This window comes from Phyllobates terribilis, unplaced genomic scaffold (assembly GCF_046119375.1).
Source record: "Phyllobates terribilis strain yellow unplaced genomic scaffold, ASM4611937v1 Scaffold_1__5_contigs__length_1240528914, whole genome shotgun sequence".
NCBI lineage: Eukaryota > Metazoa > Chordata > Amphibia > Anura > Dendrobatidae > Phyllobates > Phyllobates terribilis.
The window spans coordinates 981804143-981876231 of NW_027362761.1; positions in this window are offsets into that span (position 1 = coordinate 981804143).

Consider the following 72089-nt stretch of genomic DNA (forward strand, 5'->3'; position numbering starts at 1 on the left):
GAGTTGCCAGGTCCTGTCCTGTATCTTGTCTGTTTCCGCTACCCTGGGGGCTGTATACCCAGGCCTGTTACCTGTATCTGTGACTTCTAGTCTGTTCCGCCACCCTGGGGGCTGTATAATCCGACCCTTTACCTGTATCTATGACTTCTAGTCTGTTTCCGCCACCCTGGGGGCTGAGTTCCCAGGCTCGTTCCTGTATCTTGTTCCTGGTTCAGTTCCTTTCTGTGCAGTGTCCTAGCCCATTACTTGTTTGTCTCTATGTCCGTATCCTCCCTTTTTCTGCAGTGTCTGAACTTGCACCTAACTCCAACTCGTTGTCTCTGTGCTTCTGTTTGTGAGTTTAGAGTCCACTCACTACTTCATTGTAAGTACCTTGTGTGTATTTGCTCTGCTCTGCTTGTCTACCGCATCTGCGGGTTTTGCTTTGCTCTGCTTGTCTACCACACCTGCGGGTTTTGCTCTGCTCTGCTTGTCTACTGCACCTGCGGGTTTTGCTCTGCTCTGCTTGTCTACCGCACCTGCGGGTTTTGCTCTGCTTGTCTACCGCACCTGCGGGTTTTGCTCTGTTCTGCTTGTTTACTGCACCTGAGGGTTTTGCTCTGCTCTGCTTGTCTACCGCACCTGTGGGTTTTGCTCTGCTCTGCTTGTCTACCGCACCTGCGGGTTTTGCTCTGCTCTGCTTGTCTACCGCACCTGCGGGTTTTGCTCTGCTCTGCTTGTCTGCCACACCTGCGGGTTTTGCTCTGCTCTGCTTGTCTACCGCACCTGCGGGTTTTGCTCTGCTCTGCTTATCTACCGCACCTGCGGGTTTTGCTCTGCTCTGCTTGTCTACCGCACCTGCGGGTTTTGCTCTGCTCTGCTTGTCTACTGCACCTGTGGGTTTTGCTCTGCTCTGCTTGTCTACCGCACCTGCGGCTCTGTTCCTGTATCCCAGTCTGTACTGGTCCCTATCCTGCCTGCGTTCCTACCTGCCAGTACCCACCTGTCTGCATGCCAGCCGTGCCTGCCAGTGCCCACCTGTCTGCATGGCAGTCGTGCCTGCCAGTGCCCACCTGTCTGCATACCAGCCATGCCTACCAGTACCCACCTGTCTGTATGCCAGTCTAACCTGCCTGTTCCTGCATTCCCTGGTGTGGGTCAACAGCTGTGACTGGGGTCTGACCTGGAGTAGCACTTGGTCCCTCTGCTCAGTTCCTCCCTGGTTCATGGAGTCAACTGAGCCACCGTGCGAACTTGGTTGGACCGAGTTGATACTTAGTCACGCCCCTCCAGGCACTCCTCGGTTCATGGTCCAGTGGGATCACTAACCACGCTCACGCCAGTCAGTCCAGGCGTGTGCGTAACAATATGAGACACTGAGACCACTGTATATAGATCCCATAGGAGATACCGAGACTGCCGTATACATATGATGTAGGAGACACCTAGACTTCTGTATATACATCACAAAGGAGACACTGAGACTACTGTGCATACATCACATAGGAAACACTGAGACTGCTGCATACATCAAATAGAAGTACGTTTTGATGCTGGCACTGGCCAGAAGGTAATCTTTAATTGTACGAGCTGAAAGCATTCAGTAGTGTGCTCGAGCTCGCAGAGCAATAAGAAATTCAAGGTCAGGCTGCCGTCAAAATGCAGCTGCCGACCTGAACACTGCGGCCCCTGGGAGTCTGCCAGAGAAAAGGTCATGTAAAGCGCCATGGAATAAATGGCGCTATAATAATAAATAATAATAAGTGGCCCTAGGGCTTGAGGTTCCCCATCACTAATCTACATTATATTCTTTCAGATTCTCACTAGCATCATACTGTTCAATCCTTGTAAAAGTCCTTAGGAGCTTTTTAAAAGTAAGATTCTGGCCAAATCTGTTCACATCAAGGATTCTTCAAGACTGGTGACAATGAATCATTCAATGGACCGAAACTCAAACTCCTACTCAGCCCAAACTCCTAGTCAGGATTGACATTTTGGGTTCCAACGCATTACAGTATAAGGTTAGGACAGGTTTGCTTATCTTTCTCCATGCCGTTTTCAGGAAATACCACTTCTGTTGATCTTCTGATGATGGTACTTATGTCCTGGTTGCTTGTATTTTTCCTGTTCTTGCATGTTTTTGGAACCTGATCTTGCGCATATCTTGGCATGGATGTCCCTTAATAGTTTTGTGCAGCAGCAAACTGTACAAGTCTTATTCATCAATATCCGCCAAGGTAACCCTTTGGGCACAATCAACATTTTTGTATTTGGACTCATGTTTATTTTTTAGGATGGGTTTGGGGATAATGTTACGTCCTCTTCTGTCTGAATCTCCATTTTAATAATTTACTGAGAAAGTGCTCACTCAAGATCGAACATACATGCAACAGACATAACGCTATAATGGGTGTAATATCAGTAATTCAGTTTGACGCTTATTCACCACATATTGAACATAACCTCTGGATTTGTGAATGTGACCATAGAAAGGTTATGGTAATCTTAAACATGTATTTCTCTGATGTAATACACTCAAGATATTAATATGCCCTATTTCTTGTTACATCGGACAATGATTTTCTCCCAGATTGTGATTAATATTTGATTGTTGATCTATAATTTATAAAGAACTATATTCTATCAGATAAATACCATATAAATATACCAAGATAGCATCCCAGACATACTGATCCTAAGTAAATGATGTATGGCCAAGATGGCTACCTAGAGCATTCATGGGAATTGTAGCCCTGCCATTGTGGACATGCTTCATGTATAACATATGTACATTGCCCAGATTATATCTCAAATTACAACATATAGAGATATAAATATGTCATCTGCATCTACACATCAAGTAATCATGTGTTTTGGCTGATGATTTATAGCTGTTGTACAACCGGACCCATTAGGGATTGTATTTCAGAACAACAAATCAGCTGCACATAACATAAATACAATTATGGGAACAGCGAGTGAAATACAAATCCCACAGCAGTAGATTTCAAGACAGCAGGACACTGTTTGCCTTGTCAATTAAAACGTGGAGGCTTCAGATTGAAGAGAGGTCGAGAACTCAGGAATAAAACATAGCAGTCCGATGAATCTAGGGTAGAAGTGATATGCCATGTGCTACACAGTAATGTTCTTTCCAAATATATTTTCAGGCTACAACTCAGAGTTAGAAAGTGTTAGGAACTCTTTAACTTTTATGATTGACATGTTTAACAAAGCAAAATTAAAGTCCATCTAATAAGTGGTTTTCTTCACTTTAACCTTTTCTTATTTATCAATATGAGGTTTTCACAAAAACATGTATGCATTGTCAGGTCATATCATGCCATTTGTCAGGAGATCATGATGCATTTGAGTCAAACAATTTTTTTAAGGTAGGAAGGAAGAGGGTGTCTTACAGTCCAAACTTATTACCTATCCAAAGAATAGGTGATAAATTGTTGATTGCTGGTGCTTCTACCACAAGGAACTCAATGAGCAAAAGAAAAATGGTCCCATGTTTCCCATTTGAATAGAGTGGTGGTCGAGCTTGCACAACCCCCCATTAGACTGATGGATATAGTCTATGGGACTGAAGGAGATAGCCAATGGGAAGACCGGCTAGTAGAGGCAGCTTGACACTCAGACAAAAGTTCATTACTTTGACACATATAACCAACTACCTTTAGACCAAGTACACCCCTCCATGGCAACAGTATGCCCAAGTGGCAGTGGTTTCTTTTAGCACATATATGTGCCATGTGCTGCAAAATGTTTCAAGAAATGGTTTGAGGAAAATGACAGAGTTCAAAGTGATGATTTTGCCTCCAAGTTCTCCCGAACACAAGGTTTTTCTGATATGTTTGGGAAAACCAAGTCGAATCCGTAGAGGTCCCAGTTCACTTACAGGACTTGAAGAATCTGCTGCCAACATCTTGGCACTAGATATCACAGAACACCTTCAGAGTGGTGTCCACGCCTCTGTGGGTCGTAGTTTATGCACTTCAGGAAGATTGTTTTAAAGTTTGTTGTATATGTATATACAATTTTACATTTTATTCGAAAATTCTCTTTAACATAAGGTCAGAACAACCACGATGTAGACAAAGGCAAGCTTGGAATTTATGGTTCCTGATGTGTCAATTGTTCAATCTACTTTTAACATTATTTTGAAATTGCAAAGTATTTTTAGCAACTGTACCAAGGCTTCCCATCACCCACTGACCCTTGTCTTGGTCTTAATTTAATGTAATGTTGTACACTTTCATCAGATTAGGTCAAGTGTTATATCCACCACATTGAGGTAGGTTGATCCTCAATGATTTATATATGCCAATGAGTAATAGAATGAAAGATGGGCCAGGTGGCAGTGTTTCTACATGGATCAAACATTTCTTCTGCTCTACATCTCCATGCCCTTTTATTCTGTTCCCATTAATATTCTTTTTTTTCCTTAATAAAAATAGATATTAATCTTTGTAATTATAATACAGTTTATTTCCAGTGGGAATATTTAGGGCCAACCCCCCCTAGACTAGAATAATATTTTCTGAAAATGTCATTTAGAGGAAATTAATCACTGACATCAAACCACATCCCATAAGAGCAGCATCTTATTTTATGATGTCCAATTATATGAATTTAAAGTGGAACATTTCTTTTGGGAAAAACATCCCTATAATCCTGTGTATATCCCCAATGTAAATATATATACGAAGACATCCTGTGATTTGTTGTATTTATTTTACGTGTGAGTTTTTGCAGTACCTACATACCTGAGAAGAGAATTTGCTTCTGCGTTACATCTTTATCAGTATGGCTCATTAATTAAGGATATTTTTATGTGACTGGAAATAATCCAGAAAAAAATTATTTGAAATAAAGTTGTATAGACACCAGACTGGATTCGGAATGTTTCTCCAATATGAAAAAAGCATGTTTTGGGAATGAACTTTACCCTGTGACAACGGAGCTATTTTGGGCTTTCAGGTAAAAACACTTTTTGAATTTTTATATTACTGCCTTTCAAAAGCCATTTCTTTTTTTCTCAGCATTATACTGTAACTGTATGAAAAAACCTACAAGAATCAAAATGAACATAAACCCTGCTGTAAATAAATAAATAAAAAGAAACATTGCATTTAAATATGATAGGGTTTTTCAGTAACACAGATTTTGATTGAAAATAGCATGAAAGCTATCCCACCACAGCAAGGTGAACCCATTCGGGATAGTCCTACTCTGTCTAATATTAAAACCATACCATGTGTGAAAGTTTACCTCAGTGTGTGAATAAGTGCAAACAAAGGACCGGGTCCTGAACTGTGGACACCAGGCTAGGGAAGCTTTAAATGTATTATCCAGCTCTAGGAAGGGAGGCCACTGCCTTGCTTGCACAGAATGCAAAAAAAAACACAAAATGTGAGCTTGGTTTAAGTTGGTATACATGCAGCACATAAATTCATGTTGACAATGGCCATAAATCAGAAAAGAACCTTCAAGAAGCAAAATGAACATAAACCCTGCTGTAAATAATTAAATAAAAAACAAAAGTGCATTTAAATAAAATAGGTTTCTTAGTGTATACCAGCTTAAACCAAGCTCAAATTTTGTGTTTTTTCTTGGTATTTTTTGCATTATGTGCAAGCGAGGGTGTGGCCTCCCTTCATAGAGCTGGATGATATATTTAAAGCTTCCCTAGGCTGATGTCCACAGTTTGGGTCCCGGTCCTTTAGGACTATCCCAAATGGGTTCCCCTTACCGTGGTGGGATAGCTTTCATGGTATTTTTGATCAAAAACAGTGTTACTAAGAACCCTATTTTATTTAAATGCACTTTTACTTTTTATTTATTTATTTACAGCAGAGTTTATGTTCATTTTGCTTCTTGTAAGTCTTTTCTGATTTATGGCCATTGTGAACATGCATTTATATGCTGCATGTATACCAACTTAAACCAAGCTCAAATGTTGTGTTTTTTCTTTGTAACTGTATGAAGCCTGTATTGTGGTTGACATTTTCTTTTAATGCCACTTTTTTAGGGAAATATTAATTTAAATATTTTTTTTTTTTTGGGACAGGGAAAAAAATATTGTGGAAGTAGTTTTGGATTTTTTTTTTCATGACATTCATTGTAGAGCATGATACATCAACTTCATTATGTGGGGCAGTACCATAATATTTACATAGTTTTTTTTTTTAAATTATACTATTTTCATAAAAAAAGTTGACATGTTCTGAATGCCATAACTGTTTTGAAAATTTTCTTTTGAGGAAAAATTTAAGCATAGAGGGACAATTTGGGCATTTTTTACAGCGTTCGCCATAATGGATGATAATAAAGCCTTTCCCGAATATGATGTACTTGTACGTCATATGTCAGGTCCCATTCTTTGATCCGAGCTCAGGGACTGAACCCTTATCTTTGCTGGCAGATGATGGCTGTGTTATTCAGCCATCATCTAATTCTAATAGCTGCGAGTGGAGCAGAACTTCACCGGCTGATGTTAACCTGTTAAATGCTGCTGTCAATCGGTGTCTGGCATTTACAGCATGCAACCCAGGGGGGGCACGCTGTTCTAACCACCCATCGGCATTCCACACAGTGATCGTGGGGCACCGATGGGTTGCCATGATAGCTGGGGGTGTGCTATCATGATGGTACTCCAATGAAAGCCAGCTAATGCATGGCATTCTTAAGAGAACATGATTTTTGCCATACACAGCAGTACTGTGGTATTGCTGTGTATAGTACTGTGGTATTGCTTGTGTATACCACAACTCCAGAATTGTGGTATTTTGGCCATTGCAAAAAGAAGCAATAATAGGAAATCCAAATGTTGTTGTATTGCAAATGGGAGCAAAAGCAGGTACAGATCAAGATGCTGGACAGCGAGTTCTCCGTCACAACCATGTATGCCTCGGGTGAGTGACCGGTGGGAGTGCAGGCCAGGGAGAGAGAAAGGCACAGCTGCTGCTGCCGACATCTGCTCGGCACCGCCATGTTCGCTGGACAGTATGGCAGAGCCCAAAAAAACATGGTCGAGTGTGAGAGGGAGACACAGCCGGGGAAGATGGCGGTGGCCGAGTGGTAATGAGCGCATGGAGGAGGCGGCAACTCGGGACTAAGCCACAATGGCGCACTTCATGAGGAGATGGGGGAGGGGCGGCCACCATGTTTGCTCTCCAGGACCGGGCACTGTCACTGCACAAATGTGGAGATCTGTTTATCTATAATATAATTCTATAATACAATGCTGAATGCATCCTTCTGTCCAAAGCCTCCACGCCTGTGTAGAGCACATAGCACACTACGGCGCTGTTTTATTGAAGACACTGTGTATGCAAATTCACACATACAGTGTCTTCAACAAAATGGCACCAGATTTCGCGAGATGCACACTCGTTGACTCCAACACCATTTTATGTCAGCATAACAGTGCACACGCTCCGGCCATCGCCATTACGTTGTAGTACAATACTTCAATAAAATGGTGCTGGAGTCAGCGCGTGTGTATACCGCGATCTCCAGCGCCATTTCATTGAAACACTGTATACGCGTATATGTATAGAGATCAGCATTCAGAGAACTGCTAGATCTGCAGCAGAGAAAATTGGGATTTTATCAAAATTGCAGCAAATAGGCCAGTAAGTGACACATCGCTGGAATCAGAGTCTCTGCCCCTACATAATGCTGCTCTTAGATTGAGTAGCAAAAACTGGTGACACATTCCCTTTCATAATTTAAGCCTGACTCTAAGCGCAGTTTGACTTAATAAAGTTTCTGAACTAATTGCACAATTTTCTTTAGTGCTGTGATAGGAATTTAGTCATTGGAGCACTGACTGTTGGGTAACTGGGCAATGTATAGTAGTAATGTTTGGGTTATTTAAATTATTTCATTTATGTACAGTAAAAACATATATCTTTGTACTGTTTCAGCCAGTAAATAGAAAAATATTTAGATTTGAGAGTCCTCAGTGGTTGATACCTTTTAATGGCTAACTGAAAAGATGGTAACGCATTGCAAGCTTTTGAGACTACTCAGGTCTCTTCATCAGGCATAGAATAACACAAAAACTGAAGTCACATATTTACTGTATACACAACAGAGCACAAGAATAATGAATAGTTTTGCTTCACGTCACTTGTCTCATCTATTGTATTATTCTTGTGCCTAGTTATGTATGAATAAGTGACTTCAGATTTTGTGTTATTCTATGCCTGATGAAGAGACCCTAATAGTCTCGAAAGCTTGCAATTTGTTACTATCTTACAGTTAACCATTAAAAGGTATCAACCACTGAGATCTCACAAATCTTAATATTTTTAATTTATGTACTCTTTAATCAATGCAGACACACTCCTTTTATGTATAGTTTTTGATTTAAATCTAAATTTACAGGTGTTCATGTAAGGCGGGGAAGTTGCTTTCTGATTCACATGTAAGAGTGCTGTTAATAAAAAGTTTTAAGTAGAAATGAAAATTGATTTAATGCAAATCAAATGTGTCAAATTTGAGTAAACTTACTGGAATTAGCAAATTTCAACAATTTTCTATTCAATTTTTGCAAATCGACAAGAATACCTTCTGCAGTTTTATACAATGCAGAAAACTGCATCAGCCTGGAAAGGCCCACATGCCTTCGGGTGCAACTGGGCAGGTTCCCCAATAATGAATGAAATGATAATAGCACACCCTTCAAACACACAAGTGTTGAGATTCTCTTCGGAGAAAAAGTAAAAACCTGACACCCTGCCATAACATTTGAGACAATGGGCACCTTTGATATGGAAAACAATATTTTTACACATGTCAGCGGTTACCTTTAATTCTTTTATGAGAGTATATATCCCATAAAATAGGCTGAATGGGAGATCTGTGTGTATTCAGGGTGCTTCACTAGGTCATATATTAGCACAGCTTCTAACCTGCACTTACTTCCCCTGCATGTGCTTTCATCCTTCTGTAAAGCCTATTTTCTCTGCCCTCCTTGAGACTATAGATACTTTTCCCTGTATCAACATTTTAGAGACCTGTTTACAACTCTTCCCTCTTCTAACACTGAGATATGAGAATGGGAGCACAAATCAGTCAGAATCAAGCGCAAGAGCTCTGATCAATTTGTTGCAGTTTCACACCAACACTGAGCTAGAGAAAGTAGTTACAGACACTCTGCACCGGAAAAATGGCTGACATTTTTTAATTAAGACAATTTAAAAAGTTACTTAACTTTGCATTCAGGATGAAAATGAACAATAAAACCAAAATCAATTCAAACATGTACATAGCCTTTAACTAGTGTACTTAAGTCACTGCTACCATGATGGAATCAGGCTACAATAGAACCACTGTAGGTCAAACGCTAAACAGGATGCAAACACATCGCATGTGCCTGACAGGATATTCTAACTATATAAATAAAAATCTCAGCAGAGTTTTTAATTAAAATTATTGGTTAAACTTATGGATCTAATCCAGAAAAAATAACCCAATCTCTTGTGTTTATTACATTGTAAACTTCAGCCAATTTCAGCACTGATTGTGAACCGTAGAGTGAAAAATGTCCGAGCCTAAAATGGAATATTAAACCATTAAAGTCAATAAAAAGAATAATGAAGATATAAAAGCGCTTGCCTATTGTAGTTGCTATAGTATGTTTTAATGTCGTACAGTGACTTGTAATATATTTGCAATTTTGCCATACAGAAGTTGTCTCCTTTCTAAATTTGTTGCAATTGTGAGTGGAGTTATCAGCCCACATCTCACATTAACAGCATATAAATGAAACCTCATTAAATGTGATATTGTTGATCTATGTGGTTCAATAAGCGCATTCTGTCTCTGAAGAAATTATGTGAGCATGGAAATGATGGCAGATATTACTTTAATAATGTACAAATACAATCTTTGGAGATCGGTAGTTCATTAAATATACATTTATCTATTATCTTGTCACACCTGTAAATATTATATCCATTTGTAGATATACTGTAGATTTAGATAATCAGTTGGTCGTCTTATAATGGTCACTTATCCTGGTCAGGAGTGCACAAGCGGTGGAAAGCAATGTTGCATCATCAGACATGCATGTTTGCCTTTAAAGGGATATTAACATTAAACATTTTTGAGGAATTTCCCTCTAATATATCATAAATGCCTAATAGGTGGAAGTGCAATAACAGGAGCCCCTCTATTTAATCTGGAGTATGAACATCACATAATGCTTGTCCTCGAGAGGAGATGAGGGATAGCTGTGCAGGCAGTCTCTCTCTATCATTGTATATGGGAGCTGGACTGTTTTCCACATCTCCCATACAAATATATATTTAGAGAACCGCACACATATGTGATATTACGAAACCAGCCAAAGTGGTCCCCACTTCACTTTCGATTTTTCCTCCTCGCCTTTCAAGAGCTATAACTTTTTCTAATTATGGATTAGCAGAGTTCTATCAAGCAAGACAAGTTTTATGCAATATGATTTGTAGTTGTTATCATTACCATTTTGGGGTCCATACAACTTTCTGATCTCTTCTTCCATTTATTTTGTAGAGGCAAATTCAAGAAAAAACAGCAATTCTGCCATTTTGATTATTTCTTAATTTCGTTGTTCATCATCTACAAAAAAATATTGTGATATTTTATTAGTTCAAAAAAGTAATGTACACTGCAATACCAATTTTTTTTAAAGATTTTATTTACGTGCAGGCATAATACTATGTAGTTTTATATATTTTCTTTTAAATCATATTCATTTTTTTTTCCTATTTTTATTATAAATTGAACCTATGATTATTTATACAATTTGTTGCAACTCCTTAGTAAAATTACCTGCCTCTTGTGAAGCCCACCCACATACTTCCCCTACATTTCCAACCTGTTTAATACCGCTGTTACAATTGACAATGGCATCTTGTGAGTTATACTGCTTAAATTGCTGTGATCATAGACTTGGGTGCCAGCTGTATAAGACAGCATTCTTGCTCCTTAGCTCCTGGGCCCTCTCCATATATTCAGTGCACATGGCAATCTACATGCATTCAAATATGAAAATCTGGTCTGAGTGGGCCACCCCGGTTGCAGGGTGTTGATACCAGCGGCTGATGCCAGCCCTGATCTTTTTAATTAGGGTGCTCAGCAGGACCCCCGTTTCTAGAAAGCAAATACCCCTACAAGTTTTATTATAGCTATTCAAAGTGGTGCAATTTCATAAATTGGTAATAGAACTAGAAAAGGTTTGGTGTCTTGATTTAAGTAGAGCAATTTGCCATACGTCATTAAATTAATGGGAACCTGAAACCTTCCCCAGGCCCCCAAAACCACCACCATGTATTGATTGCTACATACAGTACAGACCAAAAGTTTGGACACACCTTCTCATTTTAAGATTTTTCTGTATTTTCGTGACTATGAAAATTGTACATTCACACTGAAGGCATCAAAACTATGAATTAACACATGTGGAATTATATAAACATATTTTATATTTTTAACAAAAAAGTGTGAAACAACTGAAAATATGTCTTATATTCTAGGTTCTTCAAAGTAGCCACCTTTTGCTTTGATGACTGCTTTGCACACTCCTGGCATTCTCTTGATGAGCTTCAAGAGGTCGTCACCAGAAATGGTCTTCCAACAATCTTGAAGGAGTTCCCAGAGATGCTTAGCACTTGTTGGCCCTTTTGCCTTCACTCTGCGGTCCCGCTCCCCCCAAACCATCTCGATTGGGCTCAGGTCTGGTGACAGTGGAGGCCAGGTCATCTGGCATAGCACCCCATCACTCTCCTTCTTGGTCAAATAGCCCTTACACAGCCTGGAGGTGTGTTTAGGATCATTGTCCTGTTGAAAAATAAATGATGGTCCAACTAAACGCAAACCGTATGGAATAGCATGCCGCTGCAAGATGCTGTGGTAGCCATGCTGGTTCAGTATGCCTTCAATTTTGAATAAATCCCCAACAGAGTCACCAGCAAAGCACCCCCACACCATCACACCTCCTCCTCCATGCTTCACGGTGGGAACCAGGCATGTAAAGTCCATCCGTTCACCTTTTCTGCGTCGCGCAAAGACACGGTGGTTGGAACCAAAGATCTCAAATTTGGACTCATCAGACCAAAGCACAGATTTCCACTGGTCTAATGTCCTTTCCTTGTGTTCTTTAGCCCAAACAAGTCTATTCTGCTTGTTGCCTGTCCTTAGCAGTTGTTTCCTAGCAGCTATTTTACCATGAAGGCCAGCTACACAAAGTCTCCTCTTAACAGTTGTTGTAGAGATGTGTCTGCTGCTAGAACTCTGTGTGGCATTGACCAGGTCTCTAATCTGAGCTGCTGTTAACTTGCGATTTCTGAGGCTGGTGACTCGGACAAACTTATGTTCAGAAGCAGAGGTGACTCTTGGTCTTCCTTTCCTGGGGCAGTCCTCATGTGAGCCAGTTTCTTTGTAGCGCTTGATGGTTTTTGCAACTGCACTTGGGGACACTTTCAAAGTTTTCCCAATTTTTCGCACTGACTGACCTTAATTTCTTAAAGTAATGATGGCCACTCGCTTTTCTTTACTTAGCTGATTTTTTCTTGCCATAATACAAATTCTAACAGTCTATTCAGTAGGACTATCAGCTGTGTATCCACCAGACTTCTGCACAACACAACTGATGGTCCCAACCCCATTTATAAGGCAAGAAATCCCACTTATTAAACCTGACAGGGCACACCTGTGAAGTGAAAGCCATTTCCGGTGACTACCTCTTGAATCTCATCAAGAGAATGCCAAGAGTGTGCAAAGCAGTCATCAAAGCAAAAGGTGGCTACTTTGAAGAACCTAGAATATAAGACATATTTTCAGTTGTTTCACACTTTTTTGTTAAGTATATAATTCCACATGTGTTAATTCATAGTTTTGATGCCTCCAGTGTGAATGTACAATTTTCATAGTCATTAAAATACAGAAAAATCTTTAAATGAGAAGGAGTCTAAACTTTTGGTCTGTACTGTATATATATATATATATATATATATATATATATATATATATATATATATAAATATAAATATATATACACGCTCCTCCTAAAAAGCTCTTTTATTGTCTTTGTTGATTATGCACATAAACTATTTTATAACTGCGCAGGCAATATGCCTATTAGTGGGTGACTATTCATGTGGTGTTGTGTTCCCCAGACTAGCCAATCCACTAATCATGTTATCACGTCACTGTGGGCATGAGTAACATGATTTGCAAGAATGGTGTCATCGCTAGCTCTTGGCAAATCTCAGCCTCCCTGATAATGTACAGTGAAGCTGGGTGAATGCTTCATCAGAGCAGGAAAGCAGCCGCCTGTGAAATTTGTAAAACTGGTGGTAAAGGCTGCCTGAGTCCTGCGTCTCTACTGTCTTCCTGAGCATGTGCAGTGCCAATAAATCTGGTATGCATAAGTAAGAAGATGGAAATTGTACCCACATTCCCCCTTGTGCTGTGATGTGATACATTATAATGTTTTACATTGTTATGTAAAACATTATAATGCACTTCATAAAAATATTATAAGGAGTTGTGTTCTGCCTAGTAACAGGTAGTGAGTAGGTATGGATAGTTAAGAGTTGGGACTAGCCCAGAAAGGGAGGAGCTATGTAGCTAGATCAGAGAGGATTTCCTGGTATTGAGTTAGACATGGTCTAGCTTGCAGCGAGAGTAGACCTTTGGTCTGAGTACTCAGCAGAACCACATGAGTTGGGTGTCCTCAAAGTGAGATGAGACCAAGGCAGTGGATAGCATGAACCTGAGCAGAAAAATGAAAAGCGATAGAAGGACAGAGTGATTTACCAGAGGAAGGGTCCTGGGACAGGACGCCTAGCAGTACATTCCCGAGTTTATAACTCAGAGAGATAATTGGGCAGAACAGAACAGGAAACGTGAGACGAAGTGAGTGCCCTGAGCTGGAGTTCCAGGCGTCAGTAAGCAGAGACGCTAAGTACAGGCCATATTGGCAAACTAGCTCCCCTAAGAGGAAAAGAGGACGCGGAACAGCGGACTGAAAATAGGACTATCACTAACTGGACTGTAGTACGGAGCTGGGTTGTGGTGAAGACAGATGACCTTGAGGCAGAAACAAGTAAGCTCAGAAGAGGTAGAGAGATCACATGTGCAAATGTTCCCTATTATAAAGGAAACATTTGTGAAGTTATGTACCCGTTATCTATTGTACATAGTTCCCACCAAGTTACTGTTAAGTTATTTATTAGTGGTGGTCTCTCTCATTGAACTGTTCAACATCCGGTCCTGGCCAGTCGACGTCAATGACATCATGTGGCCTGCAAGGGCATAGTTCCTCCATAGTCAAAATCCACACCCAGCCAGGACCCTCATTTTCATGTAGCGTGCTGGGTTTTAGAACACGAGTACCTCACCCATGTCATGTTACACTTGACGTAGTCAGAAGGTGTGAGTCAGCAGTCTCACACTAGGAAGAACGTAGGGAAGACTCGAGTTGCATGGAGGATCGCGACCATTACATGGTCTAAAATGGTGCTGAGTACGAACCTTAAAATAACGGTTAGTGGCGCAGTGCAAGAAGGTCCCGTCCATCGTGGGCATAGAAGATATTAAAGGGTGCGAAGAACCGTCTAGCCCTCCAGAGGTTTTCCTATTGAAAGGAGTGTCCTACCTGAAAGCGCCAGCCTGCAGTACGAGGTGCCCGCCCCAGTAGGGCAAAATGGAATGAGAACACCCGTCTAGTGAAACATGATGAAGGAAAACGGCCAGAGGCAACAGATAAACAGGATGGTGAGCTCAAGGGAACCCCACCTAGTAAAAGGCGGAGCCGTAACGTAGAACTCACAGCGACGCGAAGGCCGGTGCCATTAGACTGCTGGGAGCCAGAGAGTGTGCAGGACAACAGCAGGAAATGTTCAGCGATGGCTGGAGAAGTCCAGAAGAATGGTGGCAGGAAGACGCCTGCATTACCCTGGTTCCTGAAAGTGACCCAGGCAGAGTCGGTGTGCACTATTGATGCCAAAGATACAGAAGACTCCGAGGGGAAAACGGAGGTGGGCCTCACATCCAGTGTGCCGTCGGGTGTTGGAAAAGGGCGCAGTCGCTTGCATCAGTTGATGGACCAAGTGGAGTGAGAGTTAAAGAGTGACACAATGGAGGCATTGATTGCATGCAGAGCAGGCAGTGTACTGATGCTGCTGGGATAGGTACTATGTGCAATTGTGTCACCCCATGTTCTGGACTGTCATGCGGCTGCAAAGTCTTGAGGGCTGTGGCCTGATGATGAAGTGTGGCCAGGTGATCTAGTGGAGAAGGCCACATGAGTCCAGGACAAAGAGCAAACAGTAGGACCAGAGTTGGATGCGGAGCCCTGAATCCAGCCTGGTTTGCGGCCCGAGGAGGGCCTAGAAGGCCTAGAAAGTCTGAGAGGGGTCACAAGGAATGAACCAGGTTGAGCCAGAGTCTGGAACAGCTAATGATGTGCCTGATGCACCACAGACTGGTCAAGCAGTTCGAGACACAAACGTAGGGAAACACAGGGGACCTGTGATCCAAAAGTCCAAGACTCTTAAAAATGGACAATGTAAACAAACCGTAGCACTACTGGAAACCGGTGCCCAAGTAGGATCTAACTCATTAACATATTGCCTGTTGGCAAATAGAACCCCCAACTAAAGCTCTATAAAACTTAACTTTTAATAATTAAATCCTTATTATAGTAGTAATTTGTATTAAAATACCAATATAGGAGCAGGTGGTGAGGACTATCAGGATTATTCAATTGGCGTAACTGTGTACCCAATAGCTATCCTATCTATTTCCTTTATCTTATGCTTGTGGCCGCGGACCACTTATTGCACTATTCCCCACCTGTCCTATTGTAAACTAAAATTATAGCCTCCCCGACATGTTTCGCCTAACCGGCGTCATCAGGGGATAGAGGCTAAATGACACCCAAAATGGCCACCAGGTAGCTTTTATCACCTCTGTTTGGGCTCTAGGCCAATGTGTATTGTTGTAACCATGTGCCAATAGAATGGACTCCCTTGTTTCCAATCACGAAGATCATATCATTATAATGTTACCTACCATTTAAATGATTGGAGGATAAAGCTGTCATTCAGGCCAAAAGGAACCACATTGGTGGAGATTAAAGCGATATATCAGCATTCTCATAATAACCTGAATGCCTCAGTTTCAGGAACCAATCTGCATTAACTTACCTACATCCAATCCACAAGTGGAAGGTAGTGTTAAACGATTGCTGCACTTGCGTGATCAGCTGACTCCAAATAGGAGGGATTCATGTCATGACCCTCACATGCTCCAATCGAAACATACCACATAAGCAAGGTCCTTTTCTTGATACATATCGTTTACTGCGTCTGCACAATTTGTCCAAATCAATAGAGGAGATGCATAACAGGACCTTTGCTTACTCCAATCAGATTAGGCCACCTGTGATCCAAAAGTCCAAGACTCTTAAAAATGGACAATTTAAACAAACCGTAGCACTAATGGAAACCGGTGCCCAAGTAGGATCTAACACCATACAAAAACACTTAGCACTCAGACTGAAATAAATTGAAGTAGTATTTAATGACAGTCCAATAATAGTACAAAAACAGACGTTTCAGTCCTCAAGACCTTCATCAGTGTACACACTGCTCAAAGAAGAAGAAATAGAAAGACCACAGTATCCTTAGTGATCATTGATCCAGAGATGTTTGTGACGTTGTGTAAGGCGGCGAGACAAACATGGCATCCACTTGGATGCCATTAATTACTACTTCAATTTATCTGTGAATAAGTGGCTAAAGAGTCGGCTACAGGCTCTACCGTAGGGACGGGCTGCACCTCAATGGGGAGGGTGCAGCGGTGCTGGGGAAGAAGATGGCTAATAGGTTGGAGGAGTATTTAAACTAGAGACGGGGGGGGAACCAAGGAAATAGGTGGAATGTGAGGCAAGCAAGGGGGGAGGGGAGAAGTGAATATATTGAGGGTGGAGAGGGGGGTGGGGATAGTACAGTTAGATCGTTAGAGAAGAATAGGATGCTAAATAACCCCAAAATTTTATCTTGCATGCTGACCAACCCAAGAAGCCTGACCAATAAGGCGGATGAGCTGCGGGCGCTAATATCGGCGGAGAGGTATGACATCGTAGGTATAACAGAGACTTGGCTAGACGATAGCTACGACTGGGAGGTAAATTTATTAGATTATAGTTTATTTAGAAGGGACCGGAAACAGGGGAAAGGCGGAGGAGTCTGCTTATATGTAAAGTCATGTCTAAAGCCCAGACTAAGGGAAGATATAGGAGAGGGAGAAGAGGGGGTCGAGTCCATGTGGGTAGAGATAGAGGGGGCAAAAAATAATAATAAAATATTACTGGGGGTCTGCTATAAGCCACCAAATATAACAGAGGAGAATGAGAATCTTCTATTAGGACAAATAGACAAAGTAGCAAAACATAATGAAGTGATTGTAATGGGGGATTTCAACTACCCGGATATTGACTGGGAAACAGAAACCTGTAGATCTCAGAAAGGAAAAAGGTTCTTGACAAATATTAAGGATAATTATCTCTCCCAACTAGTGCAGGAACCAACGAGAGGGAAGGCCGTGTTGGACTTAATATTGACTAATAGGCCTTATAGAATAACTGAGGTACAGATAGGGGGGCACCTAGGTAATAGCGATCATAATATTATCGATTTCAAAATGCCCTTCAGTAGGGTTATCAATAAGGGAACAACAAAAACATTAAACTTTAGGAGGGCGAAGTTTGATCAGCTGATAGAAAACCTTCAACTTATTGACTGGGACAAAGTTCTTAATCAAAGGAATACGAATAGTAAATGGGAAACCTTCAAAAGAATTCTGAATACTCAGTGCGAGAGGTATATACCGTATGGGAATAAAAGGGCCAGAAATAAGAGGAAACCAATATGGTTGAACAAGAACGTAAAAGGGGCGTTAAATAGCAAAAAAGAGGCATTCAAGAGATTAAAACAGGAAAACAGTAAGGAGGCACTAATGTGTTACAAGGAAAAAACGAGAACCTGTAAAAAACAAATAAAAATAGCGAAGGAGGAAACAGAGAGACGTATTGCTAGGGAAAGTAGATCAAATCCCAAACTGTTCTTTACGTATATAAATAGTAAAAGGATTAAATCGGATAATATTGGACCGATAAAAAGTGATGAAGGCAAAATCATAGAGAAAGATGAGGATAAAGCTAATCTATTAAATAATTTTTTTTCAACAACTTTCACAAAGGAAATAGAACTAACAGGCGAAATCAGAAGTGACAAGCTTAATCCTCCACTAAGTATGACAAATCTAACCCAAGTTGGGGTACAGAAACGCCTCAGTAACATTAAAATAAACAAATCACCAGGACCTGATGGCATACACCCACGGGTACTAAAGGAACTAAGTAATGTGATAGACAGACCGTTATATCTTATATTTAAGGACTCTGTTGAGACTGGGTCTGTACCACTTGATTGGCGACAGGCGAATGTAGTGCCAATATTCAAAAAGGGAGCGAAAAGTGACGCCGGAAACTATCGGCCGGTGAGTCTGACGTCCGTTGTGGGCAAAATTTTTGAAAGCTTCATTTAAGAGGCAATTACGGAGCATCTTGATGCTTATAATCTTTTAACCCCGAACCAACATGGATTCATGAAGAATCGCTCCTGCCAAACAAAGCTGATTGACTTCTACGAGGAGGTTAGCTCTCCATTAGATCAGGGGGAACCAGTGGATGTCGTGTATCTCGACTTCTCAAAAGCGTTCGATAGCGTGCCACATAATAGGTTGGTATACAAAATGAGAATGATGGAGCTGGGGGAAAATGTTTGCAAGTGGGTAGCAAGCTGGCTAAGGGATTGAAGGCAGAGGGTGGTTATAAATGGAATATACTCAGATTGGGTAAGCGTCACTAGTGGGGTACCACAGGGGTCTGTACTAGGCCCAATGTTATTTAATATCTTTATTAACGACATAGTCAACGGGATAAATAGTAAAATATCAATATTTGCAGATGACACAAAGTTAAGTAAAACAATTAATACAAAAGGGGACAGTGCAGACCTACAGAGGGATTTGGATAAGCTGGGTAGGTGGAGCATTAAATGGCAAATGAGGTTTAATGAGGAGAAATGTAAGGTCATACATATGGGAAGGAAAAATGGAAGTCACCAGTACTCACTGAATGGGAAATCATTGGGGAATTCAGAGATGGAGAAGGACTTGGGCATCTTGATTGATAGCAAACTAAATTGGAGTGCCCAAAGTCATGCCGCTGCTGTAAGGGCAAACAGGGTAATGGGATGTATCAGAAGAGGTATAGCTGCAAAGGATGAGAACATTGTTCTTCCACTGTACAAAGCACTGGTCAGACCACACTTGGAATACTGTGCTCAGTTATGAGCCCCAATATATAGAAAGGATATAAATGAGCTTGAAAAGGTACAAAGGAGGGCAACAAAATTAATAAAGGGGATGGAGGGACTGCAATACCCAGAGAGGTTAGCAAAACTAGGACTATTCAGCCTGGAAAAGAGAAGGTTGAGGGGGGACATAATAAATGTGTACAAATATGTTAGGGGACAGTATAGAGACCTTGCCCGGGATTCGTTCAAAAACAGGGATATTACGGTAACAAGAGGGCATTCACTGAGACTGGAAGAAAAAAGGTTTCAGCACCAGCATAGGAAGAGGTTCTTTACGGTAAGAGCAGTGAGAATATGGAATTCACTGGGATTTATTCTGACTGCTGGTTTCAGAGTCGGGAGGGAATTTTTCCTCAGGTGAAGATTGGCTAAATCATTTGGGTTTTTTGCCCTCCTCTGGATCAACTTTAGCAATTACAGAACTAACAGGTCGAACTTGATGGACGCAAGTCTTTATTCGGCCTTACAAACTATGTTACTATGTTATGTTACTATGTCTAAGAAAGAACAAGGCCCCAGTCTTAAGGACTGTTGATGGACTGTGCCCTTGCCGTGTGGGCTACATGCAAAGAGATAGACTTTGCCATGTGTTGGTTCAAGGTCCCTTGTGAAGAAGGGCCAGATAAATCTGAAGGACTGATGCTGGGTTAAAAGGACGTGGATGGTCGCGGTTACAAGGTCTTAACCAAGTAGGAATTTACTGACTGAGGTGGACTTACTTTATTAAAATATAATCTTTATTTGATTTCCTTTTAAAAACACATAGAAATCCACCGTACTCATAAACAGTCTTATCGGGTCTAGACACCTGTCAGACCACGATACTAAACATAATATAGGTTAGCATGGTGATCTGACTATACAAAACTGTGAGCAAATATATCCTTTTATATTTAGGTTACTTCCTTTACAGTAACAGGGTATGGCTATTATTTATTGCACTCAGCCCTTACTAGCCTAATATCCCTATAATTCACCACACTACCTAGTTGATTATATAGATAGACTACAGTGTAGCTAAACCTATTTTGTATGGGCAGTGCCACTTATTTACATTGTGTCCTCTACAGCCTCCTGTCACAGCTGTTTCATTCATATAATGCTGTTCTCAACTACAAAATAGCTTTCAGTATTGCACAGTACCCTAGACAAGTTACTCTATTTTGCACTCTCTATCCAGACTAATAAAGGCAAACTAAATGTTTTATAGTGCCTCAATACAGATAGTGTCCTTTGTAGTTACAGGCTCACTATCCTTAGTTCATTATTCAGCATCTGGCAGGGGTGAGAAGTATTAACAAATCTTTTTTATTCACACGGCCGCCTGTCTACCTCGACGCGTTTCACCCAACATTTGTGTGGGGTATATCAGGAGGTTTATCTTATTTGTTAGACTCGGTGTCTGTCATGCTGTGCTTTTACAGTGACTGCACGTATGGCACCATGCTGTTCACAGGTACCACAGGACCCAAAAGGGTGCATGGATGGACTTCTCCACAAGAGGCCCTCATTACAAACAGACACCTCCACCCTTCCACCTCATACCACCAGAGGGAGCCCATTAGGGATATATGTATATGGAGGGTGGAGCCAGGCAGTCAGTTAGTTGTTCAGAGAGTGTGCTGCCACTGAGAGCAGTGAAGACGCAGCACGTCTGCTGCTGTATTGAGGGCCCCGAGTGTGGCCGGAGGCAAAGAAGAAAGGAGAGAGGAGTTGAGGGGGCAGAGGAGCATCATAGGCTCACCCCAAGACACAAACCAGACACTGGGTCCGCGCCTACAGGGTCCTCTATACCCAGTAGGGACTACCGGAATACCAGGAGGCTTCCAGACCCCTGGTCATCCTGAAGCTACCAGCAATAACAGGACTAGGAACCACGAAGGCCCCGGCGTCCAGGGATCGTGGTTGCCAAAGAAAGGTCCTACTACCAAGCGATCAGGTGAGAGAGCAACACGACACAGAAGCTAGGCCAAGCTCCAGGCTGGCTAGAAGCTTAGAGAGAGGGAGACATGGATCAGGAGGCCTTATACCCGCTCACTGGTCCTGAAGTGCACCCTTCCTGGCAAGTACCCTGGACCATACCTGCCATTACACCAGTAAAGGTACTGAAGCGAATCCCCTGTGTGCGTTTCCGTCATTCCCCCCCTGACCTGGCCATCTCTCACCTGCATCTCTTCCATCAACCCTGCCCCAGTGGTCCGCTCTGCCTGTGAGGAGCAGAAACATCTCAGCTGCCATCCCATCACCCCCGGAGGTCTGCAGCAGCGCTGGTAACCATTACCAGAAACCACAGGTGGCATCACGAGACAAAAACTGTTATCAACCAAAAACCCCTTTGTCAAGAGAGACCCCAGAGTACGGGCCCGGGAGCCGACTGCCGTGACATCCTAAGCAAGGTAAAAGGCCCGAGTACTGAGTCCCCTATATCCCCCTGGGCAAGACATCTCTCTTCCTGGTGTCATAAACAGGATTTCGTGCCCGTTGCCACGGGGTACTGTGTGCCGTATTTAAACTGTGGTGAACATCGCCGCCATTACCGCGTTGCCGCGCGGGAAGAAGAGGGGCGTAACCGCGGGAATCGGAGAGGCGTGACTGCTGGAAGCGCGCGAAGATCAAGCCCCGCCTCACGCTCTGACGCAGCACCAGGAAGCGTCAGGTCCTGGAAGGAGACCGTCGTCTGCGGAGCTGCAGCCTACTCGATTAAAGAAACAGGAGGTAGGCTACGGTTGACTAGGGGGGCACAACCATGGCCGACCACCAGCAAGACGCAGGAGCACCGGATAATGCTCTAGATGCTCAACTTGTGCCCGGTGCTGCTCAGGCTGGAGCGGCCGCCCCATCAGCAGGGGTCGTGACTCCGTTGATACCCATGGCCCTGCCGCATATCCCTGGAGCGAAATGGCTTTCCCAGTATGACGGCAAACCAGACACCCTGTCTGGATTCAGTGAGGAGAGGAGGGGAGCAGAGTCTCTTCAGGAGCTCTGCTCCATAATTGGAGCCTAGTAAGAGAGGCCCAGGAGGGCGGCACCTGTACGCCCGAATCTGCCAAGTGTCAGAGGGATTAGGCCGCAAGAAGGGAACCGGTCCCTGGACCAGCCGTGTTACTCCAGGTCTCGGCTGGAAAACCGGAGGCTTCTGCACTTCCATGGTGCAGATGCCACAGTCTCACCCAAGTCACCGTGAAGGGCATCAAGTAGGTCCTGGAACTCCAGGTTGCCCAGATGAACTTCAGAGCACCCGATCGGGACTGTGTGTGGGGAAGCGCAGGCAGGAGGGAGGAGACCCGGCGCGAGAAGTCGGTCTAGTAAGGAACATAAAGAAAGCGGGGTTCCGTCAAGCGGTCCTGATATACTTGAGAAAGTGCTGAACCCCTGCCTGGTAGACGCAGTGCAACGCGGGAGGCTGACACCCGTACAGTGTGCCTGAGGAAACTTGAACAGAACTGTGAGTAAACTCGGATGACTGCACTCCACTGCCTCCGTCAGTTATTTATGCTGCGCCATCTCTCCTGCACTACAAGCCCCGCATCACCACCATATCCATACTATACTGCCCTGGGGCCCGCTCCACCTGTGGGGAGCCGTCCCAACCCAGGTGCCCTAACAACCGCCCCAGAGGTCTGAAGCAGCGCTGGTACCTATTACCAGAAACCACAGGTGGCGTCACAAACACTTCCTATGAACTACAAATCCCATATAAATATTTTCCATCCCCTTTTTGTTGACCGCCCTGGGCCACGGACCGGGCCGCCGCCACTGTGACATATCCCTTCCCCAGCATCTATAGGCCCGGCACCGAGTACCCCATGGTTCTGGGGGCATGTCACACGCATGGAAGTTTGTTCCCGGCATTGATGCTAGCCACGTTCAGCGGTACGGACATTGAATCTTTATGGATATCTCCCCATCCCTCTAACTCTGACGTGCACTCCCATCGGCCAATCAGACGCTCCCTTTCATGGAGCCAACCACACACGACCACGTCACCCAAGAATGCCACAGCGTCACGGAGGTTATGGGGGTATCCTAGATACAGGACGCCACAGAAAAGCAGTAGAAGGTTTTAACCCTTACATAGTAACATAGTTTGTAAAGCCGAATAAAGACTTGCGTCCATCAAGTTCGACCTGTTAGTTCTGTAATTGCTAAAGTTGATCCAGAGGAGGGCAAAAACCCCAAATGATTTAGCCAATCTTCACCTGAGGAAAAATTCCCTCCTGACTCTGAAACCAGCAGTCAGAATAAATCCCTGTATCAACCTACTATTTTATTTTATTTTTAAGTATACGCTGAAATCTGCCTGGTATCAAGAAATGCATCCAGTCCCCGCTTGAACTGGTGTAGTGACTCCGACATTACCGTCTCCTCACTCAGTGAATTCCATATTCTCACTGCTCTTACCGTAAAGAACCCCTTCCTATGCTGGTGCTGAAACCTTTTCTCTTCCAGTCTTAGTGAATGCCCTCTTGTTACCGTAATATCCCTCCTTTTGAATAAATCCCGGGCAAGATTTCTATACTGTCCCCTAACATATTTGTACACATTTATTATGTCCCCCCTCAACCTTCTCTTTTCCAGGCTGAATAGTCCTAGTTTTGCCAACCTCTCTGGGTATTGCAGTCCCTCCATTCCCTTTATTAATTTTGTTGCCCTCCTTTGTACCTTTTCAAGCTCATTTATATCCTTTCTATATATTGGGGCCCATAACTGAGCACAGTATTCCAAGTGTGGTCTGACCAGTGCTTTGTACAGTGGAAGAACAATGGTCTCATCCTTTGCAGCTATACCTCTTCTGATACATCCCATTACCCTGTTTGCCCTTACAGCGCGGCCTGACTTTGGGCACTCCAATTTAGTTTGCTATCAATCAAGATGCCTAAGTCCTTCTCCATCTCTGAATTCCCCAATGATTTCCCATTCAGTGAGTACTGGTGACTTCCATTTTTCCTTCCCATATGTATGACCTTATGTAATGCAGCAGGTTGCTAGCATTACTGTAAATGGTCCAGGATGTGCTTACTGGACCATATACCTTCCCCTTTATCTGACTGGTCACATGACTGTGACATCACCCAGGTCCTGCATGCACAGTAAAGCTCTGTATACATGACTGGGACAGCACACAGGACCTATACACACAGCTGACTGATCACATGACTGTGACATCAGCAAGGTCCTGTCAGTATGAGGCTGTCTGTGCACAGCATATATAAACCTGCTTAATTTGAGACAGGTGTGTTCGGTGTGAGAGGCGTGAGGCCTGTTCCCCATGTGTGTGGGATACCGTGATACCGTGATACCGTGATACCGTGATACCGTGATACCGTGAAGCCTGGCAGCCTGAAGGCAAAGACTAGATCCTGTGCGGATGCTAGTGGCTTTGGAAGGCAGCGGCTTTAAAGTGAAGCTTGGTACCTGAAAGGTCGAGCCTGGATCCTGTGCGGATGTCAGTGGCCTTTGAGGGAGAGCCGGCTTGAGTAAGAGTCCTGGAAGGCAGAGCCTGGATCCTGTGTGGATGTCAGTGGCCTTTGAGGGAACGTCGGCTGGAGACCCCTACCTGGGAATCCGCAGAGCCACAGTGGTGGCAGAATAACGGACTGAGACAGCTATACCCGGCAAAGGTAATACCCGGTGCTATATGGACATTGTGATATGAACATTGCTACTTTATTACCTTGCCCGTAAGCTGTACCCTGGAGCAAGTGGGCCGGTGTGCCACTTGGCTCATGAATTGTTTATGTGTGTAAACCTGCCGGTGGCGGACTAAGATGAACTGTGTGTGAACAGCGGTTTATGAAGTGCCATAATAAACTGCAACACTGTGTGAAAAACGTAAAGACATTGCATGTGTGCATTGATTGACGCAGCGAAGCGAGTTACCCCCAGTATGATGATGAGCGCTGCCTTACACCTTACATTTCTCCTCGTTAAACCTCATTTGCCATTTAATGCTCCACCTACCCAGCTTATCCAAATCCCTCTGTAGGTCTGCACTGTCCTCTTTTGTATTAATTGTTTTACATAACTTTGTGTCATCTGCAAATATCGATATTTTACTATTTATCCCGTTGACTATGTCGTTAATAAAGATATTAAATAACATTGGTCCTAGTACAGACCCCTGTGGTACCCCACTAGTGACGCTTACCCAATCTGAGTATATTCCATTTATAACCACCCTCTGCCTTCTATCCTTTAGCCAGATTACTTCTAAACACTCTATTCATTCTCATATTTTCAGTATAGAGAGACTTGAATCGCTACTCGTAGGTACATCAAATTTATCAACTATTACCTCGTTTTTTAATCAGCCCATGTATCAATAGGGGTCATACCAATCTCTCCATATATTTCACCTACAACTGTCTTTAGTCAATCCATACCAGATCATACTCTAATCAATGACGGGGACCTCATGTCACCGGACACAAATAAAGGGGGTATACGATATGTTTTCATTCAAGCCCAGGGGATTTACAGTTTTTAATCTATAAATCCACTGGCCTTTTTTCTTAGAATATATTTATCTAAATCTCCACCTCTCGGGGACGGCCGAATCTTTTCTATTCCCTGAAACTTTATTGTATTGACGCTACCTCTATGCTTGTCCCATATATGCCTATCTATAGGGTTATCCTCCTTTCTTCTTATATTCCCTAAGTGTTCTGAAATCCTCTTCCAAAACTGTTGGCCCGGTTTCCCTACATAGCTTTTAGGCCAGTCACATTTTGCTAGATATACCAGCCCTTCAATTGGGCAGTTGATAAATTCTCTATTTGTGTATGTTTTTCCCATAACAACGCTGGTAAATGAGTTTTTTCTATTATCCACAAAGTCACATGCCTTACATACGCCACATCTGTATATTCCTGTGACGATTGTATGATTTAGCCATGCAGGGTCAGCCTACTTTGGTTGTAGATGACTATGGATGGACTAGGCGGTCCTTTAAATTACGACCCCGTCTGTAAGTAACCGACGCTTTTGATGTAATCATTCTTCCAACATCTGGGTCTATTCTTAGGATTGAGTCTTGGAGGTCCTCAATCAGTGAATTCTTAACCGAGTAGGACCCTCTATGACAAGAAGGGGACTCCGTATTGTTTAGTATGTCTTTCAGACATATTGTTTGGTGTCTTTCAGATTCCGGATGGCTGAGGATGGCCATTGTTAAAGAAAGGGGAAATGTAAGAAGTTGGAAGTTGTACCCACGTTCCCCCTTGTTGATATGTGCTGTGATGTGGTGCATTATAATGTTTTACATTGTTATGTGATAGAATTGTGTTCTGCCCTGCAACAGGTAACGAGTAGGTATGGATTGAGTTAAGAGTTGGAACTAGCCCAGAGAGGTAGGGGCTATGTAGCAAGATAAGAGAGGACTTCCTGGTAGTGAGTCAAACAGGGCTAGCTTGCAACTAGAACTAGCTTGCTTGAACTGTTCAACATCTGGTCCTGGTCAGCCAAAGTCACCGGCATCATGCGGCCCGCAAGGGTGTAGCACCCCCATAGACAAAGTCCACATACCCAGCCAGGACCCCCATCTTCATGTAGCGTGTTAGGGCATAGAACACGAGTACCTCGGCCACAGCTGCCACCCCACACCATGTTACACATACACCTGGCATACTGCACCTTGTCAGGAAGGCAGACATTTGCAAAGAGCTGGCAGTGGTGCTGCTTTTGCACATCATGCCCACAGAATGCGTATTATTAAGGAATATAAAGGTAGCAATAAATACATGTTGGGACCAGGTTTAGGGGGCCTGGAGAAGCTGTCAGGTTCCCTTTAAAAGAAGTTGAGAGTATTTAAATTTTAGTTATGGGACCTATAGGTCCCTTATTTAATAATTAGTTTTACATTTTCACCTTTTGGTAGATGGACCCAAGTATGCTTAGTCAATTTCCTAGAACAAGTGCAAGAGCATGCCGGTGATAATGCAGTAATACTGTCCTCTTGTATTTCCTAGTGGGCTTTGGTACCCCCGAAGTATTGTGGCTCATGTACATTACCACCCCTATGCAAAGTAAATAGTACTCCACCCATATACTAACACTTAGTCACATATACAGATGTAGGTATGTTTATAACATGGCATTTTTCTCCAGATATTATGGAATTATGGAGAAAACACTATACACTCACTAAAATTTCAGCAAAATGAAAAGAAGCTGTGCTTTTAAACAGCATGATGGTTAGACAAATATCAGTATAGCACGGCATCACATCTCAGGATCTCCAGGGTCTAATACTAGCATGCCCACAAGCCAGTCATTTGTTCCACCTGCGCTGAAGTCTGTTAGGCAGACGCCAAGACAGGGCTGCAAATCACTGATATATATAGATGCTTAGCAGAAAGTGTACCAAGGTGACCACAAGAGGGCACTGCAGTCAAACATCTGAATTTATATATGATCCACTACCAAAAGAAAGAAATACTGTGGCTTAAATATAAATAAATAAATAGAAAAAAAACAATTGAAAAGATTATTTTTTCTAGGCCAACCTGAACAACTAATTATTAATGAAAATTGTAGAAATACAACTTTATTACAAGGTTATCAAGAATGTGCATTTTTTATGTATTGGTAAAAATGTGGTTTTGTCATTGATTTATTTTTCTGCTAGTTATATAAAGATTACTTAAATGATTCAAGGGTTGTGCAGGATTAGAAAAACTTGTATTTTTTCTTCTTCCCAAAATCAATTCTTCAGCTGGTCATAGGTTGTGTTTGGTTTCTCAGGACAGCCCCATTTACAATACTGAGCTGACAGGTGTGGAGCGCTTTTTGAAGAAATCAGCCATGTTTTTTTTTCTTTTAATCCTGTACAGAAATGGCTCTGTAACTCAAACATTTTCTACATGAATCAGTTTGACTAAAGCCATATAGGCCCACATTTACTAAAGCTACTGAAGACAGCCTAAACTTAATTCAGGTGCACAACAATATTCAGGAGGCAGTCAAAAACAAAGAGATTTTTAGTGGAAAAAGACTCCTTAAATAGGTCTGTGCACATGCATACAGAGTCTTTTTGCACAGTTTTTGGAGCAGAAACTGAGCAGAACATTCAAGTCTTTGAGGAGTTTTGACTTTGGATTTGGAGTTTTCTCTCAGTTTCTGCTGAGTTTTCACTCCAAAAAGAGAAGTGAGCGCACACTTTGAGGAGATTTTGGAGAAGTTTCTTGTTTCCTAAAGCAGTTTTGACATTTTTTGGAGCACTCCACTCCAAAAAAAAAAGCTTCCGAATAAAAACCACAGTCCCTAATTATAGCACACTTTAGACTCATCAAATCAGATTTTAAGCGACTCAGAAAGAGAATAGGAGGGATCTAATGGCTGGATGTACTTAAGGATAAAAATGTCCAGGAAGGATGGGAAATTTTTAAAAATGAGATTCTCAAAAGTACAATCCCGAAAAGTAGGAAGAATGGAAAACATTTAAGGAAACCAGGATAGATGAACACAGAACTTAAACACATGCTAAAAAGAAAGAAAGAAATGTTTATCAAATGGAAAGAGGGAGGCATATCTAAAGAAAATTATAATGCAGTCTGCAGAACCTGTAGGGCATGTATCAGGTTAGCTAAAGCTGACAATGAATTAAGGCTTGCAAGAGATGTCAAAAGCAATAAAAAAGGATTTTGGGGGTATGTCAAAAGTAAAAGAAAAGTCAAAGATGCTATAGGATTTTTACAGGATGAAAATGGTGAAATGGTAAGAAAGGATGTTGAGAAGGCCAAACTTTTTAATTCCTATTTTGCATCAGTTTTCTCTCAGAAAGAAAATGTAACATCAACTGATCTTCACTGTCCTATTAAAGGAATAGAGGAATCCAAGTTATCTGTAAACAGAAAGATTGTGAGGGAATATTTAGCTAACATAAATGAGTTCAAGTCTCCAGGTCCAGATGAATTACACCCCAGAGTACTGAAGGAGATCGTAGAAGAAATTTTAGAACCACTCTCCATAATCTTTGAAAATTCTTGGAGAACAGGAGAAGTCCCAGAAGACTGGAGAGGAGCAAATGTTGTTCCTATCTTCAAAACGGGGAAGAAGGTGGACCCAGGGAACTATAGGCCGGTGAGTCTGACTTCTATACCAGGAAAGATCTTTAAACAAATTATTAAACAACATGTATGTAAGTACCTGGATAAGAATGAAGTGATTAACCAGAGTCAGCATGGGTTTGTAACTAGCAAGTCATGTCAGACTAACTTAATTTCCTTCTATGACAGAATCACTGACTGGATGGATCAGGGAAATGCTGTAGATATAGTATATCTTGACTTCAGAAAAGCATTTGACAAAGTATCTCACACCATCCTTATTGAAAAAATGGAATGGACAAGGCAAATGTTAGGTGCATTCATAACTGGCTTAGCGATCGGACTCAAAGACTGGTCGTAAATGGCTTCACATCCAGTTGGATGAATGTCTCAAGTGAGGTACCACAGGGATCTGTCCTGGGACCTGTATTGTTCAACATCTTTATCAATGATTTAGATGAAGGAATTGAGGGTAAACTGATAAAATTTGCTGATGACACAAAGCTATGAGGGATAGCTAATAGTGTTGAGCGAGTATGCTCGACACTGCTCGGTACTCGCCCGAGCATCTCGCTACTCGGGATGTTCGGCGAGCACCGAGCATTTCCGGGTTACTCGGGCGGGAGCTTGGGTCTCCGCCCTGCACGTTTGGGGCTCTTTACAGAGCCAATGAACATGCAGGGATTGCCAGCCAGTCAGTGTAATGCCGCAGCCATGTTGTTTGTGGGTATTACAGTGATTGGCTGGCCGCACAGCGTCACCTCGAGAATTTAAAACCGGGCGCCGCCATCTTGGACAAAGTCGCCCGGGATCAGACAGTGTAGGGAGAGTGCTGCTGAGTTAGGGAGAGATATATAGTGCGAAATAGGTAGTGTAGGGTCTCTAAAGCCTGCCAAATCAAACAAACAGTCCTTCTCAGGACTAATATCCATCCCAGATATCAGGCAGGCAGGCTGTATAGGAGACACAATGGTTATACCAGCAAATGCTGCATTACAGTCCTGTGTACCCCTGCTGGTCAAATTGCTAGACTTATTCCCCGAACTCAGGGGCCAGGAAAAATTCTTTTTTTTTTCATCTAAATCCTGTATTTTTTTTTTCCTCAGTCAGACTGTACAAATACGCATCTTATTAACCTTTTGGTATCCCCCCCCCCCCACCCCCCCAAAAAAAAAATTGAATGTGTCTGTGACTGTTCAGACACCAATATATTTGTTTAAAAGAGTCTGGTCTAGGCCAGAGAAATAGAACTGTGGTTTTGCAGTTCCACGGGTCAAATCTCTGTATTTCCTGCTTTTGGCATTTTTTTCCGTAAAAAAAAACCTGTAATAGTGTCTTCCTGACTGGTCAGACACCAATATATCTGTTTAAAAGAGTCTGGTGTAGACCAGAGAAATAGAACTGTGGTTTTGCAGTTCCATGGGTCAAATCTCTGTATTATCCTGCTTTTGGCATTTTTTTCCATAAAAAAAACTTTAACCCCTTAATAACATCTAACGTACTAATACGCGTCTGTGCCCTGGGACTTAAGAGCCAGACCCGTATTAGTACGTCATGGCGATCGCGCGCGCACACAGGCTGTGCGGGCGCGATCGCCGCCGGGTGTCAGCTGATAGTACCGGGTGTCAGCTGTGACAATGTGCAGGGAGCGGTCCTGCACCGCTCCCAGCACATTAACCCCCGTGATGCTGCGATCGAAGTCGATCGAAGTCGATCGCGGCATTGCGGGGGCAAGGGGAGGTGATCGTCGATTCTCACCTCCTCTTCCGGCTTCCAGCGCAGTCTGCAAAGGCTTCCCGGGTGTTGCCATGACGACCCGATGTCGTCATGACAACATCCGGGTCACCAGAGAGCAGGAAGATTGCTTGGGCATGCGCAGTGCATCTCCAAGCAATCTTCACACTGTGCACTTCTGACAGCCTTCATGGCATAGGGATGGTGCTTCATTCCTGTGCCATGCAGGCGATCAGAAAAAAAAAAGTGAAAGTCCCAGAGTGGGACAAAGTAATAAAGTGTATAAACTGTGTGAAAGTGGGAAAAAAAAAAAAAATGTGCAAAAATATTATAAAAAAATAAAAAAAATAATACACCAAAAATAAAAATATAATGTACCCATCAATAAATATTATTATAAAAAAACAAAAAACAAAACAATAAAAGTACACATATTTGGTATCGCCGCGTCCGGAACAACCTGACCTATAAAACTGTCCCACTAGTTAACCCCTTCAGTGAACACGGTAAAAAAAAAAAAAAAAAACGAAGCAAAGAACAATGCTTTATCACCATACCGCCAAACAAAAAATGGAATAACACGCGATCAAAAAGACGCATATAAATAAAAGTGATACCGCTGAAAACGTCATCTCGTCCCGCAAAAAACAAGCCACCATACAGCTCCATCAGCCGAAAAATAAAAAAGTTATAGCTCTCAGAATAAAGCGATGCTAAAAAATATTTTTTTCTATAAAATAGCTTTTATTGTGTATAAGCGCCAAAACATAGAAAAATGATACAAATGTGGTACCGCTGTAAACGTACTGACCCGAAGAATAAAGCTACCTCATCAATTTTACCACACGTGGAACAGAATAAAAAAAAAAAAAAAAAAATTCCTGAATTGTTGGTTTTTGTTTATTCTGCCTCCCAAAAATCGGAATAGAAAGCGATCAAAAAATGTTACGTGCCTGAAAATGGCACCAATAACAACGTCAAGTCATCCCGCAAAAAACGAGCCGTCACATGACTGTCTTCCAAAATCTGGAAAAATTATAGCTCTCAAAATATGGCGATGCAAAAACTAGATTTTACAAAAAATGCGTCTTTTAGTGTGTGACAGCTGTCAGTCATAAAAACCCCATATGATTCTGGCATTGCTGTAATCACACCGACCCGAAGAATAAAGTCGTCTAATCACTTATACCGCACAAGGAACGGCGTCAAAAATAAACTCTTGGGTTAGGATTGGGCTAGGGTTAGGGCTGGGTTTGGAGCTAGGGTTGTGCTGGGGCTAGGGTTGTGCTGGGGCTAGGGTTGTGCTGGGGCTAGGGTTGTGCTGGGGCTAGGGTTGTACTAGGGCTAGGGTTGTGCTAGGGCTAGGGTTGTGCTAGGGCTAGGGTTGTGCTAGGGCTAGGGTTGTGCTAGGGCTAGGGTTGTGCTAGGGTTAGGGCTGGGGTTGGGATTTTTTTCAAAAGTAAGAAAAAAAGATGACGATATGGCGACTAGTGTTGAGAGCAAGTGCTCGCTACTTGAGTTTGTATCGGGTGCTCTGGTATGCATTGAGTATCGTGGGTATTTGAGTGACATGCTCGAGTCTCTGCCCCATATGCTTCGCGGCCAAAAAACTTTACGGGGATTGCCTGCCATGCACGAGCGATCCCCGCATGTTTTTTTTTGGGTGTCTAATAACCGTGAAACATGCGGAGCAGGGACTCGAGCATGTCACTCGAGCACACGCTGTACATGGTGCATACCTGAGTACCCGATGCAAACTCAAATAGCGAGCACTTGCGCTCAAGAATAATGACAACTTATTCAATATGATGACCTAATGTAAACAAATTCTGTGCCGTACCTCTGGGTTCAAAATGTTCACTATACACCTTAATAAAATCCTTGAGGGGTATAGTTTCCAAAATGGGGACACTTGTGGGGGAGCTCCACTGTTCAGGCACATCACGGGCTCTCCAAACGCGACATGGTGTCCGCTAACAAATTGAATGGAAAATCGGCTCAAATTGTTAGCGGACGCCATGTTGCGTTTGGAGAGCCCCTGTGTGCCCAAACATTGGAGCTCCCCCACAAGTGACCCCATTTTGGAAACTAGACCCCCCAAGGCACCTATGTAGATGCATAGTGAGCACTTGGAACCCCCAGGTGCTTCACAAATTGATTCGTAAAAATGAAAAAGTGAAAAAAAAAACACTTTTTCATTTTTATGAATCAATTTGTGAAGCACCTGGGGGTTCCAAGTGCTCACTATGCATCTAGAAAGGTGCCTTGGGGGGTCTAGTTTCCAAAATGGGGTCACTTGTGGGGGAGCTCCAATGTTTGGGCACACAGGGGCTCTCCAAACGCAACATGGCGTCCGCTAACAATTTGAGCCGATTTTCCATTCAATTTGTTAGGGGATACCATGTTGCATTTAGAGAGTCCCTGTGTGCCCAAACATTGGAGCTCCCCCACAAGTGACCCCATTTTGGAAACTAGACCCCCCCAACGCACCTATCTAGATGCATAGTGAGCACTTGGAACCCCTAGGTGCTTCACAAATTGATTCATAAAAATGAAAGTGTTTTTTTTTTCACTTTTTCATTTTTACGAATCAATTTGTGAAGCACCTGGGGGTTCCAAGTGCTCACTATGCATCTATAAAGGTGCCTTGGGGGGTCTAGTTTCCAAAATGGGGTCACTTGTGGGGGAGCTCCAAAGTTTGGGCACACAGGGGCTCTCCAAACACAACATGGCGTCCGCTAATTATTCAAGCAAATTTTACAATCAAAAAGTCAAATGGCGCTCCTTCCCTTCCGAGCCCTGCCGTGCGCCCAAACAGTGTTTTTTCCCCAAATATTGGGTATCTGCGTGCCCAAGGGAAATTGAACAACAAATTTTGGTGTCCATTTTTTCTTGTTACCCCTGTGAAAATAAAAAAAATTGGGTCTAAAGTAACATTTTTGTGAAAAAAGTTAAATGTTCATTTTTTTCTTCCACATTCAAAAAATTCCTGTGAAGCACCTGAAGGGTTAATAAAGTTCTTGAATGTGGTTTTGAGCACCTTGAGGGGTGCAGTTTTTAGAGTGGTGTCACTTTTGGGTATTTTCTGTCAAAAAGACCTCTCCAAGTGACTTCAAATGTGATGTGGTCCCTAAAAAAATGGTTTTGTAAATTTTGTTGGAAAAATGAGAAATCGCTGGTCAACTTTTAACCCTTATAGCTCCCTAACAAAAAAAAATTTTGGTTCCAAAATTGTGCTGATGTAAAGTAGACATGTGGGAAATGTTATTTATTAACTCTTTTGTGTGACATATCGCTCTGATTTCAGGGCTTAAAAATTCAAATTTTGAAAATTGCAAAATTTTCAAAATTTTCGCCAAATTTCCATTTTTTTCACAAATAAACGCAAGTGATATCGAAGAAATTTTTCCACAATCATGAAGTACAATATGTCACGAAAAAACAATCTCAGAATCAGGGGGATCCGTTGAAGCGTTCCAGAGTAATTACCTCATAAAGTGACAGTGGTCAGAATTGTAAAAATTGGCCCGGTCATTAACGTGCAAACCACCCGCGGGGCTTAAGGGGTTAATAGTGTCTCCCTGACTGGTCAGACACCAATATATCAGTTTAAAAGAGTCTGGTGTAGGCCAGAGAAATAGAACTGTGGTTTTGCAGTTCCACGGGTCAAATCTCTGTATTATCCTGCTTTTGGAATTTTTTTGCCGTAAAAAAAAGCTGTAATAGTGTCTCTCTTACGGGCCAGACACCAATATATCTGTTTAAAAAAGTCTGGTGTAGGCCAGAGAAATAGAACTGTGGTTTTGCAGTTCCACGGGTCAAATCTCTGTATTTTTCTGCTTTTGGCATTTTTTGCCGTAAAAAAAACTGTAATAATGTCTCCCTGACTGGTCAGACACCAATATATCTGTTTAAAAGAGTCTGGTGTAGGCCAGAGAAATAAAACTGTGGTTTTCCTCTTCCATGGTTCTAATCTCTTTTTTATTACCCTTTTTCCATTGATAGTGCGAGTGTAAGCTATTTTACTTAATTTACAATGGGCAAGGCGCGTGGCAAGGAACGTGGAACTGGACGTTCTGGTGATGGTGCGTGGCCAAGGTGAAAATGTGCCACAACCAACAGCCACATCTTCTCGCTCCCACTTGTTGACCGAATTACTAGGAAAGCACACTACAACACCTGTATTGTGAACTGATCAGTGTGAACAGGTTATTAATTGGATAGCAGATAATACTTCCAGTTACCTGGGCACCACCACCTCCGGTCTGTCTTCCACACGGTCAAGTTTTAGTAGCCGTGAGTCTCGACCGCATACTCCTCCTCACCCTGATACTCCTTCCTCCCACCTAGCCGAGTGTCGTCAGACAGCAACTGATCCCACACTTGGACACTCTGAAGAGCTGTTCACTGGTCCATTTCCAGATTTGTGCCCCTCGCCTGCTCCTCTTGAAGTGGTGGAAGAGGAGATCCCATGTAGCGATGCCCAAATATTTGAACAGCCACTGCCAGACGAAGTCGACGCGGGCAATTTGTCACAAGAGGTGGACGATGACGAGACACAATTGCCATGAAGTGAGGAGGATCGTGGTGCGCAAGTGGCATAGGAGGAGGTGGTGGATGATCTAGTAACTGACCCAACGTGGCAGGAGGACACGCAGAGCGAGGCCAGCAGCACACAGGGGGAGGGAGGCAGAGTACCCCAACAGGCAGGAAGAAGCAGTGTGGTGGCCGCACACAGAAGGCAGGCAACAGTTCCCCATAACACCAACACGAGGGACGTTGCCAGTACAACCAGTAGGTCTTCCAGAGTCTGGAATTTTTTTAAAGACTCTGCTAATAACCCTAAAAAGGCCATTTGTACCACCTGCCATGCCAGCATCAGCAGGGGTGGCAAAACTACCAGTCTGACCACCACCAGCATGATCAGGCACATGTCAGCAAAGCACCCGACTTTGTGGGGCGAACCCCAGGGTCCACGACCAGTGTCAGCGGGTGTCACCACTGCTTCTTCCGCTGTTGTGCATGCAAGGCAATCCCCTGTCCATGTTGCATGCAAAGATGCCCCCTCCTCTCAGTCTTCACTTGTTATGGCAGTTTCTCAAGAAACAGCATCAACGTCCACGTCCACGTCCCACCGCAGCGTTCAATTGTCCATATCCCAGAGCTTTGAATGAAAGCGCAAATTCGCAGCCAATGCCCCACAGGCCACAGTCCTAAATTCGCACATTTCACTACTGCTTGCGTTGGAAATGCTGCCTTTTAGGCTGGTGGAGATGGAATCCTTCCGCAACCTTATGGCTGTGGCCACCCCCCGCTACTCGGTCCCCAGCCGACACTATTTTGCCCGGTGTGCCATCCCCGCACTACACAAGCACGTGTCCCAAAACATCTGCCGTGCCCTCAACAACGCAGTTACTGGGAGAGTCCACCTGACAACGGACACGTGGACAAATGCTTGTGGCCAGGGATGGTACATCTCCCTGATGGCACACTGGGTAAACATAGTGGAAGCCGGGACCCAGTCAGACCTTGGGACGGAACACATCCTCCCCACACTGAGCACTGCGGGCCCTATGTCAGTCAGAGTTGCCCCCACAGGGTACAGCCCCTGCGCATCATCCTCCTCCTCCTCCTCATATTCAGCCTCCATCTCAGATATCACCACATCAGTTACAAGCTGGAAGCACTGCAGTACTGCCTCTGCCAAGCGGCAACAAGCTGTGCTGAAACTCATAAGCTTTGATGATAAACTTCACACTGGTTGTGAGTTGTGGACAGCTGTGAAAGAGCAGGCAGATCTGTGGCTGAGACCGCTGAACCTACATCCAGGCATGGTCGTGTGTGACAATGGCCGTAACCTGGTGGCGGCTCTGAGGCAAGGCGAGATCACACACGTACCATGCCTGGCTCATGTGCTTAACCTCGTGGTTCAGCGGTTTCTTAAATCATACCCCAAGTTGCCAGATCTGCTCGTCAAAGTACTCCGCCTGTCAGCTCATTTTTGGAAGTCAGTTATAGCTTCCGCCACCCTTGCTGTGTTGCATCAGCGTTTGCAGCTTCCGGTACACCGACTGGTGTGTGATGTCCCCACACGTTGGAACTCTACCCTCCACATGTTGCAAAGGATTTGTGAGCAGAAGAGAGCAGTTGTGGAGTACTAGCTGCAACAAGGCCGTCGATATTCAGGTCAGACTCCACACATAAGACCTCAGGAGTGGAACTGGATGTCTGACATATGTACCATCCTGACAAACTTTGAGGAGTCCACCAAGATGGTGAGTGGCGATGATGCCATCATTAGCGTCAGCATCCCACTTGTCTGTCTCTTGCAACGCTCTCTGCAGAGAATTAAAGAGGAGGCATTGCAGCCAGAGTATGATGAGATGGATCAAGAAGCCGTAATGGGCGATTACACACAGCCCAGCCTCATCTCATCCCAATGTGCATTGGGGGACAATGAGGGAGAGGAGGAGGAGGAAGAACAGGAGCTTGTATCATGTGCTGTAGACGGTAGTACCTGTACAACTGTCATACAGTCGGTTCAGCGTGGGTGGCCTGAGGACAGGGGGAGGAGGAGGAGGAGAGCATGGTCAGTCGTCATCTTGGTGAGGACACGGAAGTCTTGCCCGTTACCAGTCTGGCACGCATGTCTGACTTTATGTTACTCTGCCTTAACTGTGACCCTCGCGTTGTCAAAATGTTGGGTGACAATCATTACTGGCTGGTGACACTTTTAGACCCCCGCTACAAGGAGAACTTTCACTCTCTTATTCCTGAGGTGGAGAGGTCTACAAAAATGTGTAAGTACCAGAAGGCCCTTGTGAAGAACTGTTAAAAAAATTCCCATCTGAAGACGCTAGTGGCAGAGGTCACAGTTCGTTGATCAACAAAGGTGTACAGGCGCGAGAGACGCAACTCCAATCCAGCAGAGGCAGGGGAACACTGTCAACATTCTGGGACAGTTTTCTCAGACCCGCCCAGCTTACAGGCCCTGAGGCATGGGGTACTCTCACAAGGAGTGGAAAGTTTCAAAAGATGGTGAGGGAGTACCTTGCTGACCGTACCAGCATCCTTCGTGATTCCTCTGTTCCTTTTAATTATTGGGTATCCAAGCTGGACACTTGGAATGAACTCGCTCTGTATGCCTTGGAGGTCCTGGCCTGCCCTGCCGCTAGCGTGTTAGCGGAGCGTGTTTTTTGTGCCGCTGGGGAAATTATAACTGATAAGCGCACTCGACTGTCAACTGACAATGTTGACAAGCTGACCCTTATCAAAATGAACAAGGGCTGGATTGGGCCAGACTTCTCATCACCACCAAATGACAGCAGAGCAACATAAAGTCAAATCCACTGTGTTATTTCGGGAGGTGTATTCCCATGCACTGCTTCACACCCACACATGGGTATATGCTTCCTCATTTCGGCTGTATTTTGCTCTTCTCCTTATCCTCAGACTCCACCACCACTATACCACCAGGGTGACTGTGGTCCGTGTTGCCAGCATTGCAAGTTCCTCCATCCTAATTTTTGGCAGCTTTTACTTGGAAGGCATAGGCAAAGACTATGGGAGACCCAATCCCCAATAATGGGAATAATGTTTAATATGCTGTACTGCATGGCTCTTGTAAGGGGCATGAAAACCGTCTTGTTAAGCTACTCGGAACTCCATGTCTCTTCCAAGAGGCATTAAAACCGTCTTGTTAAGCTGCTGCAACCTCCACCACTTTTCCAAGGGGCATTAAAACCGTCTTGTTAAGCTACTGCGACCTCCATGTCTCTTCCAAGGGGCATTAAATCCGTCTTGTTAAGCTACTGCGACCTCCACGTCTCTTCCGAGGGGCATTAAAAGCGTCTTGTTAAGCTACTGCGACCTCCACGTCTCTTCCAAGGGGCATTAAAACAGTCTTGTTAAGCTACTGTGACCTCCACCACTTTTCCAAGGGGCATTAAAACCGTCTTGTTAAGCTACTGTGACCTCCACCACTTTTCCAAGGGGCATTGACATTGTCTTTTTATTCCACTGTGACCTCCACCATTCTTCCAAGGGGCATTAAAACCGTCTTATTAAGCTACTGCGACCTCCACGTCTCTTCCAAGGGGCATTAATACTGTCTTGTTAAGCTACTGCGACCTCCACCACTTTTCCAAGGGGCATTGATATTGTCTTTTTATTCCACTGCGACCTCCACCTGTTAGAACCCTCCTGTTAGTTTTTTCTGTCTTGTGTTTTGCGGTCACGTGACCATCTGCCTATATATTCCAGCTCCGCCCTTCTGGCTTTGCTGGACTTCAGTGTTGTTTGACTGTTTTGCTAGCCTGGTGCTTCGGTGCCTATCTCTGTCAGTTTGCTTGGTCCTCTGGGACCTCTAGTACACTTTGTCAGTTTGTCTTTTGTGTTCTACAACAATTTCTATTTAGGAGGTGTCCCATTTTTGCCCCAGTCTTTAGTTCTTTTAGGGACCCCTCCCTTAATTCTATAGGTCTTCGTTCAGACTAGCCGAGGACGAAGGCGGGTCTGTTCACTAGGAACAGGCAGCCCGCTACATCGTAGGGATTCAGCTTAGTCTTACTGTAGGGACAGCTTTCCCCTATCTTTCCTTAGTTCTTGTTGCAGATCATAACAGTAAGTCCAGCCCAAAAAACTCAAGCTCAACGCCTGCAGGGATTGTCTCTGGAGGTGGCCGAGCTTCAGCAACACATGTGTAGCTGTCCTGGAGAGCATTTTGTCGAACCGAAGGTAGGACTGCCTGATGTTTTTTATGGTAAACAGCAAGATTTTTTTTCCTTTAAAAATGCTTGTTTGTTATATTTTTGTTTGAGACCAAGATCCTCTTGGAATGAATCACAGCGCATTGGTTTTATTATGTCACTTCTGCGCAAAGAACCACACTGTTGGGCCTTTTCTCTCCAGCCTAATGATCCGTGTTTAAGTTCTGTTGAAGAATTTTTTTCTGCTATGGGGCTATTATATGACGATCCTGATCGAATCTCATCTGCTGAATCAGAACTTAGACGTTTGAATCAGGGGTCAGATGATGTTGAAAATTATTGCACACACTTCAGAAGATGGGCCTCAGAAGTTAAATGGAATGATTCTGCGCTGAGATGTTTATTTCTTGCTGGTGTGAGTGAAAGGGTTAAGGATTTCCTAATTGCATTCCCTGCACCTGAGACTCTGCAGGAAGCTATGCAGTTAGCTGTTCGTGTGGACAGGAGACTGAGGTCCAGGGTGAATGATGTAAAAACTCCTGTAATGTCAGGTCCTAGTTCCCAGAAATTCTGCTCTGACAGCGGAGAACCAATGGAGGTGGGGGCAATGTCACTCCGCTCTCAGGAAAGAGACCGGAGATTCGCCGAGGGTTTATGTCTTTATTGTGGTAAAGCTGATCATTTGATTAAGTATTGTGAGCGTCGTTTAAGTAAAGAAAAAAAAAAGGTCAGCTTGTTTACGCTCTGCAGGAGTATTTCTTTCTGGGAGTACTACTCTGCAGGGAGATTTGATTGAATTTCAAGTATTTGTGGATTGTGGTTCAACACTTAATGTGATTGATAAATGTTTTTTGGAAAACCTTAAATTGAAATCCAAACCTTTGTCATCACCTATTTCTGTGGTTGCAATTGATAACACTCCTTTGAAATGTATTACTCACAAGACTGCTGCATTTTCCCTCACTATCAATGGAGTTCACCAAGAAATTTTGGACTTGGTTGTTTTGGATAATTTGCCCTCTCCAGTTGTTCTAGGATTGCCTTGGTTAAAACTGCACAATCCTTTATTGGACTGGTCTACTAATGTGATTAAATCTTGGAGTCCGAAGTGCTATGATAAATGTTGTAATGGTCGCATTGCGGCTGTGGAAAAAGTGGAATTACCTGTACCTATTCAGGATTTTTGGAGGGTTTTTTCGGAGGAGGAGTCGCAAGTTTTACCTCCTCATAGGGATTATGATTGTTCCATTGAGTTTGTTTCGGGTGCTACTCGTCCCAAAAGTCGCTTGTTTAATATGACTATCCCTGAAAGAAAGGCTTTGGAGGAGTACATACAGACTAGCCTGGCTGCTGGTCACATTAAACCTTCTAAGTCGCCTGTGGCAGTTGGATTCTTCTTTGTTAAAAAAAAGGACGACGGTTTACGTTCATGTCTGGATTTTCGTGAAATTAATAAGATTACAGTACGCAATTCCTAACCATTGCCGTTAATTCCTGACTTGTTTAACCAGTTAGTGGGAGCCAAGTGGTTCTCCAAAATTGATCTCCGGGGGCATACAATTTGTTACGAGTGAAGGAGGGTGATGAATGGAAAACTGCTTTTAACACTCCGGTAGGTCATTTTGAGAATCTGGTGATGCCTTTTGGTCTTACCAATGCACCTGCATTTTTTCAGAACCTTATTAATGATATCCTGAGACCTTTGATTGGTAAGAATGTGGTTGTGTATTTGGATGACATTTTGATTTATTCACCAGATTTAGTGTCCCATTGGCAGAGTGTACGTGAAATTATGCAGTTTTTGAATGATAATTCACTCTTTGCTAAGCTGGAGAAATGTGAGTTCGCTGTGCAGAGAATTAGTTTTTTGGGCTACATTGTCTCCAGTGAGGGCTTTGAGATGGACCCAGTGAAGGTTCAGGCTGTGCAGGAATGGCCTAGGCCTATTGGTTTGAAATCTATACAGAGATTTTTGGGTTTGCCAATTATTACAGGAAATTCATTAAGAATTTTTCTGTAATTGTTAAACCTCTAACCGATCTCACCAAGAAAGGTGCGAATACGGCCCAGTGGACTACTGAGGCCATTGAAGTGTTTGAGTATCTCAAAGAGAGGTTCAGTTCTGCCCCTATCCTTATGCAGCCTGATGAGACTAAGCCTTTTTTGGTCGAGGTCGATGCTTCATCGGTGGGGGTCGGAGCAGTTTTGTCTCAGGAGAACAAGGGAGGAGTGCATCCTTGTGCCTTCTTTTCGAGGAAATTTTCGGAAACTGAGCAGAATTATGATGTTGGAAATCGGGAGTTGCTGGTTATTAAACTCGCGTTTGAACATTGGCGTCATTTTATGGAAGGCGCTAGATTTCCTATTCAGGTTTTCACAGATCATAAGAATTTGATCTATCTGGATGCTGCCAAGCGCTTGAATGCCCGTCAAGCTAGGTGGGCACTTTTTTTTTCTCGGTTTCATTTTTCTGTTACCTATATCCCTGGTACTAAGAATGTTAAAGCCGCTGCTTTATCTCGCAGCTTCTCTCCTACGGTCGGTGCCGAGGAGGAGGAGAGCATTTTACAGAAAGGAGTTGTGGTGGCGGCTTTGGACTCCATTTTGGAGAATGGGATTCTGAAAGCTCAAGATGATGCTCCATCTTACACTCCCCATGGGAGGTTGTTCGTGCCTAGAGCCTTTAGGAGAGATTTGTTTGTGGAGTGTCATGAGTCTCGGTTGGCAGGTCATCCAGGAATTTCAGAGACTAAGAGACTTATCAGTTGCAGTTTTTGGTGGCCTGGATGGCAGAAGGAAGTCATCAAGTGGGTGCGTCAATGTACTGTGTGTGCTAGGTCAAAGGCTTCACATACTCCTGCTGCGGGGTTGCTTTGCCCTCTGGAAGTTCCTAGTGCGCCTTGGACGCATCTCACAATGGATTTTATTACTGATCTTTCTTTGCCCGAGGGTTTTACTGTCATCTGGGTGGTCGTGGACCGTTTTAGTAAGATGTGTCACTTGGTTCCGTTCATTAAGTTGCCCTGCGCCAAGACACTCGCTAAGGCGTTTGTTAAGGAGATTGTCAAACTCCATGGCGTTCCCACAGATATTGTTTCTGATAGAGGACCTCAGTTTGTGGCTCACTTTTGGTGTGCTTTTTGTGACAGGTTGGGAGTCCATTTGTCATTTTCGTCTGGGTATCATCCTGAGTCTAATGGACAGACTGAAAGAAAGAACCAGGATGTTGAACAGTTTTTGCGTTGTTTTGTGGCAGACAATCAAGAGGTGTGGTCTGAGTTTCTGCCTCTCGCAGAATTTGCTCTTAACAATCATACATCCTCCTCTGCTGGGTGTTCCCCTTTTTTTTGTTGTACTGGGAGACATCCATCTTTTGGTTCATTCTCCAAATTAGGGTCGGCGGTGCCGGAGGAGGAGAATTTTTCCGGTGGTTTGGAGAGAGTTTGGACTAATGTATGTTGCAACCTTCAAGAGGCTAACAAGAAGTCCAAGAAGTATTTTGACAGGAAACGTAAAGAGGTTTTGTTTACTGTGGGTGACATGGTTTGGTTGTCCTAGAATAACCTGCGGTTGAGGATTCCCTCTAAAAAACTGGGTCCTAAGTTTGTGGGTCCATTTAAAGTGCTTCAGGTTGTTAACCCGTCTGCTGTTAGGTTGGATGTTCCTACTTCCTGGAAGATTAATCCTGTGTTTCATGTTTCCTTGTTGACAAAGGCTGACGTATCTGATAGGGACGCCACTGTCACAGTTCCCCCTGTGGTGGAAGACGGCGAATTTGAAATTTCACGTACCTTAAATTCTAGATGGCATAGAGGGAGATTACAGTATCTTGTCTCCTGGAAGGGTTTCGGTCCCAAAGGCAACTCCTGGGTAAGGATGGATGATGTCTCTGCTCCTAGGCTTGTTAAAGCTTTCCACAGGAGGTTTCCGGATAGGCCTGGGCCTGGAGGATCCAGAGGATCCTCATAAAAGAGGGGGTACTATTAGAACCCTCCTGTTAGTTTTTTCTATCTTGTGTTTTGCGGTCACGTGACCATCTGTCTATATATTCCAGCTCCGCCCTTCTGGCTTTGCTGGACTTCAGTGTTGTTTGACTGTTTTGCTAGCCTGGTGCTTCAGTGCCTATCTCTGTCAGTTTGCTTGGTCCTCTGGGACCTCTAGTACTTTTTGTCAGCTTGTCTTTTGTGTTCTACAACAATTTCTGTTAAGGAGGTGTCCCAATTTTGTCCCTGTCCTTAGTTCTTTTAGGGACTCCTCCCTTAATTCTATAGGTCTTCGTTCAGACTAGCCGAGGACAAAGGCGGGTCTGCTCACTAGGAACAGGCAGCCCGCTACATCGTAGGGATTCAGCTTAGTCTTACTGTAGGGACAGCTTTCCCCTATCTTTCCTTAGTTCTTGTTGCAGATCATAACACTACCATTCTTCCAAGGGGCATTAAAACCATCTTGTTAAGCTACTGCGACCTCCACGTCTCTTCCAAGGGGCATTATAACCGTCTTGTTAAGCTACTGCTACCTCCACCACTTTTCCAAGGGGCATTGCATTTCTTCCTAATTTTAGTCAGCTTTTGCTTTTCAATTCATAGGTGAACACTAAGGGAGACCCACTCCCCAATAATGGGTAGAAGGTTTTTAGTATGCTGTAATCCACGCCTGTTTCAAGGGGCATTGCAGTTCCTCATAATTTTTGGAAAGCCTTCCATTCACTGCTTAGGCCAACAGTGCACAGGAGACCCAGTTGCTATAAATGGAAAAAACGGTTTAGTTAAGGCCCCCTGACCTCCATGTCACTTCCAAGGGGCATTGGAGTGCCTCGAAATTTTTGGTAGGCATTGCACTCACTGCATGCCCTTTAGCTGTGTAGCCGAACCGCTCCTTTTGGTACAGAAACATATCCTACAAGACATGTGTGGTTGACTGGCCTGAGATTGATGTGAATGGTCCCTGTTCCTCCTGCTCTTTCTCCTTTGCCACCACCTCATCCATCATTCATCACCTGAAGCTTTGTTTTAACGGGAGTCATAGAACTGGGATAGTAACAGGAAAACATCCAGCAATCCTCGGAGGAGGTACGATATGCGCCAAAACGCTGACCACCTCAGGCCTAGCCACTACTACATACATGCGCTTGCATTCCAAGAAAACAAAGCAGATGCTAACTTCTATCATCATCATCATCATGCTCCTCACCTTGGCACTCTGATGGAGAAGCCAGGGCACACCGGAGGAGTCTGGTTCTCTGGTGGGCTCGTCCAATGCTGCCCTAAAGCAGGCCAGGCTAAGAAAAGTGTGGGGGAAGTTCCAAGGAGAAATAGGGGCGGCTGGGGACCGTTTATGGACACCCGGCCGCCGGGCAGCTGGGGACTGAGTATGGATACCTCGCTGCCGAAGCAGCCATGAGGTAGTGGCCAGCTTCGACCTCCACATGCCTAAAAGGCCCAATTTCAAGTGCAAGCAAGCTAGCAGTATGGTATTGCAGCCTGTGGGTGGGTGGGTGGCAGGTTGCACACTTACACTTGCATTGCAAGGAATGGGGGAGGTACAATTGAACACTGCCCTGGGACAAGGACTTGCACGGGGATAGTTGCAAGTCTGCATCTTCTGATGCGGCAAGGATCACTTCTGATGGGCACACTTTTAGGCAGTGACCTGGGTGTCAGAGATGCTTCCAGGGGTCTTCCCCATGCTGTTCCCATGTCTTTTCAGCACTGTATGCATGTGTCACACAGCACATGGCCAGATAAGGTTGTAAAATGTTAAAATGACATTTCCTGGTGAATGCATTTGTCACCGTTGAAAGCAATACAAAAGGGCAAAAACACATAAAATATGCTACTTGTGAACATAGCCAAGGTGTGGAGGAGTATTTTTGTTTTTGGTTATTTATATTTTACCTTATACACAAGTCTTTACCCTGCAAAGGAAGTTCCTTAACATATTTCACAGGAAAACCGTTTCAGTTTCGTTCTTGAACGTTTTATTGTGAGCCCGTAAAAGTGGCTTAACACCTCTGACCACGTTGTTGACAGCAGTGACCTGGGGGTCAGAAATGCTTCCTGGGGCGATGCCCATGCTGTCCCCATGTCTTTTGAGCACTGTCACTATCGTTTTGGGCACTTTTTAGGCTTTCTACAGACTGCCGGGAGTGCCGCCGCAAAAATGCTCGGGTCTCCCATAGACTAACATTGGGCTCGTTGCTCGGGTCGAGCACCCGAGTATCACAGTGAGCTCGGCCCGAGCTTCGAGCACCCGAGCATTTTAGTGCTCGCTCAACACTAATAGCTAACACTAGAGAAGAGAGAGAGAGGATTCAAAAAGACCTAAGTAAACTGGAGCAGTGTGCAGCAACTAACAGAATGTTTTTTAACAGGGAAAAATGCAAAGTACTTCATCTGGGCAATAAAAATGAAAAAAGCATATACAGAATGGGAGGAATAGAGCTAAGCAACAGTACATGTGAAAAAGACTTAGGTATACTAATAGATCATAGACTGAACATGAGTCAACAGTGTGATGCAGCAGCAAAAAAGGCAAATACAATTCTGGGATGTATTAACAGAAGCATACAGTCTAAATCATGTGAAGTCATTATCGCACTTTACTCCTCTTTGGTCAGACCTCATATGGAATACTGTGTCCAGTTTTGGGCACCACATTTTAAAAAAGACATTGACAAACTGGAGCAAGTTCAGGGAAGAGCGACCAGAATGGTGACTGGTGTGAAAACCATGTCCTATGAGGAACGGTTACAGGATTTGGGAATGTTTAGCTTACAAAAAAGAAGACTGAGAGGAGACTTAATAGCTGTCTACAAATATCTCAAGGGCTGTCACATTGTAGAAGGATCATCTTTATTCTCATTTGCACAAGGAAAGACTAGAAGCTATGGGATGAAACTAAATGGGAGGAGACACAGATTAGATATTAGAAAAAAAATTTTGACAGTTAGGGTGATCAATTAGTGGCACAGGCTGCCACGAGAGGTGGTGAGTTCCCCTTCAATGGACGTCTTCAAACAGAGGCTGGACAGACATCTGTCTGAGATGATTTAGTGAATCCTGCATTGTGTCTTGGGTTGGACCAGATGACCCAGGAGGTCCCTTCCAACTCTACCTTTCTATGATTCTATGATTCTATGAATGTATGCCCCTATTTCTAGGTAACTATTTCACTATGCACATGACTCGCCCCCAGGGCCGTGGGGTACTCGAGGCCGGGCCTGCTATACAATGCTGGAGGTAGTAGTGGCAACCCGGTCCCGTGGCTCAGGGTGGTCAGACCAATATTGTGTGGCAGTCTATTTATACGGTTTGCAATGTCCAACTACGCCACCCGTGGATCGCGGTTAGAGTGAACCGCCGCTGCAGAGCAGACCGCTGAGGCTGGTGTTGTGGGTACAGCAGGAAATAGTATAACTCCCCACGGGAGGAGTGTAGCCTCAGGGCAGTGAGCGTAGATGGTGGGGGTTGTGGTGCAGGGCATCCCAGTACCGTTAGTGCTGGCGCGGTAAGAAACACTAAGACAACGTGTTGCAGTCCAGAGCTTTTTACTCACAGTTCGTATACTCCAAGCCACCTCTGTATAGGTAGTGACTGCCCAAGCCATGCTGCGTCCACCAGGTGAGGGGCTCGGTCAACCCTCAGGCAATTCTGGAGTATGGCACAGGACTCCCTTCTATCCTTTCTCTGGCTCATGCCCCACCAGTGACCAAACTTCTGTCCAGCTGCCGCGGATCTATGCGGGAAAAGTGGGCCCCGTTTCCCGCTATCCTATATGGTGCCTTCCTAGCAGGTTTGGCAGGGGGTCGCACCAATAAATGATCACGACCTCCGGTCTTTGGCTGAGGGATTATTTGCCTCCACCAACTTGGGATCCGGTACCCTTACTCTGCCCGACCCTTCACCCGTTATCTCGTGGGTTCTTAGGGTCCCTTCTGCCTTCTTGTTTCTGAGCCTTTCTATTATTTGGTTCCTTTTCTTTCTGTTCTGTTCCTTTTTCCTCTCTCTCTCTCTCGCGCCCTGCCCGTGTCCCTGGGCCTGGCTCTGGAGCAGAACTCCAGCGGAGCCTCTGCTCCCTGTCTTCTCCTCACAGACTGAACACTGAACTAAGATGGTGCCCACCTTATATACCTCCTCCTCTATGTGTGAGCTCAGGTGACCAGCACCCAATGAGCTCCTACTTATGCCCAGAAACCAGCCCCTATCTGCTCCTATATCACTGGGTTTTCCTCCCCCCTCCCCACTCCAGCCAGGGACATAGTCAGATGTGCCTGCATATATATATAAATGGGAGCACTGTAGAGCTGTCCCCCGGAAATGGGGTGTGTGTGGTGTATGCAGCTACCTGAGCCCTGGTCCATACTCCATCCTTACCCGGGAGTGGAATACCACACCTCTGGTTGAGGTGCAATACCCCTGTAGCAACCGAACCCTCGGGGCACTACACACATATAAAAGGAAAGAAAGGAAAAAGTCCTATATAAAAGATGCCTCAGAGGTACAGTAGACTGAACCTTGGAAAAATCATTAAACTTTAGTTGCCATGGGCAACATAGAAGTGTTTTTTAGACAGGTTTAATACATAAGGAGTATTTTCTACCTATGACCTCTAATGGTTCACAGAAGAAAGCTAATATACAAACATATATAAATACTGAACTAAAAGAATAAATAATTTCATTGATAAATAATATTCTACTCTTCAAAAAGAACATTGATTTATTCCTAAAAGAGCTTCATATTCTAAGCTTCATATATGCTCAAAGGGAACCTGTCAGGATCAATTTCTACGAATAACTAAAGGTTTAACTGTATAGGCCCACAGCGCTCCCACACTGAGTAAATCGAAAATCATTCCTTTGTTGTAGAAAACCCCTCATCCATTGCCCCAAATCTGGCGTTGAAGTTTATATGCAAATGAGTCACGAATTCTTCAGGGCCTGTCTAAGCACTTCAGCTCCCCCACATATGCCTCCTACATTTGATTGACAGGTTAATGGCAGGGTTCTATGCCACCAGCAGACAGATGGTAAATTGCAGAGATGTATACAATTAGCAGACAAATGGTTAACCACAGAACAACAGTGATGAACAGACAAAATTGATAGCTACTTGCATAGATGATTACACAATATTCCTATGTATGTCCACACTCCTGTGTACTTGGTGTTTCCTTTTCCATTTATTTTCCTGCTGTCCTGCATACCCTGATGCATGGTCCTTGAACCTCGAGTTAGAGCTTTCACCTCACTAGGTGAACTCATACCAATAAAAATAGCATGCCGAGTCATAGGTAAAATGACGGGCACCATAGCAGTAACCTGATGAAACCCATTATTTTTAAATGTTTTTTTACTGCAACATTTATGTCCATCTCACTCTCCAATGTTGTGTCAGGAGGCATAATGCCCAGCACTATAGTTCTCTCAATGATTAGGCAGAGTGCTTTATCAGTGCTCTCCCTGATCATTAAATGGCAATGCCAACCCCTTTGACTCTAAGGCCATGTTCCTCTGTGCGAAAATTCTGCATTTTTTCCTCTGCTTTCTTTTTGCAGGTCTCTGAACCAAAATGGCTTCAATTATTGCATTTTTACTATGTTTTCTCCTTTTTATGCTTTATGGGGAGAAAGATTTGATGGAGTGTTTTTTTATGCGTTTTTTTCTTAAAAAATTACTGGGATGTCACATAATCTCCTTTATTATGCATATTTCCGTCCCTTATTATACAGTGCCCTCTTTTGTTATGTACAGCACCGTCCCTTACGTATCGGATTCTCATTACTTTTGTTATTTATAGCACCCTGTCTTTATTACATACTGTCCTCTCTTGTTAGATGTAAAATGCAATGACAGCTCATGGAGCATGGGAAATCTTCTTTTTCGATGGAGGAGACTGATGGACTGATGGTCTTCTGGTCAGATGATGCCCCATCAGGTTCTCCATAAGCAGTCATTTTATATCTAACAAGAGAGAACTATGTAATAAGGGGAGGGAGCTGTGAATAACAAAAATAAAAAGAATATGCTATGTAATGGACAGCACTGTACATAAAAGTAGAGGAAGCTATATAAAAAGGGAAGGCACCATATATAACTAGAGAGGATGGTACATAATAAGGCTATATTCACCGTTTTTTTCACTGTCCATTTGTCTCTTTATGAATGCTGATAAAGTTCAGTGACAAAAAAATTTACCTTTTCAACTTCATCAGGTTTTGGCACAAAAAACGCAGCAAAATCTGATATCTGCGCTTTTGCAGCGTTGTTTAAGCGATTTTGTCACTGCCCATTAGTTTCAATCGGTGAATAAAGCTGCAAAACTTCTGAAAAAATGCTGAAAGAAGTGACATGCTCTATTGTGCAATAAAACATGCAAAGCACAAAATACTGATGACACAAAAAGCAATGTGTGTGCATGAGATTTCTGAAATCTCATAGACTTTGTTAGTACAGTAAAACCCAGCAGAAAATTTGCATAAAAAACGCTGAAAGAACGCCTAGTATGAACATAGCCTAAGGGACGGTGTTATACATAATAAGGCTATGTTCACACTAGGTGTTTTTTCAGCGTTTTTTAAATCAAATTTTCAGCTGCATTTTACAGTACCAGCAAAATCTATGAGATTTCAGAAATCTCAAGCACACAGCTTGGTTTTTTTGTCCTCAGTATTTTGTGCTTTGCCTGGTAATTTGCACTATAGAGCATGTCACTTCTTTCAGCATTTTTTCAGCGTTTTTCAGCCATTGAAAGCAATGAGTGGGGCAAAAAATGATGAAAAGTGCCTATTGGAAACGTTTTGCTGTGTTTTTAGTAAAAAAAAGCAAGTACAGCAGTATGTGAAACCCATTTATTTTTGTGATTTTCCCAAGTTTACCATCTTGTCTTGGTCATCTGAGATGGCAGTTTGGATTGGTACAGCTTAATTAAATTAGTGATGTATACAAAGTAAACATTGGCTGACCAAGGTGTGAAATTGAACAATACCTGTGGCCCACCAAGGTGTGAAATCGAACAATGCCTGAGTGACTCAATGGAGGACCAAATTGTGAAAGTAAATAGTGTCCTACACACTCAATGCACTGCCACTGTCTTAGATAAACTATTCCAGACCAATTCACATCCCCCAGCTTATATTTGTAATGTGTATTTTTTCATGAACATATGTCTTTTATTGGTGATCTTTGTTCATGCTTCTGTGGTAGAAGCAAAGATGAACTTTGGGATCCTGAAAAATGTACCAAAAACGCAGCAAAAACCGCTGTAAAAAAAGCACCAAAACTCTGCTTCTTTCCTGCCAAGAGAGCAGATTTTGCTGCAGAAAAAAAAAACGCTGAAAAAACGCCTAGCGTGAATATAGCCTAAAAGAGGAAATTATGTAACTATGAAGCTAAGCAAGGCGCTGTACAGTACATAATAAGTGAGTACACTAAACACTAAGGGACTGTGCTATGTATAATAAGGCTACATTCCTGTATCCGTGTGCAGTGTCACTGTATTACCCGCTTTTACAGTCACATTAAGCATGTCCTATTCTGATCCTCAAAATCGAATCAGAACAGGACATTCTCTGACCCTCACAGATCTCATTCACAGATCCGTGATTTTCACAAATCTGTGAGTGGATCTATAAAAGTCTGTGTGCCACCCAATTAAAAACAAAATTGGCAGCACACGAACATATCACACGAAAGTGAGAATGTAGCGATAACATTTTTAGCGATAACATTATCACTCCAAGTCATACAGTGCAGATACAGAATAATACTTACATCCAGGAACTTACCGCTGATGTCCCATCTGATTAGAGCCATTTTCTGTTGTCTCTTCTCCATCTAGTCAGACCTTCATGTCAACATCTTCCATCCACGACTCGTCTTGTCACCATGATCACCGCAGCCCTGAAAATAACAAGGTCACATATATTGTATACATGCTTATCTCCCTCACACTGCACTCCTGACTACAGATATGTACCCCACCATTAAAATGCGATTAGCCATGCACCAATGAAAATATAAAGTGATAAGCAGCACTGTGCCCCCCAGTAACTACAATCTCCGCCGACCAGTAAATATAAATTATTCAATCTCTGTGAGTCTCCTCAATTAACGTTAAGGCCATGTGCACATGCTATGTTTTTCATTCGGAAAATATGCAAGGTTTCCCAGCACAAGTATAGTGAATGAGATCCCTGAAGTCTCATGCACACGTTGCTTATTTTTTCCTTGCAGATTTGCAGTACATTAAAATCTGTAAAAGGCAATTCTTGTAGCATATTTCACCCATAGGGCTCGCTCCCACTTGCAATTAAATCGGACGAATGAAATCTGATTAAAAATCAGATTGTATTCGTACCAATTTAATCCTTTGCTTGTGTTCTCAGTGGCGTTTTTTTTCCTGCTCCAATCGAAATGCGATTGGATGGAAAAAAAAACGCAGCATGCTGCGATTGCATGTACAATTCGGCTCGCACACACCCATATAAGTCTATGGGTGCGTGTGAAACATCATACTGCACTTGGATATCACCCGAGTGCAGTGAGACTCCCACCGACGCCGGCAGTAGAGGAGATGGAGAAATTAATTTCTCCGTCTCCTCAGCTGCTGTGCTGCGATCCTCTCATGTGAGAGGATCTGAGCACAGAGCACTGAAGCTTGGCTCACGCTCGCAGCAGAGCAGGAGCCTAGTATCATTAGCATATTGCATCCGATGCTCTCGCATTTGATGTGATTCGCTAGTGGAACCCCGGCCATACAAATGTGTTGGGGAAAATACGCAACAAAAGCATGTAAAAAATGTGAATGTTCAAATCCTGAATGTGTACGCAAAGCCTTAGTCCTTGTCCTGACTCCCCCCACCCATTCATTATAAGTCCTTGATAGCATCATAATGAATTTGGGGGTGGGAGAAGACATTATCAGGCGCTTAACATCCTCTGCCTCTTCCCAATTCATTACAAGTCTTTTCCCACCTTTCAATACATTACAAACTGTCCTATGCAACTTACCCCATATTGTCCCACTCCGCAATAAATTTTAAGTCCCTGCCTGTGTCATAATGAATTGTGGGATGGGGAGGACGCTATCCCCACATCCCTCATTGTTCTCTCTCTCACCCCCTCATTGTCCTTTCCCCCACATCCATCCCTCATTGTCCTCTTCCCCACCCACCATATTATCCTCTCCCCCAGATACCTCATTGTTCCCTCCACCACCCCCTTATTGTCCTCTCCCCCAAGTCCCTCATTGTTCTGCCCCCAACATACCTCATTGTTCTCCTCCCCGCATCCATCATTGTCCTCTCCCCCAATCTCATCATTGTCCTCTCCCCGCCCCCCTAATTGTCCTCTCTCCTTATTGTTTCTCCTGCCTACCTCGTTGTTATTTCCACCACATGCATCATTGTCCTCTCTTCAGTGTATTGGGAAAAAAACACTCACCTCTCCATCTGTTCCCCTGCAGTATCACTTCTCTTTTCTTTACCAGCAACTTTCTAAACAACAAAGGAGAGCGCTGTATGCTGACATCATGAAGCCGCGCACGTCAGTGTCACAGAGAAAGCGCCGGACAGGAAGCTGAGGACAGGTTCCTGCAGCTGCCATTTTCCACTGTAGGCAGCGGAGTTGCAGGATCGCTCCATGAATGGCACACCGCATATGATGAGGGCAATCGGGCCATGGGCCCCCTGAAGCCTCGGGATCTGAGTAACAGGCCAGAATGCCCTCATTATTACTGCCCTGCAAGGGCCCCCCTCCACCTCCGGGCCCTGGTACAGCTGCGCTGGCTGCACCGGCTATATGTCTGCCCCTGATATAGGTGCCTAGGAAAGCAAAGGACCATGCACAGGACTGAACTGAGCCTTAGCAGCTTCCTTCATCTCCTTCCTTCATCTCTCTGCAGTGCAGCCTCTCCTTTCTCTCCTTTACAGCCCAAATTTTATTTTACCTTGTTATACTTAGTTAGCAACAACCTAGAAGCTCTGTACTAGCTGCAAGGCATGAGAAGCAGGGCTGGATCTGCAGGACCTGAATGACAAGCATAAATTAGTGGCATTAGGGGGATCAGCAGGAGAAGCAGACAGAGGTGACTGGAGAAAGGAGCACCCAGCCAGCTCTGCTGGAGATCAGGACTCTTCATTTTTCCTTTGGTAACACAGAGCTGTCAGCCTAAGGCTATGATCACACCAGCGTAGATTCTCTCATGTGAGAGAATCGACCTGATTATGTACATGTGTAATGCACACGCCGGGGCTGAGTGGCGTGTGCGTGTATATGTAGTGATTCCACTGGACCGTGCCGGAGAGTGAATGACTAAGTATCCACCCGATCCGACCAGGGTCGCACGATGGCATACGACGCCAGTGCACCAAGGAGGAACTGAGCAGAGGGACCAGGTGCTACTCCAGGATAGACCCTGGACACGGCTGTTGACCCACACAGGGGAATACAGGAACAGGCAGGTTAGTCTGGCACACAGACTGCTGGGTATAGGCAGACACGGCTGGTATGCAGACTGGCAGATGCCACGACTGGTATGCAGGCAGGGAGGTACTGGCAGGTACGACAGGTTGGAGCACCGAGTGGATAGGACCCAGTACAGACTGGGACTCCGGAACAGAACCGCAGATGCGGTGGACAAACACAGCAGAGTGAGGCCGCCCAGAGCGGCGAGCAAGAGCAGAACAAGACGAGACCGCCTGGAGCGGTGAGCGAGAGAAGAGCAGGACGAGACTGCCGAAGCAGCGAGCAAAGGGTCAGAGCAGGACGAGACTGCCAAAGCAGCGAGCAAAGGGTCAGAGCAGAGCGAGACTGCCGGAGCAGCGAGCAAAGGGTCAGAGCAGAGCGAGACTGCCGGAGCAGCGAGCAAAGGGTCAGAGCAGAGCGAGACTGCCGGAGCAGCGAGCAAAGGGTCAGAGCAGAACGAGACTGCCGGAGCAGCGAGCAAAGGGTCAGAGCAGAGCGAAACTGCCGGAGCAGCGAGCAAAGGGTCAGAGCAGAGCGAGACTGCCGGAGCAGCGAGCAAAGGGTCAGAGCAGAGCGAGACTGCCGGAGCAGCGAGCAAAGGGTCAGAGCAGAGCGAGACTGCCGGAGCAGCGAGCAAAGGGTCAGAGCAGAGCGAGACTGCCGGAGCAGCGAGCAAAGGGTCAGAGCAGAGCGAGACTGCCGGAGCAGCGAGCAAAGGGTCAGAGCAGAGCGAGACTGCCGGAGCAGCGAGCAAGGCAGAGCAGAGCGGAAACCGCAGGAGCAGCGAGCAAGGCAGAGCAGAGCGGAAACCGCAGGAGCGGTGAGCAAGGCAGAGCAGGCAAGAACCGCCAGAGCGGTGAGCAAGGCAGAGCAGAGGGGACAGGGCTCTGATCACACGGAACAGACTGGAAGGGAAAGGCAGAACCAGGTACACACAAGATACTTGCAATGAAGTAGCGAGAGGACTCTAAACTCACAAACGGGAGTACAGGGACAATGAGTAGGAGTTAGGTACGGGATCAGATTCTGCAGGAAAAGGGAAGGTACGGACATAGAGAAAAACAGGTAACAGGCTAGGAGAGTATTCAGACAAGAACAGACACAGCAGCAAGATTCAGGAGCGGGTCTAGGTATGCGGCCCCTAGAAGGCGAAAAGAACAGGCTAGGAGCGTGTTCAGACAGGAACAGGCAAGATACAGGAACGGGTCTAGGTATGCGGCCCCTAGAAGGCGGAAAGAACAGGCTAGGAGCGTGTTCACACTGGCCTGGAAATACAGCCTCCAGGATAGGCGGAAGACAACAGGCTAGAAGATAGTTCAGACAGGACACAGTTCAGACACGGGAACTGATACCGCAAGGCAGGAAACATAGACAGGACCTGGCACATCAGTGACTAGAAGCCAACTGACAGAACACAATGCTCAGGCAAGGATTCCAGGAAAGAGCTGGGTTAAATACCAGGTGACAGACAGCAATAGGCTGAGGACGCACAAGGGGTGTGCCCGCAGCAGCTACAAGAAGGAGGAAGTGATCGGGCGCCGCCCCTAAGCAGAAGAAACCGAGGCAAGCAGACAGCATGGAGGAAAGCCAGAGTGATAGTCTGGATGGAAATCAAGTGCGCGCTCTTGCACAGTGGGAGATGGACCACTATGCAAGGACGTCGCCAGGTATGTTACAACATGACACTCGGCTCAAATTCTGATAAGAGTTTGATCCTAGTGTCAGCTTACTGTGATACGATTTTCTGTGATGAGAGAATCGTAGCACAGGTGAGGAGAAGATGAAGTCATTTCTCCATCTTCTCCATTGTCTGAGTCTACGGATGTTGGACTGCACTCGGATGATATTTGGGTGGTTTACACTCACCCAGACTAGAATGGGTGCCCGTGATTCGATTTGCAGAGCCACTCACACTGCAGTTTTTTTTCTCATGCCAAATCGGCATGAGAAAAAAAGCGCTGATCTGCACTGCCCCATAGTATAACATTGGTCCGAGTGCTATCAGATAAAACAGACAGAAAAGCACCCATCAAAGTTATATGCTCGTGTGAGTGAGCCCAAAGGCATATAGTGCAGCCTGTGCACTGTGCTGCTTATGTGATGGGTTGTTGCCCACTCCTGGCTAAAGGGCCCACTGAGCTATCCGCCAGCTGGCCAGTGGGCCAGTGAAGGACTGCTCACAAGTCTATATTAGTGATACCCTCAAAACAACCTTTCATTTCATATTTATTATTATTTATTGATATATCACCATTTATTCCATGGCGCTTTACATGTATAAAAGGGATATACATACAAAACCAGTTACAATAATCTTGAACAAAACGTGATGGCGACTGGTAAGGGCTGCCCATAAAGGCTCAAAATCTAAAAGGGATGGATGAGGGTAGAGCTGGTCTTGCAGCGGTATGGTGGAGAGAGGGGTTACCGCTGGTTGTAGGCTTGTCGGAAGAGGTAGGTCCCGATTGAAGGTTTCCACGGTAGGCGAAAGTCTGATGTGTTGGGGTAGAGAGTTCCAGAGTAGGGGGGACGCACGGGACAAATCTTGTATGCGATTGTGGGAAGAGGAGATAAGAGGAGAGTAGAGCAGGAGATCTTGTGAGGATTGGAGGTTGTGTGCAGGTATGTATCGGGAGACTATGTCACAGATGTATGGAGGAGACAGGTTGTGGATGGCTTTGTATGCTGTGGTTAGGGTTTTGAACTGGAGTCTCTGGGAAATGGGGAGCCAATGCAGGGATTGACAGAGAGGAGAGGCCATGGAATAGCGGAGGGACAGGTGGATTAGTTGGGCAGCAGAGTTTAGGATAGATTGGAGGGCTGTGAGAGGTTGGAAGGGAGGCCACAGAGCAGGAGGTTGCAGTAGTCGAGGCGGGAGTTGATGAGGGCGTACACTAGTGTTTGCGCAGATTTGTGGCTGAGGAATGTGCGGATCCGGGAGATATTTTTGAGTTGGAGTCGGCTGAAAGTGGAAAGGGCTTGGATATGTGGTTTGGAGGAGAGATCAGAGTCCAGGGTTACCCCCAAGGCAGCGAGCTTGCGGGACTGGCGAGAGTGAACAGCCATTGACGTTGATAGATAGGTCAGGTGGGGGGGGATGAGATGGTGGAAAGATGATGAATTCAGTTTTATCCATGTTAAGCTTTAGAAATCTAGCAGAGAAGAAAGATGAAAGAGCAGACAGACATTGTGGTATTTTTGGTTAGTAGGGAAGAGATATTGGGTCCAGAGAGGTAGATCTGTGTGTCATCAGCATAGAGGTAATACTGAAAGCCGTGAGACTCTATGAGCTGTCCTAGTCCAAAGGTGTAGATTGAAAAGAGTAGGGGTCCTAGAACTGAACCTTGAGGGACACCAAGGATATTTACTTCATTAGTGCTCCTCATGACATAGAAGTGGTGGACAAATAGTACATTGTGATATCGTTATAGACTTCACAGCAAGGACCACTAGATATTAATGTTTGGCCACTAAACTGTTCTGCAGATATCAGAAAACTGCTTCCTCATATATACATGTTGCTGTAATGCTGTAAATCATGTGCGTCCTGGTCAGAGCTGTTAGTTAGAGGGTCTCACATATTCCCGGATGACTAATATATACAAATCTAATCAGGGCCAAGTGGAGAAGCATTATGGTCATATATGAAAACCAATTTCACACTATGTATTTTTAATGCCAGAAACGGAACCAGATTTCTTTCTAGGGAAGCTTTTCCTCAATTTTTAATGCCATTTTTATTTAAAAATAAAACTCCTACATTGCTGTCTACTATATGGACTAATGCATAGAAGGATTTGATATTCTTATGTAGGAAAATAGACATACCCTGCATGACTGCCCTTAATATCTCAAGAGTTCTGGTGTTGGATCTCTGGTTAATGTGGACTCCACAGGTAGCATAGACGTATATCTCATGTTACCTCCCTAAAACAATGTTATGTGCAAGTAAGCTACAGTATGTTGAGGCAAAGTCTTCCTAACTACAGGCTAATTGCTAGAAATGATTGGATTGATCCGCCGAGGATCGAGTGTGAGTCGAATTCCCTGAAACTTGAGATTTCAGACAAATTTAAATATTTTGAAATTTGATTTGCGATTCGCAAAGAAACAAGGGCCCGGCATCATTTCCCACACTGCTGAAGCATCATAGAGCAGGCCAATGTAATTTTACAATGCCACGTGGGCCTCCCCATAATGCCCTGCAGTTATGACATGTAGTGGATTATTATACCTTGTACAGTGGTGGTCGGTACCTGGACCATCAAAGATCAGCAGTTTCCAGTGGAGCACAGTTTGTACGGCAAAGTAGTTTTTCATCTCCAGAGTCACTGGGTAAGTTTCTCTCTTCTGTAGAGTGTAAGCTCTTAAACCCTGCCCACAGCCCATCAATCAGGGGGGTGCGTGCGACTGAGTCACGCCTCTATGAATCCAGAACTTGACGTGACATCAGCAGATGTCATCCGAGGCAGCAGCCGGGGTCACGTGATGCTCAGTGAGATGTCAGCGATAGCGCCGCTCACGAGCATAATTGGCAGCAGTATGTATTTACAAAAAGACTTGTTTACAAGTTTTAAATCGATGGGGGCAGTATACCATGTAGTGGATAACTTTTTTAAAGTCACTCTGTGTGACTGCAGACTTATGAGTCCCCCTGGCGCACGCACTGTACGCTGCGGGGATTCATCAGTTTCAGACCTGGGACTGGATGGTATGTATGTGTTATACATACTCCCGGCCAGTGGGCGTGGCCTCATTCCATAAACTTCTATTGAGCCGAGTCTATGGACAGCAAGACTTCGTCCACTGGCCGGGGGTATGTACAATACATACATACCCTCCGGTCCCGGCTCAGAAACCGACGAATCCCTGCAGCACACAGTGCGTGCGCTGGGGGGATACATATGTCTGCAGTCACACAGAGTGGCACATTATGGAACATCCACTCAGAATAAATACACATCTGATAAATTCAAAGTGCTTTTATTCTAGAATCCTATGCATGAGTTTCTGTCACAGATTTGCATGTAAAATACAGTAGAGCCACACTCGGATTAGCTCCATTCAGTGAGACCAATCCACTTGCCACTACCATACATGGATTTTGGGCGAATTCCAAAATCTCACTTATTGAAACTGGAAAAAAAGTCAAGTGTATGAACAACATTTCTTTTAACCATTGGGAACAATAGGGCAAGTTTAAAAGGTATCTTTATTGCAGATTTTGATGCTGCTTTCCTGACCAAAATTGCACAAACTCAATGTGAAAGGATTTTAGTATGAACAGAGTTTTAATGATTTTCTTTGATTTTGCGTGTCCTCCAGAACTTGCTGCTGTATCCAGTTGCTGCAGCTTATGCGAGTAATCACTAAACATGGTTTATTGCTTAGGATGTACTTTTTAATCTCATTCTATGAATCAAGTTCCCAAGATGTATTAATGTAATTTTACAGAACTGACTTACAATATATCTGAAATAACAGGATAGGCAATTCCCATGAAAGCTAAAGAAATCTCAGATTCATAAAAACTTGTTACATTACATGTATTAAATGTATCCATTGAAGGCGGCTGTAATACATCATTTTGTGTCAGACAGGAGTTGTTGTGACCCGATGCATATTCTGAATATTTGTTCTGGCCTCGCTGGTGACATTTCCATCAGGGATTTCTCATTGACCTATGACTCCTGTTGCTCAGTATTCTGCTGGGAATAATAGACATGAAACCTGAGATGCTGATAATTCACAAATACAGCAACATCCAGACTAGTCTCACAATGAAGATGAATATATCCCCAAATGTGCTATGCTAAACACAATGTCAATATTATTCTCCATGAGAACAATCGCAGTGTTCCTGTCTACCCTTCACCTCTTTGTGGAGGAGATGCTCTATAGTATACATGTTGTATTATATATAGGATCACAAAAATGAAGAATAGTTTGTGCAGAATTGTGTTACACACAGTAAACCTCAATGTGATTCTACAATGTTATGTTAAAGAAATAAAAAAAGCAAAAGAGCAAAAAAAGAAATAAAATTCCCCCAATTTATGTAAAATCATATATCATGAGCCATTTTGATGAACTTGGTGCAATGTTCACCGAAAAGTCCAGTGAAAACAGTAAAACAAGACAGAAAAAAGTGCAACTGATGAATTAGGCTTTGTGTGTTTTTTATTGACAGAGACAGTAATCAGAGGGTTCCTATCAGGCTAGGACTGGTCATCTGCCCGAATGGGAAGATTCCCGGTAGGCCACACTTCTTTAACCCACAGTGGGCCTCTATCTCCTGTCCTCACTTTTCCTGGAGCAGGTGGTTTTTTTTGCTGTCCATAGTGTGCAGCGAAAATATACAATCAAAGAGTGAACAGTAGTAGAGATACAATAGTATATAGCATTGAATGCATACTCATCAGATTGTTAGAAGAATCTATCAGATTTGGTCTGTATAGCGATGAGTAAAAAGAACACAATATAGATGAAAATAGCATTAGACATCTCATATTTTGATGGTGAGTGTCATTGATGCCAAAGGAAACAAAATAAATGGCTTTAAAGCTCATGTTGAGAGGACTAGATGTGTTTAAATAATATTCGATACACAACAGTTTATTAGTGCACGTGATTGGTACTGAGGAAGATTTGTTAACACGTGAAAAATTAAAAAAAAATAATTATTTTTTCTCTTCATTTTTCTTTCCCTGCCCTTTTCTCTTTCCTTTTTTTCATTCCTACCTTCCCTTTTCTATCTCTCTCTTCCCCTTCCCTTCCTTTTGCAAAAGCAATTATTGATGCTATACATAATGCAATGTGTGAATAGTGGTTGATATCAATGTAAGAAATAACAATGTGGATAAACATGTGGAGTTATTCGAAAAAATGATGATAATAAATACAATAAGAATAAGACCACGGCCCCACTTTCAGTATTTGGTCAGTATTCGGTCAGTATTTTTTCTCAGGAGTGGGAGCCAAAACCAGGAGTGGGTGATAAATGCAGAATTGGTGACTTGTTTCTATTATACCTTTTCTCTGATTGTTCCTCACCTGGTTTTGGCTCCCACTCCTGAGAAAAAATACTGACCGAATACTGACCAAATGCTGATAGTGGGGCCGTGGCCTTAGAAGTAAATTATAGAGATGCAAATGGTGGCTGATTAAAATGTAAAAAATAACAATGATTTCATGTAGATAAAAATGCCACAAATACTGATTTTTAGTGATCATTTCGGATATGAGAAATATTTGCAGCCCTTCTAAGTTGTAAAAACTCAAGATGGTGGTAACGTGAAAAATGAAAAAATATTTTTATATGAAATATTTGAAATTAAATAATCTGAATAAGTGTATTAAAGGGTTAACATAATACTGAATGGCAGGAATAGTAAAATGATATCTTAAAATATGCACATAGTTACATAGGTTGAATAAAGACCTAGGTCCATCAAGTTCAACCTTTCTCCACCAGTTATACATTTTGTCACTAATTTAACTATAACCCACAATGTTATGTGTATCGAGGAAACCATCCAGCCCTTTTTTGAAAGCTGTTATAGTGTCTGCCATTACTACCTCTTGTGGTCGGCATTCCACAGTCTGACTGCCCTGACTGTAAAGAATTCTTTCCTATTAAGCAGCCACAGTCGCCTTTTTTCCACCCGTAATGAGTGCCCCCCGGTTCTTAGTTTGATCTTTGGAAGGAATATGTCATGTGCCAGTCCTTTGTACTGCCCACACATACAGATACTTCGAACAAAATTAGAATATCATCAAAAAGTTAATTTATTTCAGTTCTTCAATACAAAAAGTGAAACTCATATACTATATAGAGTCATTACAAACAGAGTGATCTATTTCAAGTGTTTATTTCTGTTAATATTGATGATTATGGCTTACAGCCAATGAAAACACAAAAGTCATTATCTCAGTAAATTAGAATACTTTATAACAACAGCTTGAAAAATGTTTTTAAAATCCAAAATGTTGACCTACTGAAATGTATGTTCAGTAAATGCACTCAATACTTGGTCGGGGCTCCTTTTGCATCATTAACTGCATCAATGCTGTGTGGCATGGAGGCGATCAGCCTGTGGCACTGCTGAGGTGTTATGGAAGCACAGGTTGCTTTGATAGCAGCCTTCAGCTCGTCTGCATTGTTGGGTCTGGTGTCTCATCTTCCTCTTGACAATACCCTATAGATTCTATATGGGGTTAAAGTCAGGCGAGTTTGCTGGCCAATCAAGCACAGTGAAACTGTTGTTTTTAAACCAGGTATTGGTACTTTTGGCAGTGTGGACAGGCGCCAAGTCCTGCTGGAGAATGAAATTTCCGTCTCCAAAAAGCTTGTCGGCAGAGGGAAGCATGAAGTGCTCTAAAATTTCCTAGTAGACGGCTGCACTGACTTTGGTCTTGATAAAACACAGTGAACCTACACCAGCAGATGACATGGCTCCCCAAACCAACACTGATTGTGGAAACTTCACACTAGACCTCAAGCAGCTTGGATTTTATGCCTCTCCACTCTTCCTCTAGACTCTGGGACCTTGATTTTCAAAGTCAAGTCAGCAGTCTTCCTCATGATTGTGGAGCCTACTGAAACAGACTAAGGGACCTTTTTAAATGCGTAGGAAGCCTTTGCAGGTGTTTTTTGCTAATTATTCTAATTGACTGAGTGTTTTCACTTTTACTTGTGTTTTCATTGGCTGTAAGCCATAATCATCAACATTAACAGAAATAAACACTTGAAATAGAGCACTCTGTTTGTAATGACTCTATATAATATGAAGTGACCGCGGGCAAGGCCGCGCATTGGTATCTATGATCTGGCCCAGCAAGATCCCCACACACAGACTCTATCTTGTTAACCGTATCTTTACTTGTATACATTTTTAACATAGCAGAACACAATAAATGACAACCGTAAATGTTCACAGCAATAACGTGTACTTATAAGCTGACCCTTACTGTCCCTACTCACACGTTACCAGTCCTTTACTCCAGAAGGATGTGTCCCCCGTCGCAGGCCTGTCTGTCTTTGCAGGAAGGCGTCCCAGCCGAAGAAAAAAAACAGGAACAACAAATTTCGCTGAAAGGAGGGAATACTTCGGCCTCTCGCCAGTGGTCCCGCTTACAGTCTCTCTGATCCGGATAGCAGCTCTTGTGGATTCCCTTTTGTAGTCCACACTCCAGTAGCGGGGAGTGTAACAGCTGAATCCTTCAGCAGTGAGGAAGCTGGGGAAAACTCTGAGGATAAGATGTCAGATAACAGAAGCCACATTGAGAGTATCCTCTACAGCACACCCGAGGACCTGCACACCGTCCTGGTTCTTTACACAGACTCTCTCAGACTCTTCACGCGCTTTTTCCTGCTTCTCTCTCTGCTCACGTGACTCTCTAGGGCGGGACACAGGAGACTCAGTCTTTTTCTCTGTCATCACATCCTGCGCAGCTACAACCTCTGGCCACAAGGTGGCAACACCATCCTGCGTCATCATTTCTGTCACAGGCTCTATCTCAATTATCACAGAACAGCCAGAGCCTGCCAGATCACTACATAATATATGAGTTTCACTTTTTGTATTGAAGAACTGAAATAAATTAACTTTTTGATGATATTCTAATTTAGTGAGATGCACCTGTATATTTATACATGTAAATGAGATCTCCTCTGAGGCATCTTTTTTCTAAGCTAAGAGAGCCAACTTCTTCAACCTCTCATCTTATGAGAGGCCTTCCATTCCTTGCAATAATCTAGTTGCCCGCCTTTGAACTGACTCTAACTTCTAAATATCCTTTTTAAAATGTGGATCCCAAAACTGGATCCCATATTCTAGATGTGGCCTCACCAGTGATTTATAAATGGTTAACAATATTTTGGGATCGCAGCATTTTATATCTCTTTTTATAGATCCTAAAATCTTGTTTGCTTTTGCGGCTGCTGCTTGACATTGAGTACTGCTGCTCAGCTTACTTGTAACCAGAATACCCAAGTCTTTCTCCTGTTCTGTAGTCCCCAGTATACTACCATTTAATATATATGCAGCAATAGGATTATTCAGTCCTAGGTGGGTTACTCTTCATTTATCTACATTAAACCTCATTTCCCATGTGCATGCCCATTCAGACATCTTATCCAGATCGTTTTGCAATATTGTAATGTCAAGATCAGACTTTAGTATCCTACATAGTTTGGTGTTGTCAGCAAAGACTGACACTTTGCTCTCAATCCCATCCCCAAGGTCACTAATAAAGAGGTTAAAAAGAATTGGTCCTAGCACAGATCCCTGCAACACCCCACTGTTGACTATATCCCATTTAGAGAACGTACAATTTATGACGAGTCTTAGTTTCCTGTCATTTGGCCAATTCCTTACCCATCTGCATATAGTTCCCCAAAGTCCTTGCTCTTGTAGCTTCAGTATAAGGCTGTTATATGGTACAATATCAAATGCCTTTGCAAAGTCCAGATAAATCACATCAGCCGCATTACCAACATCCAGATTTCCACTTACCTCCTCATAGAAACCTACATGTTAGTTAGACACTACTTATCTTTCATGCATCCGTGCTGGTTATCATTTATTATATTATTCTTTGTGATATAACTCTGCAGGTCATCTCTCATGATGCCCTCAAAAACTTTGCACACTACTGATGTCAGACTTACTGGACGGTAGTTACCTGGATCCACCTTCTTACCTTTCTTAAATATCGGTACCACATCAGCCATCCTCTAATCCTGTGGCACTACCCCTGTTACAAGAGAGTCTAAAATATGAGATACAGTGATCTGTCAATTATTGAACTCAATTCCATCAGTATCCGTGGATGAATGCCATCTGGGTCAGGGGATTTGTTAATGTTTAATTTGCTCAGATGCAGGCGTACTTCTCATTGTGTTAAAATAGTTATATCAGGTGGTGAACTTTGATTTTTGTCTCGTTGAAAGATCCCTGGAACAGACGGTTTGTTAGTGAACATGGATGAAAAGTATCTGTTTAATATCTCAGCCTTTTCTTTGTCCTCTATAATTATCTTGTTATTATCATCCTTTAAGGGACCAATACCAACAGCTTTTTCTTTTTGGCATTGATGTATTTATGAAAGTGTTTGGGATTTATTTATCTCACTAGCGATTTGTTTCTCTGTAGATAATTTTGGTAGCTTGATTTCCTTTTTACATTTCTTATTTACGTCTTTATATTTCTGAAATGCTATTTCTGTATTTTTGGCCGTGAAGATTTTGAAAGTGCTTTGTTTTTGTCTTATTAAACTTTTTTCTGTCTTATTTATCCATAATGTTTTTTTTTTTATTCCTGGACATTTTATTACCAGAGGGTATTCATTTTCTACAGGATTCTAGTAGTATTTCCTTAAACATGGCCCATATATGTTCAGTATCCCCAGTTACCATGACCTGATCCCAGTCTTGACGATTAAGCTCTTCCTTTAATTTGTTGAAATCAGCTTTCCTAAAGTTCCAGGCTTTTGAATGTTTGATTGGAATTTACATTGAAAATTACCATATTATTGTCACTGCATCTCAAATGCTCCCGGACCTGTAGATCTGAAATTGTATCTGTTCTATTTGACAGCACCAGATCCAGCAGATTATCTCCCCTGGTTGGTTCATCTACCATCTGAGAGAGGTAATTGTCTTGAATTGTGGATACTGTTAGATGAGTGGTATCCCCATGATGTATAACTGAAAAATGTTTTGAAACGCTGAAGGGCTTGTGGGTGGATTTATTGAAAATATCCCAGATATGTTCATTTGTGCGACAGCGCAAGATACGTGTTGTACCATGTACATATTGTAGAGGGCAATTCTATCCTATGGGACATATACAACAAAGTCTCAGTGTTTCCTATGTGATATATACAGCAGATTCTCAGTGTATCCTATATGATGTGCATACAGCAGTCTCAGTGTATCCTATGTGATGTATTCAGCAGTCTCAGTGTCTACAATGTGATGTGTACAGCAGTCTCAGTGTATCCTTTGTGATTTATATAGCAGTCTCAATATATCTTATATCTTGGATACACAGCACAGTATCAGTGTATTCTATGTGGTATTTATAGAGCAGTTTCAGTGTTTCCTATATGATGTATACACAGCAGTCACAATGTATGGTATATTATATATATATATATACAGCAGTCTCAGTAAATCCTATGTGATGTGTATACAGCAGTCTCAGTGCATATATACATCTATATGTGTATACACACACACACAGTACCTCTTTGCCTTTCGTGTTTAAGGAAAGGCGGCATTGGACTTTAGGAGAGTCAGTATTGCTCTGGTTATAATTTTCTATGTGTGCAAGCATATGGGCAAATGAAAATAAATTCTGGACAACCTGTTTAAAGGGCATATCTGAAGTTTGAAAGTTGTCCCCTATCAATTTATCTCTTTTCAATTGATCAATTGCTGGTGGTCTAACCACTGGTTCCGAGAACCAGGGCTTGGAAGGGCCAATGTGAATGAAGCTGTGGTCCATCATGGGCTCATCAACTTCATTCACATGGGCTCTTTCTCAGGAAGGGCAGGGCCTCAGCAGTCAGACCTACAGATAGGGGATAACTTCCAAACTTGAGACAACCCTGCTACGAAAGTAGTGAGAGACATGGCCAAGTAAACCTAATTTACTGAACCTTGGATTGTGCCTTGATAAAAGGAAGGGGAAGGTGGGGGGGGGTCATAGTATGTGGGATGGTAGAGTTTATGTGCCAAGCTTTTTTGTCCTTGTCTGGCATGGTCCACTTGCAATACAGTATGTGCCTGTCATAGTGACCCTCATCAAGACTCACCAGAAACCCTTTACTAGTGTGTCAGTCATCACTGGGATTGCAAACTTTAACTTAAGGGAATCATAAGCGCAGCTCCTTACATGACATTTAGTAGATAGCAGGATCCTTTTAAATATATGTCTCATATGCATTTGTGCAAGTTGCACATATGGAATAAATTCCCTTATACAGACTAGTTAATGGTTGAAATGGAAGCGTTTGTCTCATGACTCTGTATTTTATATGAAGTTTATAGCACTGGTTATATGTCTGTAATCAATTCTGTATTGAAATAAGCTGTCTATATTTGTGGTATTATAACTCACCGAGGACTTATAATTTTCCTACACGTTTCATTACACTTTGGTCATGGTCATATGGTGATATGTTAAAGGGAACCTGTCATGTCATTTGTACTATCTAAACTGGCCCCATTGAGTTGTTAGTGATGCATTGTGCATCACTAGCATGCTTTTTACATTAAAATCTGGATTTTTATTAGTAATGAGCGAGCATACTCGCAAGTACTTGGTACTCATCCGAGCATCTCAGTACTCGAGATGCTCGGAGCTCGCCGAGTACTTGCGAGATGCTCGGGTGCATGCTCTGGTCCCCTCCTTGCATGTTTGGTGCTCTTTACAGAGCTAATGAACATGGAGGGATTGCCTGCCACTCACTGTAATGCCGCAGCCATGTTGGCTGTGGCATTACAGTGATCGGCTGGCCGCACAGTGTCATCAGGTCTATATCAGACGCTACTAAAGAAAATGAATATTCCCTGCTCCACACGCCCATGGGGGTGGGGAGCAGGGAATATCCATTTTCCTTAATAGCCGGCACACTGTACCGCATTGCGGCTCCAGCTGCGCTCTGCGGTCTGTGTGTCCGCTATTAAAGCTCATGAATATTCACTACAACCCACTCCCATGGGTTGTAGTGAATATCCATGATCTTTAATAGCAGGCACACTGACCGCAGAGCGCAGCAGGGGCCGCGCTGCGGTATAGTATGCGTGCTCTCACACTGTGTGATGGTGCATGGCAGGGACATGCGCGCCCTGCCATGCGCGGCTCACACAGTGAGAGTGTCAGCAGCAGAGTGGGACAGCGCTGGAGGAGAGAGGAGTTGAGTATTATTGTTTATTTTTTTTGTGGGCAGCAGGATGGGGGCTCAAGGGGTGCCAAGCATACCAGGATGGGGGCTCATGGGGTGCCAAGCATACCAGGATGGAGGCTCAGGGGTTGCCAAGCATACCAGGATGGGGGTTCAAGGGGTGCCATGCATACCAGGATGGGGGCTCAAGGGGTGCCATACATACCAGGATGGGTGATCAAGGGGTTCCATGCATACCAGGATGGGAGCTCAAGGGATGCCATACATACCAGGATGGGTGATCAAGGGGTGCCATACATACCAGGATGGGGATCAGGGGGGTGCCATGCATACCATGATGGGGTATCAAGGGGTGCCATGCATACCAGGATGGGGGAATCAAGGGGTGCCATGCATACCAGGATGGGGATAAGGGAGGCCATAAATACCAGGATGTGTGATGAAGGGGTGCCATGCATATCTGGATGGGGGCTCAAGGGGTGCCATACATACCAGAATGGGTGATCAAGGGGTGCCATGCATACCAGGATGGGTGATCAAGGGGTGCCATGCATACCATGATGGGTGATCAAGGGGTGCCATTAATACCAGGATGGGGGATCAAGGGGTGCCATGTATTCCAGGATGGGGATGAGGGCCACGTATGCCAAGAAGGGATGGGGGGCCACGTATACCAGGAAGGAGGGGCCATACATACCAGGATGGAGAATATTAACAGAATTGGGGGACATTACCCCAATACCAGTGTCAGCAGCAGACTCCTTCCCCTATGGCATCATGACCACATTTTTTGTTTAAATATTATTTTTCTTATGGTCCGGTGCGTCTTATAGTCCGAAAAATATTGTAGTAACTGACCCAACCTGGCAGGAGGACATGCCGAGCGAGGACAGCAGCACACAGGGGGAGGGAGGCAAAGTACCCCAACAGGCAGGAAGAAGCAGTGTGGTGGCCGCAGACAGACAGGCAATCAACAGTTCCCCGTAACACCAACACGAAAGGTACAAGTACAATTGTTAGGTCTTCCCGAGTCTGGTTGTTTTTTAGACTCTGCCGATAACCCCAAAAAGGCCATTTTCACCACCTACCAGGCCAGCATCAGCAGGGGTGGCAAAACTACCAGCCTGACCACCACCAGCATGATCAGGCACATGACAGCAAAGCACCCGACTTTGAGGGCTGAACCCCAGGGTCCAGGAACAGTGTCTGCGGGTGGCACCACAGCTTCTTCCAGTGTTATGCATGCATGCCAATCCCCTGTCCATAGAGCATGCGAAGATGCCTCCTGCCCTGCACCTGTCGTTGCACACTCTCAAGTAGCAGCATCAGGAAGCACGTCCACGTCCTTGTCCCAGCGCAGTGTTCAGTTGTCCATACCCCAGTCTTTGGAATGCAAGCGCAAATACACAGCCAACGCCCCACAGGCCACACTACTAAATTCCCACATTTTGCGACTGATTGCGCTCGAAATGTTACCTTTTAGGCTCGTGAAGACGGAAGCATTCCTCAACCTGATAGCGGCGGCCGTCCCTCGGTACTCGGTCCCCAGCCGCCACTTTTTCTCCTGGTGTGCCATCCCCGCATTACACAAGCACGTGTCCCAAAACATTAGCCGTGCCCTCAACAACGGAGTTACCGGGAAAGTCCACCTAACCATGGACACGTGGACAAGTGCTTGTGGGCAGGGACGGTACATCTCGCTGACGGCACACTGGGTTAACATAGTGGAAGCCGGGACCCAGTCAGACCTTGGGACGGAACACGTCCTCCCAACGCCAAGGATTGCGGGCCCTAGGTCAATCAGGGTTGCCCCCACAGTCTACAGCTCTTGCACCTCATCCTCCTCAGCCTCCTCCTCCTCTTCAGCCTCCATCTCCAAGATGACCACATCAGTCACAAGCTGGAAGCACTGCAGCACTGCCTCGGCCAAGCGGCAACAGGCTGTGCTGAAGCTAATATGCTTAGGTGACACAGCATATTAATGCTGAAGCGTTGTGGACAGCTCTGAAAGAGCAGGCAGATCTGTGGCTCACACCACTGAACCTACAGCCAGGCATGGTCGTGTGTGACAATGGCCGGAACCTGGTGGCGGCTCTGAGGCAAGGCGAGCTCACACATGTACCATGCCTGGCCCATGTGCTTAACCTTGTAGTTCAGCAGTTTCTCAAATCCTACCTGGAGCTGTCAGATCTGCTTGTTAAAGTACACCGCCTGTGTGCCCATTTTAGAAAGTCACCTACAGCTTCCGCCGCCCTTGCCGTGTTTCAGCAGCGTTTGCAGCTTCTGGCTCACAGACTGGTGTGTGATGTCCCCATGGGATGGAACTCTACACTGAAGATGTTGGGAAGGATTTGTGAGCAGAAGAGGGCAATTGTTGAGTACCAGCATCAACAAGGCCATCGGTATTCAGTTTAGACTCCACAAATAAGACCTCAGGAGTGGACATGGATGTCAGACATATGTACCATCCTCCAAAACTTTGAGGACTCCACCAAGATGGTGAGTGGCGATGACGCCATAATTAGCATCACCATCCCGCTTTTCTGTCTTCTGAAACGCTCTCTGTTCACAATCAAAGAGGATGCATTGCAGGCGGAGCACGATGAGATGGAGCAAGGAACTTTACAGGGTGATTACACACAGCCCAGCCTCATCTCATCACAATGTGGATTGGGTGACAATAAGGAAGAGGAGGAAGAGGAAGAACAGGAGTTAGTTTCCTGCTCTATAGACGGTACTACCTGCATAACTGTCATACTGTCTGTTCAGCGTGGATGGCCTGAGGACAGAGAGGAGGAGGAGGAGAGCATGGTCAGTCGTCCTCTTGGTGAGGACACGGAAGTCTTGCCTGTTAGCAGTCTGGTACGCATGGCTGAGCTTATGTTACACTGCCTTTCCCATGACCTTCGCGTTCTCAAAGGTTTGGATGACTGGTTGGTGACACTTCTAGACCCATGCTGCTAGGAGAACTTTCTAGATCTTATTCCTGAGGTGGACAGGTCTACAAAAATGGGGCAGTACCAGAAGGCTCTTGTTGCGGAACTGTTAAAAAAATTCCCATCTGAAAACGCTGGCGGCACAGGTCACAGTTCGTTGGACAACCAAGGCGAGAGAGACACAACTCCAATCTAGCAGAGGCAGGGGAACACTGTCAAAGTTCTGGGAGAATTTTCTCAGGCCCTCCCATCGCACAGACCCTGAGGCGCGGGGTACTCTCACAAGGAGTACAAAGTTTGGGAAGATGCTGAGGGAGTACCTTGTCGACCGTACCAATGTTCTCCTTGATTCCTCTGTGCCTTATAATTATTGAGAATCCAAGCTGGACACGTGGAATGAACTGGCTCTCTACGCCTTGGAGATCCTGGCCTGCCCTGCTGCTAGCGTTTTATCAGAGCGGGTTTTTAGTGTCGCTGGTGGAATTATAACTGATAAGCGCATCCGCCTGTCAACTGAAAATGCTGACAGGCTGACTCTTATAAAAATGAACAAAGGCTGGATTGGGCCAGACTTCTCAAAACCACCGAATGATAGCAGCGTAACATAAACTCAAATCCAGTGTCTCTTTTTGGGAGGTGTATTCCCATGCATCTCTTCACACCCACACATGGGTATACGCTTCCTGATTTTGGCTATTTCCTCTTGTCTTCCTCATTCTCCTCATCCTCATCCTCCACCACCATATCACCAGGGTGACCGTGGTCCGTGATGCAACACACACATAATTTTTTTAAAGGGTGTTTATGATGCCCATAAAAAAAATTTTTAAACAGTATGTTCATGTATACCCCCCAAGGGG